This window comes from Cornus florida, unplaced genomic scaffold (genome assembly GCF_030987335.1).
Source record: "Cornus florida cultivar Cherokee Brave unplaced genomic scaffold, ASM3098733v1 CherokeeBrave_3.0.0_Hap2_Chr02, whole genome shotgun sequence".
Taxonomy (NCBI): Eukaryota; Viridiplantae; Streptophyta; class Magnoliopsida; order Cornales; family Cornaceae; genus Cornus; species Cornus florida.
Window position 1 is genome coordinate 54,067,261 of NW_026775572.1, and position 72,089 is coordinate 54,139,349.

Consider the following 72,089-nt stretch of genomic DNA (forward strand, 5'->3'; position numbering starts at 1 on the left):
CCCCATGCACCTGTCTTCGTCGCTGCCCGTATCGTCCACCTTGCCCTTACCCTTATCTTTCACAAGGGAGCTCATGGTCTTCTTGTTGGGGTAGTGTCGCAATATGTGCGGCCCTTCGCACAAGTAGCACTTCGGCTCCCACTTGCCCTTATCGCGGCCCTCCCATTTTCCACTAGCCTTGGACCTCTTTCCATGATCCTTGCCCTTATCATAGCGTGGGCGTCTCTCCTCATCGCTGTGCTCATTATCACTAGACTTGGGCGAGCCCCGTTTCTTGAAGCGCCGGTCTCCCCCACCTTTGTCGTGGTCCCTCCTGGGAGACGTGGCCCTCTTGTCATCGCGCCTAAAGTCTTCGAGGCGCTCCGCTATAGCCATTGCGGATGCCAAGTCTCTAGGCTCCCTCCTCCTTAGCTCCGTGGCCACCCAAGATTGCAGCCCATCTATGAACAAGCACACGCGTTGCCGCTCCGGCATCTCTGGGATCTCCAGCATCAAATTGGAGTACTCCTTCACATACTCCCTTATGCTGCCCTTCTACTTCAGGCGCCTTAGGTTGATCATGGCGAGATCCTCAACACACTCGGGATAGAACTGCCCCTTGAGCTGCCTCTTGAACTCCTCCCATATGTCAACTACTCTTGCGCCTCTACTGGTGAAGCGCTGCATCCACCATAAAGCGGCAGTGTCCGTGAGGTACATGGTGCCTGTCTGCACCTTCTCCTCATCATCCTCGATCTCCATGCATTCGAAGTACCGCTCCATGTGCCAGAAGAAGTTATCAATTTGGCGCGCATTCCTTGCCCCATCATACTCCTTGGGCTCTGGTGCTTTCTTCTTCCTTAGCTTCACCACGACCTCGCGCGCCTGGGAGAACTCCTTCTTGCACTCGGCAATCTCCACGCGCAAGTCGTCTACCTGATCATACAAGTCCCTTTCTTTCTCTCGCGCCTTGTTGGCAATGCCGTCAATCAGCTCGTAGAGTTCCGCCATCTTTCTCTCGAGCCTATTAAACTTGGTCTCCGTGTAGACCAAGTGTGTGGCAAGCTTCTCCTCCAAGCTCTGCTCTAAGATGTGGACTTGGTGGTCTCCTCCGCTAGCCATGTCTACTCCTACAAAGCTCCCTTAACGAACCTGGCTCTGATACCAACTGTCACGGGCTTAGAGTTTCAGCACCACTCTAGCTGCTCCCGTGCGGCACCAAGACGTTGCTTTCACTCTCGCAAGTACTTGGTCAGCCTAACTCCCGTGCACACCTTAGCCAACACATTCCCCTCGTGCGCTTACTAGTGTTGTAGTTGCTCTTGCCCTCTCCTCGCTTAGCTTGCACACTCACACACACTAAGGCACTTAAGTTGGCAAGGAAAGAACACTTCTATTACTTCAAAGAATGCTTTGTACAAGGCTAACACTCAAGCTCTCTGCAAGGCTCTCAAGACTCACTCTAGGACTTGTTGGTTGCAAAATGAAGTCCTACTCCTATTTATAGGCATCCCCATCCCTAGTGGATGGCTAGGATGCATTCTAACCAACGGTGGAGATTGATTCTCTAGAATCTTCTTCCACCTTCTACACATCTCCATACATATCTACAACATTCTAGAACCATCCATACTACTCCACACAATTCTGGAGAATTCTAGAACCTTCCACACACTTCTAGAATATACTACACATATCTAGAATCTTCCACACAACTCTAGACTACTCCGGAAGACTCTAGAAACTCCACTTGCCATGCAGTTGCCATGCAGCGTCCTCCTCAGCGTCTGTGTGTCACCTGCGTGGTACAACCTCCATAGGCGGGGCGTGACACTTAGGTTTAAATGGTTTTCTTTAATCTAAACCTAAGGGGTGTCTGTGCAATTTTACCCTTATATTATAAAAAACAATCTCATTATTAACTTTCATTCGATTAGTCCATTAAATATCAAACAAACCAATACTATCTAATAATTTCTCCCCAAAATTAAGGAGTTGGGACCTAAGAGTTGCCATACTTAGTCATCGCCCGCACTCCCCTTTCAGAAAAGCTTTCTTGCATCTTTAATATTTAATTTTCTGTGTCATCAATCAATTGTATTATGTCATATAAGTAAAAATGCTTTATTTTTGTGGATCTATCACAATATTTAATAAACTGGTGATATCATGTTATCACTACAATCGACTCATTTAAGTTTTTCTCTCCACTCTCAGAGACCATCTCCACACGGCCACCTCTTCTCTCTCTCATTCCACCCATCATCCCTATGATCTCTCTTCCAGTCACCATAAACTTGATGTAATATATTTTATATATATAATAATTTGTAACATATTAAAATGCATGTTCAAATTTAAAATTAAATTATATATGTTTTAAATGTATATTAATCAATTTTTTTTTGGGTAAAAAATTGCTAATGTATATTAATCGGTTATATAATATGTAATTATAGATTTAATGGAAAAACTATTATATTATTTTTATTTTAAAACTATAGATTAAATAATTTTTATTTGGCATATATTACAATTTATTTAATAAAATTTACAACATATGTTTATACATTTTTAAACACTAATTTGTAAAATAAATTATATATGTTTTTACATTTTTAAACATTAATTTATAAATTTATGTAAAATATAAAATGATTTTATTTGTCTATATTTGAATATTTTTATGGGATTAAATAATCATTTCAAGTGATGAATTTACAAAGGTTTTTTTCTAATCTTAAAAGTCCTTATAATTAACTTTCATTTCAAATTGGTAATAACAAGATTTTATTGAAATAATAAAACATGAAAAAGAGTTATAGAAAATAAATGGGATTTGATTTGACACATGCCTGGTCGAAGAAAAGTTTGGCAAGTATGAGTCAAAAGCTCGTGTTTTCTTATCTTTCATCTTTCATCTTTCATCTGCTTTCCACGAAAATGATCCATGGCTTAACTGGAACCAACGGACAAGTCAGACTCCGTAATTGACCTATAGGGTGTTGGTTGTGGAGTCAGCTTTCTTTATTTTGTCTTCCATTAAGTCCTCCAACAAATCACTCTAGAAATCAAGAACTTTTGGGTTCTGGCCCTCTTGGGTAGACTTTGAGGATTAAATAGGATTGCGATTACTTGGGGAGAGAATAAATAGGATTGTGATTACTTCGGGAGAGAACAACAGTAAAGTAAATTACACTAACCTTCTTTGAGTTTGAGCAAATTATAAATGATAAATTGTTCAAGTTTTATTATTTTGACTTTTTCTAAACTCATTCCTAGTAACTGGATAATAACTTTGATCGTGAAAAGTCAATAATGCCCTAATTTATAATAATATATTATACTCCTTTTATCCCAAAATTCTTGACCCATTTGGGGAATATAACTTTTTATGATAGTAGGGTTTTAGTAATTTTTTTATTAGATCAACAAGAGTGAATTTCCAAATATATTCTTATTAAAAAATAAAATAGTACTCCATAATTAGTGTACTTGTTTAGTCAAAAGGTGTTAGAATTTTTGAATGAAAATTATTTTATCAGTCATTAACAAATACCTTTGATTGAACATGTGTGATCACTGGTTGGTTGTAGGATAAAAAGATACAACTCAAAACCAACATACATAACTTATTCAATAGGAACCATTGCAACCTAAGTGTCCAGTGATGAAGAGACACATATAAATAGTTGTGTACAGTGATGAAGCGATATATATAAATTCTTGTATCCAGTGATGAAGAGACACATATAAATGGTTGTGTCTAACGATGAAGAGATACACCTAATTCGAAAAGGCACTTCTATTTTTATAAATACCCCATTGGGTTGCCATTTGCAATCATTCAATTCATTTTTTTCTCTCTCCCTCTCTAGACTTGAACCCAACCCAAGTGGATTCAAACCATAGGTCAAGTGGTCCAAGTCACTTAGACCGTAATCCAATTTCATTAAGCCATATTAAGATCGGTCCGAACTATTTAGTTCAGATTGCACCCAATTCAGCATTTATATATTATAGATGCATTTTTTTGAGTCAAAGAGAGTATTACACGAAGGAAATTCGCCGTATCTATGAGTATGTAGTGCTGCTACTGGTGGATGTATACCGTTGTATCCTAGGAAATAATCACCATAGAGTCTATCAGCACCATGGGGGGTGTAAATTGTCTTAAGAACATAGTATCTAATACTAGCCTCGATCCAGATTATTTATTTATTTATTATTTTATTGCTCTAATTAGCATGTTTAATTAAATATCGAATAGAATATTTAATTGATTATTTTTAACATATTATTAATTATCTCATGGCATATTAGTATAAGGTTAGTTATATCTTAAATGTCATATGAAGAATATATTTTTCAACAATCTTAAGACAATTTACTCCTTGTATAGATTTTATTATATGCTTCTATTTAAGATATAAACAAGTATAATAATTGAGATATAATAAAATAATGTTATATATTACATGATAATATGTTAAATATTGATGTGTTCAATATTATGTAAAATTGAAACATGTTATATAAGTAGATTATTGAATTATTTATACAATTCAATATTGATTAAATTATTTTGATAGGCTTATTCTTGTCTTTATCCTTGACTATAATAGAATATTTTAATACATTGCTAACTCCCTAGCGTATTAAAATATCTTTATTAATTATTTCTAACTCCATTATAAAAAAATAACTGCACTTAAGGACACTAATATATATTATTAATTATAATCTAGCCCTAGCAATTACTTAATACCATAAATTGGCCCCTCCATATTAATTAGTTATTTAAATAAATATTGTTATCAATCCAATATACTAATTAATTCACATTTGGTCCCCTAGGTTATCTATTTGATCACATATATTTAATATATATATAAATAAACATTTATTAAATATGACTTATCAGATTTCTAATTGTGATCAAATTAACTTAGCCAAACTATTCACACGTGAATCACATCCCGATAAACTAAATTATGTAGCATTTTATTAATATTTACTCAAAGTACCCAAGTCTTTCGACTCGTAGGTCACTCAAATATAACAGAATAAATATTAATGTAACCCCAGTCCAGGGGCGGAGCAAGGATTTTAGTTCAGAGGGGGCATAATGCACTTATTGAAAAAAAAAATTTAATAAATATGATAAATAATAAGTATAATTTTTTAAATCAAAAAGGTAAATAAGAAAAAAAAATAGTTGTAAAATAATATGCTAAATAAATAAAGTAAAAAAATATAGTTACAAATATAAGAATCAAAATATTAATTAATAATATTTTAATTAAATACAATCACAAATGTCATCGATAAAAAAAAATAAGTTAAAAAAATAGAAAAATACATAATTATACATAAGTGAAAAAAGAATTTTTTTTAAAAAAGGAAACAAAAATTAGAAAAGGAAAAATTTATTGTATACTTGAAGAAGGGATATATATAACTTCTTCTTTTTTTCAAAAGGAAATTAGAAGAATTTGAAATTTTGAGAGGGACACTATTTAAAATTACCATAAAAGTATATGTATGTACCAAAAATATGTATCTATGTATAGAAGGTTGGAGCAAAGTGAGGGGGGGCACGTGCCCCCATTAGGCCTTAATTGGTTCCGCCCTTACCCCAGTTAATATAGTTCTCAGGATTAAGAGTAAACTTACATTAATGTAAGAGATAAGAAAAATTACTCATAATGGTACAAGTATTTTTCTACTTATCGATGATCCATTCAGCGTGTCCCACATGCTAACACAATTGATTCTAAATCACCCTAATCAGATTACTAGATAAGTCATTCCGCCCAGTGTTTCCACCGAATTAGTTACCAATAGTTACACTCATGAAACAGAATTGCCAGTTCCATCCCTTTGAGTGTGAACATTAATAATTGCGAATACCGATGAACTTATATCTCCAATGCATGATCCTTTACTTTATGTGCATATAAATTCATCCTATCGTCATTAATAAAAAAAAATAGATCCAAAACTCTTTATGTTACTGATGCGTCACTTCAATTGGATTGATTAACAATGTGATAAATAGTGGAAGCAAACAATTTTAAATATATATATATATACACACACACACACACACACACACCACTATCATTAAGTATAACAAAATGAGAAGGGATCGAACACGAGGACTATAGGCTTGAATGAATGTTAATTTAAATGATTAATTGATAAGAATAAGTTTTTGGTTTGCTTAAAACTAAGAACTTGAAATTAAACTATCTAAAATGAAAGTAAAGAGAGCAATAAAGATCAAAGTAAAGTAAATAAGAGGAGAGAGAGAGAGACTTAGGGCATGAAATTCACCTATAAGACCTTGTAATTATGCCAATTGCATTCATAATTGGGGAAAACAAGTTTGTATACTAAGGATATGGCTACAAGGCAAAAAAAAAAAAAACTACAATTGCAACTAGCAAACATGAACTATCAAACTCAAGCATGAATTGTCTATCTAAGTACAAGTACACTAAAAGAGTAATACAATCCATCAAGACTAGGCATATTGCATGACCATCATCATGCACAATTACAAAGAATGATTAATGTAAAGATTAATCATCAACCATCTAATTATAAACATAAGACAACATATAGATTAGGTGAAGATTAATGGAAGAAATTAAGCATTCTCATGTTTGGCACAACCAAATTGAATATACAAGGCCAATCAATCATATACAAACATGAAATCCCCAAAAATTAAACACAAATGGTACAAATACTTGAGCTTAGGGCTTCATCTAATCCCTAAGAGAAGAGTTAGCCGACCATAGAGAGGATTGATATGGTCTTCAAGGCTTCAGACACCAACTACATGCTCAGCCACACCTTCTTCTCCAATCTCTATGTGTAAACCTGTTATGTGCAAACGCGATTGATCTGGTAATGGGGCGATGGGTTGAAGGTTGAACAACTTCTGAAGTAGATTTCTTCTTATTTTTCCCTATTTTGGACAAGAGAAAATAAGAAGTAGTCGTTTGCTTCGAGGGAAACCGATACCTCCAAGTTAGACAAAGCTAACAACATTGAGTAGGAAAAGGCAAGTGATTTTATACAGAGATTCGTAACAGAAGATAAATGCAACAAAATAAACAACTACTTCCTAAAATTTAACAACATAAAACATAGCAAGAGATAAACATTTCAACAACTTAAACTTGATTCAAAGCATAACACAATTATTGGACTCTAATCAGTTGTAGGATATTATTAGTGCTTGATGAAGTAACCATGTCATGCACATAACAAAACCCTAGAAAGAGAAAGTAGAGAGAGGTCCCAAACTTGATCCAAAACTTAATTTATGTAAAATGGCTTGAAAATCTCTTTTACACTTGACTCTTTGGCTACCAAAATGGTCAGGACTTGTACACAAGTTCAGCCCTTCATTGCACCCCGACCTCTCTTGAAAAGGCTGAGGATCTAAAGTTCGCAGTTAACTGGCCTGAACTCGATCGATCGGATCAAGTGTCTGATCAATCAGATTCCGAATAATGCCATAATGCATTGCGATCAATCGGATTGCCCTGAATCCTGCTCTAAACTTGTCTTTTTTGCTCCATTCTTCAAAAGAACCTTTAAGCATTAGATTTAGCTCAGATTAGCCTTAAGCACCTAAAAATGGGGAATAAAGCAAATTAAGATTAAAATGGGAAAATAAAGATAGATTAAGGTACTAGTGTATGTGCATATTTTTAGGTGCTGAAATGTGCATATTTCAGCACTTATCAGCTACTCAAATTAATGTCAAATTACAATAGGAAGAGACATACTTGGTCATGTAGTGACCTTTAAGAGTTAAAATTGTAAGCAACAACATGACTTTAAGTTCATATGTCAAATTTGAAATGTGCATATTTCAGCACTTATCAGCTACTCAAATTAATGTCAAATTACAATAGGAATAGACATACTTGGTCATGTAGTGACCTTTAAGAGTTAAAATTGTAAGCAACAACATGACTTTAAGTTCATATGTCAAATTTGTAATGGCATTATTTGTAAATATATATATATATATATATATATAAATATTAAAATTGAAAGTCTATTTAAAATTTGATAGTCAACCTTATAAATGCAAGTCCTCCTAGGGTAACCTATCAAAGACGCGACAGTTTATCCATAGTGGCACTAGCAAACCTCTAATATTTAATGCAATTTTTTTTTTTTTTTGGTAAAATTTTGTTTACTATCACGTTATTAACATTTTCAACAACTTGTGAAATTCATTCGGTATGACATCAATTGAGATCTAATAACAATTTCAAGGCAATTAACACAAGATGAGATGTTACTATCACGGGTCTGGCACGAGTTGGGCTCTTGCTATACTCAACCTGCTTAAGCCCCATCCCTACACACAAGTGAGGAGGCTAGCATTGTCGCGTGAACAAGACATGTCAAACCAACCACCAAAAGGACCAAAATTTAGCAAGCACAAATACAGACACGGGAAACAGGTATGATAGTATATCGACACGACGATATGACAAATCTACATATTAAAAAAATAGGACACGAATACCGCATGGATATGTAAAAAATTATAATATTATATTATATATATAATAACTTTTATTCATGAAAAAAATAATATATATATTTTTATTTTATCCCTGTAATCTTATTTGAAATCACTAATTTGTCTTAAAACTAAATATTTTTATCATTTTTTTTAAAAAAAATTATATTATTTTTTTCAGGCACAATTGTTGTAATATGCAACATGTGTTCGAGTCATGTCTGCATGTTCTACATGTGTCGTAAACACGTGGTCTACCTTATAAAGAAAAGTCCTCCTAGGACAACTAATCAGAGACGCGACTGTCAAGCCATAGTGGCGCTAGTAAACCTTCAATATTTAATGCACATTTTTAGCTAGTATTTTCTTTTTTGTGTAGCATCTTGTTTACTAGTATGTTATTAAACAACTTGTAAAATTTGAGGAGTACAACATCAATTAAGATCTAATAAAATTTTCAAGGCACTTAACACAAGATGAGGTGTTACTATATTGGGTCTGGAATGAGCTGGGCTCTTAATATATTCAACCTACTTAAGCCTCGTCCTTACACACAAGTGAGAAAGCTAGCATTGTTACGTGAACAATTCATGTCGAGCCAAACACCAAAAGGATCAAAACTAAGGAAGCACAAATACAAACACGAAACATAGGTTCGATACGATACCAACGCGACAAATCTATATATATATATATAAGAAATAGGACACGAATACTTATGTCAAAAATTGTAGTATTATATTATATATAAAATAATTTTTTATTCAACAAAAAAATAATAATTTTTTGTTATTTTATCCATACAATCTTGAATGAAATCACTAAGTTGCAAAATAATAAATAGTATTTAATTTTTAGGCACAATTCTAGTCATATGCAACACGCGTTCGAGCCACGTCTGCATGTTCAACACGTGTTCAATGCCACGTGTGGTCAACCTCATAAATAAATAAATAAATTCCTCCTAAGATAACCAATCAGAGACCGACTAGTTAGCCACAATAACATCAGTAAACCTCCAATATTTAATGCATATCTTTTAGTATTTTCTTTTTTGTAACATCTTGTTTACTAGCATGCCATTAACATTTTTAACCACTTGTAAAATTTGTACGGTATGATATCAATTGACATCTAATAAATTTTTCAAGGCACTTAACACAAGATGAGGTTTTACTATCTTAGGTTTGGCGTGAGTTGGGCTCTTGATATACTCGACTTGCTTAAGCCCCTTACCTACACACAAGTGAGGGGGTTAGCATTGTCGTGTGAACAAGTTGTGTCAAGCCAAACACCAAAAGGACCAAAACTTAGGAAGCACAAATATAGATATGGGACACAGGTACGATGCAATACCGACACGACGATATATACAACATTTCTATATATAAAAAAGTATAGGAAACGAATATCACATGGATATTTCAAAATTTATAATATTATATTATATATTAAATAACTTTTTATTCATGAAAAAATAAATAATTTTTTGTTATTTTATTCGTATAATCTTGAAAGAAATCACTAATTTGTCTTAGAACTAAATATTTGTTATCTTTGTTTTCAAAAATTTATATTATTTTTTAATTAACTCATAATATATTGTAAATTGAATTGAATCCCATTCTTCTAAAAATCAATAATTATAAAATCACTCCTCCATGCCCTGAAAGTGAACGAAATGTGTCATTACTATGTCTCAGTCGTGTTAAAGCAAAAATAAAACAATATTTCGAGCCATGTCTGCATGTTCGACACGTGTTGAATGCAACACGTGGTCAACCTTATAAAAAAAAGGTCCTTCTAAGGTAACCAATCAGAGACGCGACTATCTAATGACAATGGCACTAGCAAAACTCCAATATTTAATGCATATCTTTTAGCAATTTCTTTTTTTTGTAACATCTTGTTTACTAGCATGTCATTAACATTTTTAACAACTTGTAAAATTTGTGTGGTGTGACATCAACTGACATCTAATAAATATTTAAAAACCCTTAACACAAGATGAGGTGTTACTATCTTAGGTTTAGTGCGAGCCCCCACTATAATACCCTTAATTTTGAAAGGATAATCTCAGTATTTTTTCTTTTATGATTTTTGTGCATTTTTAAATTTATTACTTGATTATTTGACTATTTGTTTAAATTGTTAATTGTTTACTTGTTTAAATTGAGTTACTTGTTTATTTGAAATTATATGTTTATGTGGCTGTTAGTTGTTAATTAATTATTTAAATTAAATGTTTTGTTTTGTTTTATTTTAATGGAGTTGGGCTTGGACAGTAGTAATGGACCGACCGTTTGGGTCGCATGGACTACTTGGATATGAGGTTGAATTGGTACAACTAATTACCCATGGATAATGATACATATATATATGGGTATATATGTATATAGGGTTATTGTATTTATTAACTATCGTTAGCAATTAATATTAATAATAACTCTAAGTCAAATATATATATATATATATATATATATATATATATATATATTTTATATAGTTATAATATTATATAGAATATATATAGGTATATTTACGGTAGTTCTTTTTAGTCGTATTATTTGTAGCTTAATATGTTTTAGTTTCATTTTCTATTTTGTTTTCTTTTCCCTTAAGGTAGCAGACTTGGAATCCGTATAGGACTAGGTTAAATTGTGTAAAACCTATATATACATGTTATTAGGATCTGTAAAAGGGGGCTGGATTGTATACGTAATATATATTTCATATAGAGAGAGAAGAAAGAGAGAACCGTGAGGAGAGAAAGGAGAACTCGGCCGAAGCTCAAGGCTGAACCAAGGGAATAAGGAACGAGGTTTGTTTGTGGGTTGGAATTAGAGCAGTGGGAGGTTTGACGGCAATCAGAAGTCGCCGAAAAATCTAGGAAGACGGCAGCGAGATTTTAATCTGAAATCTCAAAGGCAAGTTCCATATCTTTCTCCTTCCCGTTGACCTGTGTTTTGTGCATGCCTAAATAGTCTCCAGGATTAAATTAGACTTTAAAACTGAACTTGTATGCATATTGATTCAGAATTTTAACTGTATTCTATGTAGTTGCTGGAAGTTGTTTTATCTTATCAATTGGGTCATCTTTTGTATTTTAAATTGTTGTTAATGATGCATACTGTATTGTTATAAGTTTCTGGGGTTATTTGGGACTTAGTTAGGACGGTTAGAGGTCTTAACAGAGAGGTTCGGAATGATTGGAAGTCACCGGAGCTTCGGACCACAGATGGCTTCGGACCACTGATGGCTTCGGACGTATGACTTCAGACACATGGATTCGGACGGATGGCTTCGTATCACGGATGTTTTGGTATCTAGAACTGTTTTGGGTTAATGGAAGGGGATTCTGAATAATATTTCCTGATATATTAAAACCCAATAATGCATAATTTAGTCTATATGCTAATGAATTGCACAACATGAAATTTTAAACAAATTTGCATGTTGTTAATGGATATAGAGGATGTAATTGCTTAATATTTTTAGCAATTTAAATGACTATGCCATGAATTTTAAATCGGGTATTGGATGCATAATATGGTCATATATATATCAGATTTTTATTATACTTATTTTGGATTATGATTGATGAACTATTTATATATGTTCTGTCGATTATATGGATTTTGTGGATTGTATGCACCGGTATGGAACGTGGCATATTAGGGACGGATTAGTTCAAAATACTAAGTCCTACCTACTTTGGAATAAGGGAATTGATTAACTATAACGTTACATCCTACTTATATTTCGTGTCAAGGCAATGAATAGTTAAGCGGCACTACCTTGGTTTTGGATGGGTTTATATACATATATATATATGTTTATGGTACCACGATATCAGTTTAAGTCTCAGGATCGATGGTTAAGGAACGTATATGCAGTAGGATGCATAACTGGCTATAATGGTAGAGGTGTACCCTGTTAGGTCTAGGTACTCATGCCCACTTTAGGTGCATTTTGTATGTTGGCTACTAGTCAGGTTGAAACCGCTTTGTAGTCCAGTGAAAGTCTCGTAGTGTGGATATATATATTTATGGACTAAATAAATATTATTGAGTTATCTAGGACATGTCTGCGTATTGGGTCTCTATTTGGATTGTAGTTGAAGTAGAACTTGTTCATGGACCTGACCCACTTTTATCTATTTCAGGTGTTCGACAGTTTCAAGCTTAGAGCTTATTCATGCTGAGTAGAGACAGTCACTCACTCCTCCGACGACGTAGGATTTCTCTTTATACTTTAGTTTTTGGATTTTCTTTCAGTTCAGTTTCTCTGTTCTCCAGTTGGGATTTTATTAGGGGCCCACTAGATGGATTCCCGAGTTGTAATAATATTGGAGGTTTGGATTAGAGTATTATTTTTTGAGGATTTATTATTTAGATTCTTTTCACCTTAATTACTTATTCTTTATTTTCTTATTGTATTCTATGCTTATTAAATATTAATTGTTTGGTATCCCTCGGGTCTATACTCGGACTTGATCACCCGTGACTCTAGAATCGAGGGGTATCACACCCACTCTTGATATACTCAACTTGCTTAAGCCCCGTTCCTACACATAAGCGAAGAGGCTAGCTGTAACGGGTGAGCGTTTGCCCATTTACCCAAAAGCTCGAACTATTGGGTAATGCTGCATACCCACCCATTTATACCCAATCACTTTCCCATCCGATTTCGATGTAGGACAAATGACCCTTGTTGCATTCTCCCCCACCTAAATTCGTAACGTCCTCGTTGCAGCTCGGGCTACCCTGCCTACCCGGGGTGCTCATCCGGACGCCTTCCGGGCCGAGCACTTGGTGTGACACCGAATTAAGGATTGGGTCTGGCTCTGATACCAACTGTAACGGGTGGGCGCTTGCCCATTTACCCAAAAACTCCAACTCCTGGGTAGTGCTGCATACCCACCCATTTATACACAATCACTTTCCCATCCAATTCCGATGTAGGACAAATGACCCTTCTTGCATTAGCATTGTAGCATGAACTGTAAACAAGTCATGTAAAGCCAAACACCAAAAGGACAAAAACTTAAAGAAACACAAATACAGACACAGGATACGGATACATACTATACGATATCGACACGACGATATGACAAATCTAATTTAAAAAAATGACACGAATACACCATTGATATGTCAAAAATAATAATATTATATTATATATATATATATATAATAATTTTTTATTCGTGAAAAATAATAATATTTTTTTGTTATTTTATCCATAAAATCTTAACTAAAATCATTAATTTGTCTTAGAGCTAAACATATGTTATTTAAAAAAATTATATTATTATTTTTAATTAACTCATAATATGTTTAAAATTGCATTGAGTCTCATTCTCCTAAAAAATCGAGAATTACAAAATCATCGTGCCATATCTTGAAAATAAACAAAATGTGTTCTTATTACTATATCTTAATCGTGTTCAACAAAAAAATAAAATAATATTAATGTTCAAACCATGTCGATACGTGTCCGTCCGATACGGACTGTCACGCAAGTCTCAGTGTGAAAAGTGTCCGTGCTTTGTAGATCAAAACCCATCTGAACACATGAAAAAAAATTATTAAAAAAAAATAGACAAAAAATTAAAATTAAAATAAAAATAAAAATAAAAAGAAGAGAAGACACCTGTTTTCACGCGCCCACTAAGAGATTGGGACTTGGGTCCCTCAATATCTTAAAGAAGGTCCTCCCCTAAAACAAATTAGGGTTTCACGTGTGTTTGTCAACCTTTTTGTCGGTCAAAATGGTTTCGCAAGGCAAAACATTTTCTAATATATAATATATATTACACACACGTATGTGTGTGTGTGTATATATATATATTACCATCCATGAAAAAGAAAAAAGAAAACATTAATAAAAGGACTGTTTGGTCTACTCCTACCACTGCTAGCCCTTTCTGCGTTTACATTTAAAAAATATAATAATTAACGGATTGGATAGAATCTCTATAAAGACTCTTTCTCGTGCTTTCAATCCAAATCCCCTCTTCCTTTCCCTCTCTCCCTTCTCTCTCCTCTTTCTCTCTCTAGCATTTCCTCCACCTCTCCTGCCTGCACATGAGATGGAGCTGGGTTTAAGCTTAGGAGATGCATCAAAACCATTTGGGTTTTTGTCAAAAGATCATACAGAGATCAAATCCAGCAACAACAATAACACTCTAGGGTTTTGCATGGCTCTGGGAATCACATCATCAAATGGAAGACAAGAACAGGAGAGAGAAAAAACCCACCACCACCACCATCATCATCAATCAGAAAGAAATGGTACTGATCAGACGGTCTCTGTTGATCCACCTGTTCAGCTGAATCTCCTCCCTCTCTCTCCTGTTCCTCGTCACTCACCTTCTTACCATCAGTCCTTCCCATGGCCTTCTGATAACGGTAATATATATATTATACTACGTATATATTCACACACACTATATATGTATATATAGGTGTATATATAGATATAGTTTTCTGGGTTTGAATTAATTTGTTTTTTTTGTGGGGTTTTGATAGGGAGTTCAGATGGGGGTTCATCGGGAAACATGGGGGCGAGGGGCTTCGACGTGAACGTGACGCCGCGGCCGGCTGCGGTGGCGGAGGTGGAGGAAGGGGCGGCGGCGTCGTCCCCGAACAGTGCGGCGTCGTCGTTTCAGATGGATTTCTGCATTTATAGAGGCGGCGGATCAGATGGTGGTGGAAACAAGAGGGACTCATCGGAGGCGGCGGCGGGAAACGACGTCGTCGACGAGGACGAGAACGGCCTGACTAGGAAGAAACTCAGACTCTCCAAGGAACAGTCGGCTTATCTCGAAGACAGCTTCAAAGAACACAACACTCTGAATCCCGTAAGTATTAATCAATTATAGAGACAGAAATATATATATATATATGGAGAGAGAAAAATCTCGTCAAAGTTTTTTTAAATTCTGTTTTTGATAGTTTGTTTATGTTGCAGAAACAAAAGCTTGCACTTGCAAAACAGCTCAATCTTCGTCCTCGCCAAGTTGAAGTTTGGTTTCAGAACAGAAGGGCAAGGTATATATATATATACACAAATTTTATTTGTTTGTCTATATATATCTGCATACATATATTTATATATCTATATGTGTCCGTGTGAGTATCTACATCTAATATTTATAAATATATTAACATAAACATGATGCATCGGTTTTTTTTTTTTCCTATGTGAATATCTACATGTAATATTTATATCTATTTCTATGTGTGTGTCATTAACATAGTTATGGAATATGTAGGATTTTTTTATTTTTAGGTACCCAACATATGTATTTATTTATGTGTGTGATTATGTGAATATATAAAGGTATATATTAGTATATGTGTGTTATTAATATAAATATGTTTTATATTACTATTTTGAAATGGTTTTTTTAATTAGATTTTGGTAAAGTTGATTATATTAATCTGTGTGTGCGTTTATATATATACAGGACAAAGTTGAAGCAAACGGAGGTGGATTGTGAGTACTTGAAGAGGTGTTGTGAGACACTAACGGAGGAGAACAGAAGGTTGCAAAAGGAACTCCAAGAGTTGAGAGCTTTGAAAACTACTTCCAACCCATTCTACATGCAACTCCCAGCCACCACACTCACCATGTGCCCCTCCTGTGAGCGTGTAGCCACCACCAGCACCGCCGCCGCCGCCGCGGCGAAAACCGCCAACGAACCCACCTCCACCAAACCCACTCATCCCTTTCCCCTCTCCAGACCTAGGTTCTACCCATTCTCTCACCCCCAACCCAATCCCCCCACTTCATCATGAATGATTAAAGGGTTCTGTAAATACTCAAGCTTTGGGTGTTTGTTGTTGGATGATCAAAAATGGTGGTTTGAAAATTTGTTTGGATAGCTAGAATTTAGATGGACAGTTACATAGATTACTAGGTCACAATTAATTGATGATTTCTCCCATATTTTTCATCATTTTCTTGGAATGTAAAGTTGGGAGAAAATACAGGAATTTTGGTTTAGTTTTATGTTTGATTAATTATTATAAATATATGTTTGTTGTTTGTAATTAAATTAAGGTTTGTTTGTCCTTGGTTCAAGCCATAAACATATGCTTTTAAGAAAAGGAGCAAAACTTGTGACTTGTGTGGGGTCCATGCTAATTTTCAATGATTTCATTCAAACCACATTGATGAGGAGGCGGGGGGGGGGGGGGGGGGGGGGGTAGGGGGGGTTTAATTTCATGGAAGGGAAAAGGTGGGGGCTAACAAATATTGAATTGGGACAAAGAAGTCATATTAATGAATCTGTCTGGTAAAGTTGGTACCCATCAACAACAATTACAACACCCTCCAATTATGAGTACACACCAATCAAGTACACAGATCATAATGAATGCTAACGTTGCAAGGCACGTGAGTTCTCACGAGATATCAGTGCTTTTTTTTAATAATAATAAATAAAGAGAGCTAATATTTTTTTGCTCACCTTTGACCAAATGCGATCCATGTGAACTGACACAAGTGCCCCCCTAATTCATGAATAGAAAAACCAAGTCTAAGGAAGAATGTTTGTCACATGAATTGAGTGCATTTATCATCTCTAAATAAAATGTCAACAATCATTTTGAGATTCTAACACTATTGTAATATCTTACATTAAAAAAATAATTTTTTAGCTGAGGAGATTAGCTCGCAGACCGTGATTGCATCTTTGATTCCCACGATCAAATAAGAGTCATATTTGTGTTGTATTCTCATTTTAATGATGCTAAAGTGTTGTATTTTAATGTGTGTAGTGCTTTAAAGGCTAAGGGACTATTAAGTTTCTGACCCTTTGATCACGTCAAGTGTGAATTTTACTTAACGCGGTCAAAGGGGATTAAAAATTCAACAATTACATTACTGTAATATTATTAAATCGAAAATGCAATGGTGAATGATGGATTTTGAGCCTATTGACTTCTAATTGCATTAGGAGGAAACAAAAATAAATAAATAAATAAAGTATTGAGGGTGATAGTGAAAAATCCATCAATCTTAAGGGGCTGTTTGGGTTCTGGGAATTCCATAACCAGTTGACCATTAGACTACGGTGAACCTAAAAAGAAAGGTTTTAGACAATTGTCCAAGACTCTCAAGTCATCGCGCACATCATCGAAGTAGTGGTTTGACCAATTGAGCATTGAGAAGATGCAATGGTGGTTCAAACTTCAAGGTTTATCAACTAAAAAAACAAAAAGAAAGGCGTTGGATTCTCCTTATTCTTGCTTTACACTCAAGTTGACATGTTCTTGCTTCAGCTTGGTCCACCACCAAATTTCATAAGTAGTTGCCGTATAAAGTTTTTCATTTGCAATTTATGCGTTCATGATTATATATAATCATGATTATATATAAATCTTGGTAAAAAGTATATATATATATATATATATATATCTCAAAAACATTAATTTTCAACCAGTCAATTTCATCATTTAGTCACTCGTTTATATAAAAATAAAAGAAATAAAAAGGATAAATTGTCAAACTATACATTTAGGATGTCAACAGGTTTTTATGTTCCTTATTCTCATTAAGAATAATGGGCAGTCTTATAAAACTTTTATTAAAATTTTTGTACTAATTTTAATTTTTTAAAAATAACTAATTTTAATTTAAACTAAAATAAAATATCAATTGGATTTTCAATTAAAAATTCTTATACTAATTCAATTGGGTTTCCAATTTAAAATTCTTCTACTAATTTTAATTTTTCTTCTACGTATTATAACTAAAATAACTAATTTTAATTTTAACTAAAATAAAATACCAGTTGGGTTTCCAATTTAAAATTCTATTATCCACTAATTCAATTGAATTTCATATTTAAATTTTTCTACTAATTTTAATATTTTGTTCTACGTATTAAAACTAAAATCTATATACTATTATTAATTAAAACTACAAAGAGTTCCAGTATTTTAGTACACTAGTTTATGTAATAATATTAATAATAATATAGTAGTAGGAAATACGAAAATTCAATAAAAAGAAATTTAATTAGAGAAGGAAATACATAATATTAAAAAATTAAACTATGAAATATAATGAAACGAGATTTAATTAGAGAAGGAAATATATAATACTAAAAATTTTATTTATTTAATTTAATAAAAACAAATCTAATTAGAGAAGGAAATACTATGAATAATATAGTAGTAGAAAATACTAATACTAATAATAATAATAATAATAATAATAATAATATAGTAGTAGAAAATCTATTCAGAGAAGGAAATATATAATATTTAAAATTTAAATTACTGAAATTCAATAAAAGAACATCTAATTGGAGAAAGAAATATATAATATTAAAAAACTTATCTATTTAATTCAATAAAATGAAATCTAATCAGAGGAGAAATACTAGAAAATACTAAAATTTAATAAAATGAAATCTAATTAGAGAAGAATATAAATAAATTATTTCAATAATTACATAACAACAATTCGATATCAAAATATACCAATAAAATCCTAAAGTAAGAATTCTATATTAAAAATTATTTTTATATTTAAATTTTTATAGTTTATTTTAAATTTTTATAATGTTATTTATTTCAATATATAATATGTTTTTATAATATTATATATGCAAAATTATTCTTATATATATATATATATATATATATATATATATTGAGTAGTGATCTCTTACTCCCCATGGAGTAAGAAAATTCTTCCGCACTTTTTATAGTGACTATCAGATTAAATCTAATGGTCACATTCCAAACCTACCTATATCTTTCCTTTTAATACAAAACTACTATCATTATTTCTAGTTTTCAAATTTAATATTTGCCGATACAATTAATTATAACAATAAAAGGTAAGTACTAAAAAAAATAAAAATAATGATAGTATAATAATAACAGTATTAAAGAAAATATTAAGAAAAACAACTCATTTACAAAGGAAATCTGAAATTTAATAGAATAATAGCATGTTTTGTTGTGAATCTCCTCATTGCGTCAAATTTTTATTGTTATTATGGTAGATATATTGTGTGATTTACTATGACAGATGAGTAATTGGAATATGTTTACATCTAGTTAGAATTTGTGACAAAAAGTTAGAGAAAAATAGATTGAATTTATAATATTTAAATAACATGCATTAAGGGAGGTATACAATAATTTAAATTGTAATCTATTAATTTTTTTATGAGTGAAGTGTAGTGCAAATCATAGATTACATTAAATTGATCAAGTAGATTTTATTTTTAATTTTTTATTATTTTTTAGTCGATGTTTCATTGTTTTGTATGTCAATAGTGTAATTTTTAATTTCTTTTTTACACTCAACTTTAGTATCAGGTCATGGATACAATTTTCTAACACTTATAAATTTTTTTTTATAGAAAAAAAAAAATTTCAATTAATGGTGAGACGTGATTTCAAGAGGTAAAGAGATTTCTATTTTTATTTTTTTAATACTTACATTTTATTGTTATAATTAATTGTATTGGTAAATATTAAATTTGGAAACTAAAAATAGTAATAGTAGTTTTGTATTAAAAGGAAAGTTATAGGTGGGTTTAGAATGTGACCATTAGATTTAATCTAATGGTTATTATAAAAAGTGCAAAAGAATTTTCTTGCTCCATGGGGAGCAAGAGATCAGTACTCTATATATATTTATCTGGCCTTTACAATTTTTTTACTTTATAGTTATACACACACTTTCGCTCACATTCATCACGTACATTACACATTTGTTTTACTAGTTGTAATAAATGGAGATATCAAACACAATTGTGAGGGGCTAAGAGATGATATGGATGAAGCAGAAGTAATAGACTAGCCAATGAATTTGTGGTGAAGACATAGATGTTTGTCTCTATGATAAAATTGTGTTGTTATAAGGGTAAATGTGTGAATTCTCTCCCTTAATGTTTAGCTTAAGGGTTATATTTATAGTCCTAGGTTCCCAAGGTAATACCTAATGAACTCAACTCTACCTGATTTTTGCCTTACACCTAAAGTTATAGGTCATTATCCCTCTAGACGAATGAGAGGTCAAATTCATTACCTTGCCATACCTCAATGTGGCATGACATGTTAAACATTTAATACATGTATTAAATGCATTCGGTTATGCCTAATGATGGTGGTTGAAGTATTAATGATTCTACGGAAAACATTAATGGTGATTGTAAGGGTCTATGTAGCATGTGTTTTATCATCCATTTGGTTAGGCCTATTACTGTGTTAGGCAATTTTTGACTTCTCATTCACCAATTCTGAATCCTCTAAGTGTCCCGTATAATAGTTGTAGGCACACATACGAGACAAATCTACCTTTATCTCATATTACATCATACTCCATACAACTTTGGCTCAAGGTCATGTACAACTATATGTTGGTTCTCAAGGCTTGATAACCTAGTGTGACGCCAGGGTTTATTTTAGACTTGAGGATTTTGTTCTCCATGTTTGATGACCGAGCATGACGTCAGGTTTTTCTTTAGATTGTAAGATTGTATTCTCGAGATTTGATGATCTATCATTAAGTTAGAGTTTTCTTTAGACTCAATGATCATGTTCTCGAAATTTGTTGACCTGACATAACGCCAAAGTTTTTTTCGGATTCGAAAATCATATTCTCGAGGTTTGATAACTGATGTAGTCAAGTTTTATTTTAGACTCAAGAATCATGTTCTCGAGATTTAATGACCTAGTATGAAATTAAGATTTTCTTTTGACCTTTCAACGGGCCACTTAGTTGCTTAGTTTGTTAGCCATGTTGGCAAAGTTTGTTTGACCTTTAAAAGTGTTGAATGTCAAGCACCTTAATTAACCTTGACAAACACATTGAAATAAAGGGGAAAATAAAAGAAAATGTCATTGGAATGAAATAAAACAAAACAGATCCGATCATCTCATGTTCCTGTTCCTCTCTCATTCCGTATGTCCATCTTGTGGATTATTAAACGAACAATACAACACACTATATCACAATATAGTACGCTACATCACATATGCAACTATAATTTAAAATTCATATTACATGCAACATTTACATTTGAAAATGTAACATCAATGCAACATAATACATGTACATTAAATCTAAAACTCTACATTTTTATGTGGTAGTAATATGTTTTGTAACAATTTAAAGCTGTTACTGTAACAATTTAAAGCTATTACTCTATCTCAACAATTTCTTTTTATTCATTTTTAGCTCCCTAATCACTAAATTGAAAGCTCGAATAGTTTTGTTTTTATAATTGGAGAACATGGCATTTCAAGCCCCCACCTAGGGTTTCGAATGAGCCAAACACAATTTTGGTGCTTACTATGTCACCCTAGTAGACTAGTATAACCCCAGAAACAAACAAAGTCCATGTGACAAGCCCATCACTAAAAAAACCAAATTTCTATCACATCCATTGATTAGCTGGCTCTCCATTTAATGGGAGGTCACATACACAACACATGCCAGAAGTTCATGATTATATGTATGTGTGTGTGTGTGTGTGTGTGTGTGTGACTGTGTGTGTTAATGTGTTATAATATAATATCATATATAACCGACCATGGCCCCCCCATCTCATCAAAATCCGTATTGGGAATTATAAGATGGTAAAAAGGACATGACCTAATCCTCCAAGAAAGCTCAACTGCCATTATTATATGTCACCCAATTATTTGTGCTATGTTGGTGTGTTTGTCATCAGATATCTTTATCAAGTGAGGGAGTGTCTTAAGGGCACTCGTTAAGCCATGCTTAATGTTTAATTAATTTGCTTTGGTTCTTTTACTATTTTATATAAAATTTAAAATATATAAAGTACACCCTTCCTTATATGGATAAATAGTATATTAATTGTTAGAGAAAAAGTAGATAACTGCTCAATTTTGTATAATTTGCTATAAGGATTGATAGTACTAAAGTAAATGTTATATTTGGAGCACTAGCGGATTTGATTTGAAATTTTAAAAAATTTAGTTACAAGTTAAAAAAAGATTCGAGTGGGAGTTTCACTATGGCTTGTGCCCAAGTTGGCATTATGCTTTCCCGTCGCAAGGAACATTTTTCTTTATTTATTGTTTGGGATTATGATTTGCGTTAATTTTTGGAGTAAAAATGTATCTATGATTTTTAACTTTTATTTTTCGGTTTTGGGTTATAAGTTTATTTTATTTATATTATGATTTAAAGTTTGAGAAATGATATTCGCGTTTCAAAAAAGTACTCTAACTCTCCACTTTTAATTGAAATGACCAAATAACCATCCTATTCAAACCCTAAAACACTGTGTTGCTTTCTGCTTACCATTTTTATCTTCTTGTCTCTCTTTGGCTAACACGGTCCCATGTTATCTCAATCTCATTCTTCTCAGTTCCATAGTGCTTTTCAATACATAATTTTATGTTGCAAGGATTTTTGTTAGTTCCGTTATTTAAAGTGGAGCGCCTAAGTGTTTTAGTGGAGCGTCAATATATCTCCCTAAAGTTTTTATGATAAAAGAAGTTTTATGTATAGATTAGTGCATCTAATTTTCTCATGGGCACTTGCTAATTATAGAACTTACTTAGGAGTTTACATTCTTGAGCAAAATTGATTTTAGGATTTATGAACTTAAGGTGATATTCCCACTCTCTTTTTTGATAAATGCATTTCCTTTATTTTTTATTTTATTTTTTTGTCTTGATTCTCTTATTTAGCAATGTGCAAAAAAACCATCAACCTAAAAAATCAAACCAGACCGGACCGAATTAAGTGGTCTGGGCTGATTCCATAGCGGTTCGGTTCGGTCCGGTCACAATTTTAAAATAATGGAACCGTAAATTTTTAGTTTGATCCCAGATTAGGGTCCTACACGACTGAACCGGTCCAGACTGAACTATTATAATATATATATAAATATATGTTATGTTATATAACTATAGCTATATTTTACTCTTAACTTTGGAAGGGATTTCGGCACATTGATCAAATGGGAGCCAACATTCATCATTTTTTTTTTTTTTTGCTTCTCCCAATGTTTTGATTTTTGGGTGCGTGCCAACATTCCTCCACCATCTCATTGTTTTTCTTTGCTCACATCGCCTCATTCATTTCTCAGTTCTTATCGCCATAGGATCCAATTGTTGATCAATCTCTCTCAAGCAACTTTCGAAGTTCGGTCATCGTCGTCGATCTTTTATCGCTGCCGTCGGTGACATCCCCTTTCTCACACTCTCTCTCACTTTCAGTTCACAGACTTCTAAGTCACACAGCGTATTTGCGCCTCAAGTACAATCAACAATCACAACGAATCAAGTTTCTTACTTTTCAACCACGAATTTGTCAGTCTTTTCAGTTTCGATAAGATTCAACCTTATTTTAATTTATAGGGTCTATTTCACCCACTTTCCTCTCTCATTTTCTCTCTCTATTTTAGTATTGGATTCGGGAATGTGAATGCTTTTATTGATATTTTTGTTGTATACTATTCAAGGGAAAAAAAAAAAAAACAAAAAAACAAAAACGAAAACAAAAAACAAAAAAAAAAAGAGGGAAATGAAATTCAACTAGAACCATGCAACCGAACCGAACCGAACCAAACTGTTTTTTAACGGTTTGAGCTGGTTTGGTTCCATGTCTCAAATGGTCTGATTCGGTTTCAGATTTTTTGGATCCGTAGGGAGCGGTTTGGTTTCAAAAAATTTCAAAACTGGACCGTGTGCACCCCTACTCTTATTTAAGATTTAAGAATTATAATTTTATTTTATTTTTTAAAAATGGAATGTATTTATAATATATATATATATATATATATATGAGTAATTATCTCTTGCTTACTTATAAGTAATAAATTCATACATACTGGTGGTGGTTGATGTAAAAAAAAATATACTCCCTTTATTTCATATTAATTGTCCACTTTGAAAATTTTGACTTACTGTCACCTTTTATCTTTAAGTCATTTGAAATTGTTTTTAGTCATATTTATTTTATCTACTTATATATTACATTTATCGCATATTAGATATCCATTCAAAATAAACATTTAATATGGAACAGATGTAATAATTATAAAAAATATGTATATAACAATCACAACACCATCATTCACGCAAGCTGTGGATGAATTTCTTGTCGAATGTTGAACAAGAAAGAAATCTTTTTCGTGTGTGTATATATAATTTACTTGTATGTATATGTTATATAAACACCCCAAAATGACTTTTGTGTGATTGATTTTCTATATCATGTTCAAAGATCGTTATAGACCATACATATGTGGTGTAGACGGTTATAGATATGCCCCCTATCTTTATTTGGTCTAGGAGATTTCCTAGGTGTGATAAATTGGACCTTTCCCAACTAAATCAAAATATTATGATTTGAGATACATGCATATATGTGTGTGTGTGTATATATATATATATATCGAAATTGCCAGTCTCACATGCAATTGTTGCACGTGGAAAGCACGCATTGCCCTCGACCTTGTCAAGTGGTAGTTGTTTAAGATATGGTGCCCACCATTAGTGGTGTGATTAATGTGAATGGGCTTTTTAATCATACTATGATTAGTGCACTAATCAAAAGCAGACCAATTTTCTCACCAACCAACCAAATGAAAAGGTCACAACATTTATGTTAGGATAGAGTTAAGGTTACATCACTAAGATTTATTGATTTGAATTATGATAAAAAGGTTGAAAACATCAACCCTCTTAGACGATTTTCAACCTCATATTTTCTTAATTAGATGAAATCTAATATTGATTAGTGTTTGACATAATTGAGCTAATCAATGATATTTTGACTAATATTGGGAATTTTTTTTTTTTGGAAAAATAAAATATTTGGGTAGTTTCATCACATTTTTTTCCTTTTGATATGGAATGACAAGACATCATTTAACATGTGTTATTATTGTAATTCAACATCGGGTCTTTTACATTTTAGGGTAAAGTACAACCCTATTACCTGAGGTTTGGCAAAAGGACATTCAGAAGAAACTTACCTATTTTTTGGATAGAGACACTTCTTTACATGAAAAATTTACCAAATTACCCTTTAACCGTTTAGGAGACTTTTTAACTTTACAATTTAATATGAATAATTTATGTATAAAAAAAAAGAAAAAAAAAAAAAAAAACTTTATATTGTTCACTTTTTTTTTTTTTTATTTACTTTATAAATATCCCAACTTCTTTAAAATGTAGACGTCTAAAGTGATTTTTTAATTTAATACATATATTTCAAATAAATTATATTTTGTTATTACTTATTTTCTTTTTCTTTTTCTTTTTAAATTAAGATACTTAATTCTTTCATCTAAAAAAATTAAACCAATCTCTTTTCCTTAAAAATAAAAAATATAGTACCAGTATAACTTTATGCATCTTAAATTATATATCAAATATTATGCATTTCTCAATATAAAAGAAAATAGGTACCAGTATAACTTTATGCATGTCTTTGTTTTTTTTTTTTTTTTTTCCCTTTGTTTTATTATTTTTTTTTTCCCTTTTATGTTTGGAAATGCATAATATTTGATATATAATTTAAGATGCATAAAGTTATACTGGTACCAAATTTTTTATTTTTAAGAAAAAGAGAATATTTGTTTATTTTTTTTAGATGAAAGAATTAAGCATCTTAATTTAAAAATAAAAAAGAAAAAGAAAAAGAAAAGAATTAATAACAAAATATAATTTATTTAAAATATATGTATTGGATCAAAAAATTATTTTAGACGTCTACGTTTTTTAGAAGTTGGGACATTTATAAAGTAAATAACAAAAAAAAAAAAAGAAAAAAAAGTGAACAATATAATTTTTTTTTTTTTTTTTTGTTACTTTTTTTTATACATAAATTGTTCATGAGGGTATATTGGTCTAATTTATTAAATTGTAAGGTTAAAAAAGTCTTCTAAATGGTCAAAGGGTAATTTGGTCAATTTATTATGTAAAGAGGTATCTTTGTCCTTTTTGAACCTTTAGGGTGTGTCTTTATCCAAAAAACAAGTAAGTTTTATCTGAATGTCTTTTTACCAAACCTTAGGGGTGTGGCTGTACTTTACCCTACATTTTAAAGTGAAAAATGGAACTTTGAATTATTAGTTTTTTAAAAAATAAAAAATTCACTATTTCATGAATCTATGATGCCCTTTATAATATCTAAATAAATGCCAAAATATTTCATGTGTTTTTTTAGTTTTAACAAGTAAACACAATTTCATAAATAACTGCATATGATTGGTCAAGACTACGTCATCTCAGATAATGTAAAAATATCTCGAGAGAAAGTAGGCCCTATCAATATATTTCTCTTTATAATATATAATTAAATGTCAAAATATTTCATGTTGTTTTAGTTTTACCAAGTAGATACAATTACATAAATAATTATATGTGATTGGCCAGGACCATCTAATTCCGGATAATGTAGAGTAGTGCACTATTGTTATTGGTGAATAGAAAAATAATTATTAAATAGTATGGTACTACACGTCGCGATCAATCACAACTTGATTGATATGCAAATGAAAAATTGAATAAAATTGAGACTTTTGTTTATGTCAAAATAAAATATTACAAAATTAATTATGTATCAAGTTGTGATTAGTTGAGACTGTGTAATTTTCGGACCATGTTATAATGTCTTGAAATAGAGACAAGGTCCGCAAGAAAATCAATATATTAGGTAAGTAAAAATTCATTTTGGAGTGTTAAGTTTGACTCTCTGTATTTACTAATCTAACTTCTAACCCTTCTTGTCTTGTAAAAAAAAAAACTAATCAATGATATTTCTGACTACTGTTGGGATTTTTTTTTTCTTTGGAAAAATAAAATAATTTTTTTTTTTTTTGGAAAAATACAATAAAACATTTGTTTTTTTTCTTTTGATCTATGATAGACATCATTTAACATGTATTATTATTGTAATTCATTAGGCCATCTCCAATGCTAAAAGTTATTTTGGCATGTCAAATTTATATTTTGACAGGTGGTGCAGTGTCAAAATGCTACATTTTAGCAATTATGTTCCAATTGTGCATTTCATGCAAAATGCTATTTTTTGACACAACCATCATTCTTTTTCAACTATTATTCCCACCATTCATATTTGCATCAGTAATATTAATATTAGGCACATTTCAAGTCAAGTTGTAGAGATTAGAAGGAAACTAAAATTAAACCTAATTAAAAAGAAGCAAAAATTTAAAATATCTGATCAAAAAAGGACCAATATATATATATATAAGTATAAATTTATATATTTGAAAGATAAATTGAGCTTATTAATTTATTATTACTTTTTTTTGACTTTTTTAATTGATTGGACTATTTGGAGCACGAAAGTTGTCTTATATTTTATTATCTATAATAAATTGAGCTTATTAATTCAACAACAAATATATTATCAATAGTTTACAATTAACAACAAAATAAAAGTTATCAGTAGTAATTACCAGTTTCATTCCATATTCAAAAAAAAATTTTAAAAAAAAAAAAAAATTTTTTTTTATTTCAACAAAATAAAGTATGCAAGAATTCATTTTTGACATTTATTTTATATTCTACAGGGAAACATATACTTCAGGATTAGCACTCGAGTAAAGCATCTTCGCTCTGTCACCTTCTGGAGCCGGTCCCTTCTTTTCTGTAGGCCCAGCCCATATAGCAATTGTTATTTCTTTTGCTACAATTGGCCTAAGAAATAGCAAAGTTAAAAAGTAGCAGTCCATATAACATTGCATTGAAGAACCCATTTTTAAACCCACCTGCAATATTTTGAATTGACAACCCATATGGCAGCCCCATTGGAGATGCTCTTTGTGGACTCTTTTACATTCTAGAGTAAAAGGTTAAGCTTTTAAGTTTAGACAAATTAGTGTGAGAATTATTTGTTTTTTAAAAAATAAAAAACTCACCATTTCATCAATCTATGATCCCCTTTTATAATATCTAAATAAGTGCAAAAATATTTTATGTTCTTCTAGTTTTGACAACTTAATAAATTATATATATATATATATATATATATGAGAGATTATTACATAATCTCCACTAATCGAATGCGACTATGTAAGCAAAAGTTGCAAAAAGCTTATACAATTGTATAAATTACTGCATGTGATTGGTCAGGACCATGAATTTAGAAAAAGAGACAATAGTACCTATTTATTGTCACTACTGAATAGAAAAACAATTATTACATGGTATGGGATCATAGTCCTGACCAATCATAACCTAAGTGAATAAAAAAACTGAATAAAATTGAAACGGATATTTTAAAATTTCTTTTGTGTCAAGTTGTGGTTGGGTCGTACGCATAATTTAAGACCTAGGGATGACAATTGGGCGGTTTGGGGCGAAGAACGTCATTCACATCTCTGTTTAGAATAGCTACCCTCATTTCCATCCCAAAATCGTTTATTAAACGGGGTAGGGACAGGACGGAGGCAAGTTTTGTAAAATATTTTTATAATTGTAATGCGAATTTAACTAAAGTAAATAATAAAATAAATTTTTAACTATGATTATAAATTTTTCTCTCTTATGCAGAGAAGAGGACAATGTTCAACTTCTCAATTGTAACTTAATACTAAAATTATGTATTAAATAAAAATAATACAAAAGAACATATAATGATTGGAATATAATAAATTAAACTCTGTTTAATATATACTTAATATTATTGAATTTAAAAATTAAATTATAATTAATTATTATAAACGGGTAAAATTTTGTCATTCCAACTTTATAACCGTGCGAATTTTCAATCCTAATACCTCTTCTCTGGCTCCAAGACCATTTAACCATGGGATGGAACGAGTACCTAACGGGCGGGTATTAATAATGTCCGGAAATGGGGACAAGGTTGCAAGAAAATCAATATAACACGTAAGTAAAAAATCATGGTTAGGGGTCCACAAGATCTGGTAATGATTTGGGAATTGAATGAAAAACATTTGGAGAGTTGAAATTTGAAAAGAGAAAAAGCTATTGACCATGACAACATTTCCAAGCCTCATTCTTATCGTTGAATCCCTGAAATAAATAATGATTTCAGTTGAGAATTTGGGATTGTAACAATCAAGACTAAGAAATTGAAGATTTTCTAGGAAGTAGGTGGTAGTGCAATAATATACATATATATATGTGTGTGTGTGTGTGTGTGTGTGTGTGTGTGTGTGTGCCGGAAAGATGGACATGTTCATAGGAAGTTGGAGGTGATATATTTTGGTTTGGAAGGCCTGTGACATTACTGGATTTTCACCGTACTTTTATCTTTCAATTTCTAATGATTAACGCTATAATGTTTGCATCAATATTTTTGGCGATTTCAATAAATAGCGTTTAACAACTGCTTTTACGTAATAATTAATAAAATAAACTATTATATTTTAAAATATTTAGTTCAACTATTACCATAATTATGCTGTGCCATGTTGAGTCCAAATTGTCAACAATTGACTACATTAGTTTATGATAGAAATTTTGAGAAATGTATATATTTTCTATGCCTTGTAATGAAATTTTCTTTCCATGGTGACTCATATAATAATTGGAAGAAAATGGAAGTAGCTAGAGAAAAACATAAAGCTTAATAGTCAAAACATGCCTACTGGAGGAAATGGAATTGTATAAAAACGTTTATTTTGTTGTAGTCACTAAAATGGTGCTCCAATTTAGTACATATGTTTCACTTTTTTCTTTTATTTGGTTAACCAAGAAAAAAAAAACATACTAACTTGATTCATTCAACTCTAAAGCTTATGATATCATAACCTACAATTTGGTTCACAAACAAAGGAAAAGGGTTTTATCCAGTAGTAAGAAAACGATAAGTAGTCACTAATCCAACTGCATTTATGTGAGTCCCATAACATCATTATGACATCATTAATAACATCATCTCTCACATAAATGCAATCGGAATAGTCTGAGAGTCATTTATGTGAGTCCAATAACGTCATTTAATAACATCATCACCCTCACATATATACATCGGATTAGTCCGAGAGTCGGACTCTGTATCACAACTCAACTCAATACAAACTCACAAGTGTGCTTAATGTCACGCCCCCCAACCACGTGAGCTTGGAAAGGTCCAAATCCATGACGGCACGCAGACATCTATAACAATCCAAAACTGCAACTGCACATCATTTTTAACACATCAATTTACTTCTATTTGGTGTTTAAAATTGATATCTCCAGGTTAAGGTAAATATTGGTGTGCTTAAATTCTATGTAAAAGCATCAGTGATAAGTTAAATTTCCAAACCCACTACAGGTACTCAATTAAATATTAGTAAGCCCATATACTGCACAATGACGTAAAAATAACAGTTTACAAGTAAAAATGATTCAAGAACAAACAGATTGCTCTGCTACTGCTTTTGTTTCACTCCCATTCAGATTCAGCAACTTTCCAATAAACATCATGCCACCAAATGAGTGCTTCATCTTCCTCGCTAATGTTGAGAGAACTTTGCTCGTTAATTTAATAGCTTTAAGCGTGATGCAAGTTAAAGAGCCCAACATTCAGCTAGGATTTCAGATCATACAGCGGTTCATCAGTTCCCAGCAGACATGTCATTTCTGAAATGTTGCTCTACAACTGGGGGAAGGAGAAGAGCAAGCCTAGTTTTGTACCTCGCAATTCGTTGAAGACGCTCTTCCCTTAATCTGAAGCCAAAGCATCAATGTAGCAAGATTGGTTTTTTTATGCATATTTTATGAATTTAAAAACTGATAGTTGAGAACTTCTCGATACAATATCAAAAATCATAAGCTCCTTTTTCACACTGTTATTTCTCCTTTTCTTTTATATTTTTTGGTGTGATGGAGATTCAGCAACAATAATAGAGATACGTGTATTATATATATATATATATATATATATATATATATATATATATATTAATATTCCATAGATTTTCCAAGATGAATATGGTTCAATTTCAAAAGAGGGAAGCATATAGAAGTACTTTGTGGAGTTACTCTCAATTGAACAAAGCATGCAAAAACTTTGGGTGTTGATTAGTGAAAAAAGCAGCCAAGTATCATTAAGTAGATATCAAGATAATCCTATTTAGACATTTTGGCTTCACATGCTAAAACATCTATAAAATTAAAATGAAGTGCATATGCGCCAGATGCAATCTCCAATTTAACATAATCCACTGTGGCAAGACTCCTTCACCCAACTCCAACTGTCCCTGGAAGAAAACATGCGTCCCGAAAGAATATTGTCACCAAAGTATTGACCCAAGAATGTGTGTTGTTACGGTAGCGGGGGGAATTGAGTCTATGGCAAACAATGTATTATACCTTTTTTATTATTAATATGTGCTAACCAAAATCAAATAGAGAGATATAACCAAATGAGCACACAATCATATTTTATTTATGTAATGTCAATTTAATGATCAATTTATTAATTCATAGTATAAGCTATGATCAATAAAAGACATATTCCATATACCAAAAAAATCCCAACACATGATCCATACACATTCCAAAAAGAAAACACAGAGAGAATCAAATAAACACAAATGAAAGTAAAGAGATAGGGGAGAAAAAAAGATAAACAAAAAGTCGCAACATGATTCGGCACTCCCACCTACGTCCACGCCTCAAGATGCTTCTCGAGGATTCTCAAATTCACTACGGGACTCTTCTTGCAGGTGAAGAGTAGAACCTTTATACACTCTTCTTCCAGGTGAAGAGCAAACCTTTACAACCACTCTCTCTTGCAGATCGAGAGCAAACTGGTACAGCCACTCTTCTTGCGGGCGAAGAGCAAACCTTTACAAGATTTTCCAAGCTCCCTCTGCTAAGTGAAATCCCTTTCACTTAGTCTTCACAAGGGTTACACCAACCCTCCTTGAACTCTCAATAAATAAAGGTTTATAGTTTGGAGTACAAAAGTGGATCTCTCTCAAAGGTAGATATATAAATAATACCTCACAATCCTAGAGTTATAAATGAAGCATTCAAGTGAAAGCTCGGCTCTATGGTTTAACCACAGTGAATGATATTCAAGTTTCGGCTCAATAGTGATTCCTACCAATGAATGATATTCAACTTTAAGATCAATGGTAGCTTCTGCTAACAAGAGATGCTCAAGTGTATGCATAGTGGTAGTTCTCAAAATTCATACAACAATGAGTATTTGTAGACCCTACAAGAAATATAGTTGCATGGAGCACTAAATGCTCAAAGGACTGTTAAACTAGCCGTTGGATTTTGAAATATGACGAAAGTAGTCAACTGATTGAAAGAAGTAGTCGACTGATTTAATTGTCCATAATGTGCCTCAACACACGGGACAAAATCGGTCGACTGAATTTGTGACTTCAAGGAAGTCAGTGGGTCCAACATACTGGAATGTTTATGTTGACTGATACTACAAGAGTAGTGAACAACTTGCATTAAGTCAAAAAGTATGAGAGCTCTGGACCAAAGTAGTCGACTGCCATGCTCATTTTGTCAAATTTAAGTCCCTTTAATCTTTAAATAAGCCTACGTTATTCCACTAACAACTAAGACCTTTTAATATGATTCAATCAATTCCAAGGCTTATTGCTAAGCATCTAAGGACCTTTAAATGTATCATTCATTTCAAGTGTGGGTCCTAGAGTTTCCTAAGACATGAGTTGAGTTCTTAGTCGAGTTCTTTGAAAGCTTTGACAAGCATGAACCAACTCAAAGTCAACTTATGGCTTATAAGATGAATCAATTAAGTTTATGGCCTACGTCAAGTATCTAAGGACCATTGAAATGATATCCATGAAGTGTATTGGGTCCTAGAGTCCACTAAATCAAGAGTTGAGCTTTCAAATCAAGTTACTTTAAAAATAACTTCACAATAAGTTTAACACTAACCCTAGACTAATCATCCCAAGTCTTGATCTTCAATCTTTGAGCTTTTGGATCCACCATCATAAGGCTTGGATCCACTTCAACTTTGCCATTGAGCTTTGAGTTCCGTTATCATGTGGCTTTTATCAGATTTCAAATTCATCATAGAATTTGAATCTTCTTGCGAGTTCCTTTGAAGTCCAAAGCCTTTGATCTTGAATTACTTGAGTCAATCAAATCATCCAGCTGATAAACACACTCAAGTTGTAGGACACCCTATCTTTAGCGATAAAGAAGGACATGAACTTTTTGTACGTCATATGCCTACCTTTTTTGAAACATTTCCAATCGTTTGGTAGACGAAGACGGAATTGTTAGAGCCAATGTTCCTTTTAGAAGGGTAGAATCTAAGTATAGTGTTGAACAAGTAGGTGTGACTGTTGAGTTCTGCGGTGGCGAACTCAATGGAGTTGGTTATAGCGATCCTGCTACCGTGAAAAAATATGTTAGTCGCAATACTCTAACCACCGAGTTAAGTAGGTCAATGGAAGAAATATATATTGTATACCAGAGCACAATGGAAGAAATCTAGCAACATAGCTTCCAACAAGTACTTTTCAATTTTTGTTTATATTTAATTTAATCTATTGATTTGAACGCCTGGACATGTTTATTTTATACAGTTAGGTCAATAGGACTTCGGTTGGCAAATTTTGTAGATCAGAACTTGGGTCTATAACTTGTTTTTTAATTTTTACCTTAGATTTGAAAATTAAAACAAAAGTTAGTGTTGGTTACCTCCCCTAGTCAAACAATGGAAATAATGCTACAGCAATCTGGTGATCTTCGTCTATAAGGGTATAAAAGTAAATCGACAGTTCAACACATTGATATACTCACCAAATTAGGGTTAATGCATGCATATCTAGGGTTTCTAAAGTTTCATGTTTTCAACTTGATTGAAGCCTTAAATTATTTTAAACTTGCACGAAAAGAGTTTTGGAAACTTCCTTTCAAAACTTTTTGTTAAGTATAAACCTACAAAAGAATTTGATCCATCAAGGTATCGATCGAAGCGATATGGACTGATGTTGATCGATTGATGAGAATTTCTGATCAATAAAACCTTTCTAGAAAGCAATTTCCAACTTGGTTTTAAACACTACCTACCCTATTCACTCTATACTACTTGGTTGCCTATATAAGCACTATGCTAAGGCAGAACTGAATAGCTCATATATACGCACACAGAGAATATCATACATAGCAGATAATAGCATTCATCATACTTAGTTTTGGCGAGTGTATTCATGTGTTGACATTCATTGTTGTGTAATACAAAGAAGAGTTCAACACAGTGTTCAATTAACTGTTTAACAATTGACTAGTGCCTGAAACCGAATTGCTAGAGAAGCAAGTTCGTGAGGAATGGATGCTATTGATAAGCGGAAGAGCTGCCAGGAGACTTTCGGGGAAATATTTAAAGTCTTCTGTGTCAAGAGTTAACTAGGGGATTCTTCAGGTAGAATCTGCTAACCTAGGTTGTAAATAGAGTTAACTAGGGGATTCTCTTATAGTGGATTTGGTTGTCCTAATCCCTTACTTTTTCCCAGCTTAGGGTTTTTCACGTAAATATCTGGTGTCTCTATTGCTTTATGTTTTTATTGTTGCAGATTGTTTAGATTTTTTCTACTTGCTAACTCTCTATAATTCTGAGTTTGAAGTTCTGTTAAAGTAATTTTAATTTGAAAATTAGTTAAAACCGATAATTAGTTCTACGAGACCTATTCACCCCCCTTCCCATTTAAGTCTAAATCAGTGGACCTTAGGCAACTTTCTATCAGAACCTCGAGTTCCAGTCCTACAAATTATCAGATGTTATTACCCATTACTCATCCCACCAATGCGGGTCCAGTCCACAAAATACAAACCTGAGCTAGTGGCATCTCCTCATCCTATCACAAGGGAAGTCAAAAATTCAAGTCCTTGTTGTTGTTGCTGTTGTTGTGTGTGTGTGTGTTGTGGGGTGTGGGGGGGGAGACATATGTTATACAAACTGATATTTTAATTAAAGTTTTTATTATAATGAAACTTGTTAATATATAATATTTATATACCATATGCTTTAGTGCATGCATATGAGAAACACAGTGTGTTTACTATAATGTAAGTTTTCATAATAAAAAAGTTACACCAACTAACTTCTCATGGAAGTTTCCTTCTGAAATTCAAAGGTAGTTAAACTTACATGAACAAACCTAACAAGAAATATCCTTGGTTTTTGTTCCATGTAGACGGGAACACTCATTGTAAGCCCGGCCCCTGTAAGTAAGGGTGCAACTTGGTCTTCTTAGGAATTACTCCAATATCTCACTCTATAATGGCCACACAAAAACAATACAAGATTTACGTGGTTCAGTAAATTGTTTACATCCATGGGCGAAGAACAACCATCTTTCTTTTCAATATAAGGATTACACACTCTTTCTCTCCCTCACAACTCTCTCTTACAATTATAAATCTCTCCTTCTCTTCACACTTTTCTTCTCCACCCAACTTCACCTCTATTTATAGTGTCTTCAATTACCAATTCCTTGTTCAACAAGAATTCCCACAACTTGTCTACCAAGGAGTTACCAAAACAATCACCAACTCTAAAATAGTAGAATCCCAATGAGAATCAATTTCCTCCACAAGCCTAAGCCATTTGGAAAGTCCCAAACGGAAAAAGAAACTGATTCTCGCACATATCAGGCACAATGGACCGGTCCGTAGAAGTTGGACCAGTTCAATTCCTCCAGTATACAAACTTCAATTCTCCAAGCATGTTGGACTGGTCCGCAGAAGTTGAAGAGGATCAATTCTTCCATAACCGAATCTTCAGCAGAATTTGAGGCACACGCTAACAATCTCCACCTTAAACAAAGATTCCTCCATCTCAAACCAAACATCTTCTTTCTTCTTGTCCTTCTTCGCCATTCCATCAAACTGTCCTATTGCAAGCAAACTCCAAGTTGAAATAGTCAAACGTGGAATCTACTCTCACATTACCGAAACAGACTTTCCTTGCTTCTGGGATGAAAGTTGGTGCTAGTGCAATTGCCAAGATTTCTTCCTTCCCTTGCCCTTTTTGATCATCCCTTACTTTAGTAGATCTAGAAACAGGCTTCCATTATGTCTTTGCAACTACATAACTACTCCACCTAACAAAGTATTGCTCAATAAAACATAGAGATTATTAACCTTCCTTCCCAAAAGCATGATACATGGCCCTCTTCTAATCTTCATCAAGCCATGCTTTACTTCACACCAACCTTTCGATTCCAAAACCCTTACAAAATCACATTCCTTTCAACACTTGGAACTTGACGTACATTCATCAAGGTCCTTACGAATCCATTCGTTGTTCTGATCTTGATTGTTCCAATTCCCATAACATCAGAAGAAGAATTATTCCCCATAAACACCTTATCAACTACAAGTTTATAAGAGGTAAACAACTCTTTATGAAGATAGGTATGAAAGGAACAAGCATAGCCTCAGACAATTGAAAGGGCTTCATCAACATTACTTCCCCCATTCATAGCGTCAGACATAACATCAGCAACAAATGCATTCTCCGTTCCTTTTGGACACCACCATTTAATATGGCCCTTTTTCCCACAATTGTGACACCTTTTCTCTAACATTGGAACAAAATTCCTTGGAGCTCCAAACCTCTTCCTCTCTTGTGCAATAAGAGCTTGAGACTGATGAAGTTGATCCTCACCGTTCAACACTTCATTGGAGAATAAAGCACTCATAACTAGTTCCATCGTGATTGTATCTCTCCCATGGCAAAGTATTGAATAAATGCTTATGCGTAGAGCGTACCGATGTCAACAAGATAATAGTTTTATCTTCATCACTCAACTTAACATCAACATTCGATAAGTCACATCTCATTAAACTCACCAAGATGTTCTTGCAAGCTTACACCTTCTATTCTACAAAAGGAGTACAACTCTTGTTTCAGGATTAGTCGGTTGGTGAGATTCTTTCCCATGTAAAGACCCTCCAACTTCTTTCATATATCCACTGTTGAAGCTTCTTCTACCACATTGTACATCACGTCATCTGTTAACACCAATCGAATAACACTCATCGCCCTTGAATTGATCTTCGCCCACTTTGCGTCATCCATCTCTTTTGGTTTGTCACGCAATCTCTTCTAAACCATGTTGAATCAATACATCCCGCATCCGAACTTGCCATATGCTGAAGTTACTTCTTCGATCAAACTTTCCAACCACATACTTTTATATCTGTAATAGTTGCCGCCATGGCTCTAATACCACTTGTTAGGAATTACCCCATAGATCTCACTCTATAATGGCAAATAAAAAAAATGAAAGCACACACGAACAATATAAAATTTACGTGATTCAGCAAATTGGTTACGTCCACGGGTGAAGAACGACTATTTTTCCTTTCAATATAAAAATTACACTCTTTTCTCCTCTACCTTCTCCACCCAACTTCAGCTCTATTTATACCAAGGAGTAACCAAAACAATCGCCAACTCAATCCTAATGAGAGACAATTTCCTCCACAAGTCTAGGCCCATTGGAAAGTTCCAAACAGAAAAGGAAATTGATCCCACACAAATCAGATGCGTTGGACCGGTCCAATTCCACCAATATACAAACTTCAATTCTGCAGGCATGTTAGAACAGTCCGTAGAAGTTGGACCAGTCCAATTCTTCCATAACCAGATCTTCAACAGAATTTGAGGCACACTCTAACAGGTTTTGTTTCAACCCGACCCGACCCAGATTTGGGAAGGCTTGGGCTTGGGTCAAATTTCTCAACCCAATCATAATTCTGGTTATGGTTGTGCTTTGGTTGAGAGGTTGAACCCAACATAAACCCAAGATATTATTTTAATATTAATTTTATTATTATTAAAATATTACTGAGTAAATCTTGGCCATCTATTTAAATCTAACAACTTATATAATTGTTATAAACATTTCTCATCTCAAATAACCTAACAATAATTAGATAATAGAAATCAGATCTCGAGAATGAAAGAAACCCTAATCACCTGTGAGAAATGCCAACCGCTGCCACCATTTGCCTCGCTAGTCATCAATTAGCCGACATCATTCTACCTCATCATCGGACAACACATCATTACAGAAACTCAATCTCGCCACCTAGCCACAATCAACAACTCAGCAACTCGTCGACTCACCTCCTCCGGATCTATACATAGCAAGTAGTATACGAGAGTCTCTTCCCTCACATTGCTATCTAATACACTACCACCAGATAAGATGCTTAGAGTCTTGTTTTATTAAAAAAAAATTCTTTCTTTCAATTTTTTTTTTTTTTTTTTTACATGAAATTTAACAATTTATAATTGGGAGTTTGGGGCTATTTTATGTCAAAAAGTTCTGGAATTATTTGTTGATAAGAGGACTACTGTTTTATTTCCTTCATCTTCATATTGTTGTTCTTAAAGTTAACAGCTTGAGCTTGGGTGTACATCAACTAGCCAAGCCTTAACAAATGCACATTCCACTCTGTCAAAAGACTAATCTGAGGTCAACCCAACAATCCAACCTCAACATGACCAGAGCCTAACTTGAATTTTTAAAAATATGCGGAGGCTGAGCTCAGGTTGGGCTCAGACTCAGTCTCAGGCTTGGGCTGAAGTGTCTATACACCTCAGGTTGACTGATCAACCCACCAAACCCACCCGAGTTGCACCCCTACCTATAAGATTGCTTCAGCATACAAATATTTTTCCATTATGAATGACCATAACATTTCAGACATGGCAGACATGGTATGTGTGGATTATTGTTGTTATTTCAGTCAATATATTGTTGATGGGGAAGAATTTCAATATTGAAATATAGATAATAAATTTTTTTTTCTCCCCAGAAAGTACAATCAAAACAATAACCAGAAGAAAGCACGAAAATTTAGAAACAAAATTAAGCCTGAAGTAACAAAAGTCTATCAAAGATCTAACCTGTTTGACAATATTCTACCAAAAGAAATGCGAGGTGCAAATAGCAAACCAATATGAGACAAGAAAGAAGCAGAAGCACTAGTTTTGACATCAAGCATGAGAACCACACCTTTTCATACCGCCCAGGTGCTTACACATACCTGACCATTTGACTAAGTGAAAATTATTCATGTTAAAAGAAGTATCATCCAACGTTAAAGTTTCATTAGTCATAATGTTAGCACATGTCAACATGTGTTGGCCATGTTTCCAAATTTAAGCATTTAATTTTTGAATTATGAACACGTCCAAGATGTGTTGAACACGTGTCCAGAAGCGTCCAAGAAGTGTTGATGTTAGGGATGGCAATTTGGCTGGCCCATGCAAATTCCTACTAGGAAAAAAGTGTCATGTGTAGCCATATTCCTCGAGTAAAAGTTGTCTTGATTTACGGTGTTGTGTCACGCCGTCAGAAGGTTCGTTTCAACATTAAATCTATGATTGGAGAATGAGGACTAAGCCAAAAGATACACTGACAACATCTTGCTTCAAGCTCTATTAAACAGACAATTTAGAGAAGGGAAGTGACCCCAAAGACCTTAAGATTTTGAGTAACTAATAATTAGGCTGATTTAAAAAGTTCCTAATTGATCTTGAAAATTTTATTACAATTGGCTTAGAATTATTTAGGAAACTTGAGAGAGAATTATAAAACTGAGTCTTAAGAGTAAATCCTATGGAAGAACCTCACGATACATAGGCCTCAGGTCATAAACTGGAGGCATCTTAACTATGTTGCACAAATTTAAAAAAATAAAATAAAAAAACAAAAACCAACTTTAGCTATACTTATGCTGAAATATCTATCATCTTTTGAAAGGAAAAAGAGAAAAAAATTGGAAACTTCTTCATATCCTCCATCTATATTATCTAAACAAAAAAAATAAAAAAATTTGAGAACCTCTTCATATCCATCATCTATATTATATAAACACAAATTGTTGAAGTTACCTTGCCCGAACCCTTTTAGCACGCTTAACGTGTCTTTGTAGCAGGTTTTGTGGAGATAAATGCTCGACGGATCCCTCCTGAAAGCAAATGCAGATAGAACAGATCATTTCCGCAATTGAATGACACAGATAAACAAATTTGCAGAGGGGGAGCGAGAAATGTGAGAGGAAGGATAAAGACGAACTAAAAGCAATGGACAGAGAGAGACTGCTATTGTAAATACGCAAAGGTGAGCTTAGAAGGTTGCTCAACCTCAAACAAAAGATTAACAAGCGAGCATCTTACCGAGCTAAGCTCAGAACCAAGCTCAAATAGCCTGCACCATCTTACAGCCCCAGAGAAAGATAATTGTCATTCAACCGTATACTAATCAACATTTTAGGATATATAGAGAGATCGACATTCATTACAACAACGGTACTTGCAATTTGGAAAAATAATAAGAACTAATAGATACAATATGTCAATATTGTTAACAACCATCTACTTTAAAACTAAAAGCTTGAGCTTTTAGAGAGGATGTAACTTTAATATTTAAATCCTTCAACACATCCCCTCACGTGTGGCCTTATTTTGGTCCAACGCATGTTTCAATTTTTAATTATGAGGATGACGGTGAGGCTTGAACACGGGACGTTGCCTGCTCTAATACCATGTTAACAACCATTTACTCTAAAAATATGATACATATAGAATTGTAATATTTATCTACAATATAAAGCTAGAAAAACTCAATTTGTCATTTCATAATCTGTCGATGTTCATTAAGTATCAAGTTTCTTCTGATACTTAAAAAAGGTGACCAAAACTACACAAAATCAATTTCAAGTGAAACATTTTTCCATACTTCTTTCCAGTCAAATCATAAACTATAATAGAATAATATGCAATTAATGAAGATAAAAGAACAAAGAACCCTTCAAAATAAATGTAGGAGAGCACTAACATCCTTGCTTGCCTTATTGAATAAAAAATGAGCTCATTAGTGGTAACAATTAACAAACACTGCAAAACATCAGATGTTAAGTCTAAAACCCCCAGCCCCAACCCACACCCAATAAAACAAAGAAAATAGAAGAAGGGGAAAGAAAAAAAAAATCAGAAAAGCCATTTTAAATAAAGCATTACTCGCCAAAGCAACAGTCTAATATGCATGGAAGAATGGAAAAAGTTTGAAGGTGCAGTGAGTGAGTCACATATTGTCAACTTTAAATGTAATTCCATGACTTCCATCTCTATAAACATGAACCAAGAGTTGGAACCAGAAGAGCAAAAACAGACTCACGCATGGGGGAATTTGTTAGGTTCACAGAAAAATACTCCACAAAAACACAGGATTGTTTGGACGAAAATAATAAATTACCAACAAAATAGTAATTATCTATCCCTGTAGATTTTACTCCTTTTCTTTGGACAATATACAGATGCATAAGTAACAAAACAAAATATTTAATAAACATGGCAGGCACAATACTATCTGCAACTATGCAGTGAATCCAGTTGCAAGCACTAGTAAAAAATCCCCAACATTAAAAGATTGATGACTAACACTAGTAGAGAAGAAGGTATTTCAAAATATAACCCATATACATTTAAAAATCATCTGATTCATCTGTGTTCTACTTTTAGATGCAAGCTAATTTACCAACTCTCAAACATCTTCCAGGATTGTTCGTAAGGGTTAGCTACAAGTTGGTTCATGGAACAAGTGCCTAAAGCAATGGCCACAACCTTGACTGAGACCTAACCTATCTTATTTAATGGGCTGGAAGAGCAACAGACGGCCCAACCATGTGAAAAAATGAATTCACTCCTATTTCTTTAAATTTCTTTTGGCACATAGATTGCCATACCTGTGCAGTATTCAAAATCATGTGTGGAAGCTGATTAGCGGTTTTTGTTATAAGCATAATGCTGAATCTAAATAAGATGATCTTATCAGGGAAACTTTAAAACAAATACTAAAAAACAATTCAAGCTCTAAAATTTAAGGTGGTAAATTGGTTTTTAGAAAAGGTTAAGATAGAAATGCAGCAGCTGAACATTCTCAAAGTTGTTTTTGAAATGTGCCAAATTGATCTCTAATTCTACATGCTATTCCCTGGTATTTTTTCTTTTTCCTTATTACTTTATAATAAGTGTTCTTTTTTCTTATATAAGTTTATTACAAACATCCTCACCATTATAATAGGTAATAAAATAGCCACCATCTAATATTAATGTCTAATAACTTAATAATTTTTACAGGAACCAATTTGGTCATCTGACAGGTAATTAATAATTTGATTACTTAATAATTAATATTTTCTGAAGAAACCTATCATACTATTAATTATGAGAATATAATTACACAGAAACAAAAACAATCTTAGATTTAAATTCTTTCATATTACGGCTAGTGAAATTCTCAACCAATCACAAACATAAGGCGATCCTAACAACATTTAAGTTGATAATTAATTAACTGAAAGAACAATAAGAATTCATTTTTTCACTTTGTCTTAAAGTAGATTAGTATACATAATATAATTATATATATATGATAGATATATTAGTAAAAAATGAATTGTCTTTTACTTTTGGTACAGAAAGTAAAAAGGGGTTTTAACTAATATTAATTGAAATAAATTCAATACTTAATATTTCTATTAATTAACAAATTATGGTCTCCAACGATCACTATCATTGTAGTTCACTAGTCCTAATAATAAAATCAATAAGAACAATAATAATTTGTAGTACAAACCTCCTCCTCTTCCTCATGATCTTTATCACTTTCCTTTGTGGTAGGCGAGTTAGCATCTGCCACAGGTATAGGCAAAGGTCTCGGAAGAGACTTCACGCCATCCACATATTGTGGCTGTAAATGCAAAGCAACCTAAATATTAGGGAGCAACAATGGAATAAGAAAAAAATTCCTAGAAGAAAATCTAAGTTAAAAATAAAAGATGCGCACAAACTTCAACAGTATTGGAACCATAAATATAGAAATTACAAAATACTGAACGCTGAAGTAAGCAGCAGAGTCACTCAATTCTTTCAAACTAATTTTGAGAAATGTCATATAAGTACAGTAACCATCTAATATTGAAAGGATTCATTGTCTAAAGGCCTGCTTCTAAGATTGGAATATCACAAAAATCTATAAAGGCATTCGGCATTCCCTCTATATAGTTCTATAATCTATTAATAAAAAACTATGAAAGATCTTATTCAAAACAAAAAACAAAACAAAATTTCTGGAGCCATATTATAAATCTGCTTTAATACAAAATTATATTCTTCATTGTATCGTGGTAATGTAGGGAAGGGGGTTTGACAGAAAAATAAAAATTAATAAAAAAAGTTCTGCATTATCCCTTAAAATTCTAGGGATCAGAAATATTTTGTGCGTGAGAGAGAGAGAGAAAGAGATGCAATCCTGATATAAAGAGCTATGAGATGCGAGAGAGAGAGAGAGAGAGAGAGAGAGTCTATTACGCAAACCTGACTTTCATCGGTATAACCATTCCTCAACCATGACCGACAGAGAGCATAAAGAGAAGAACCATCAGAGATCCTGACCTACAAACAGAAATCAAAGGTAAATAACCCCCAACAAGAAGATTATACTCAAAACCAAAATAATAAGTCATAGTTCATATCCATTAAAGATTTATATACAATATCACCCTGAAAATTTAGAAATGTTTAAAGGTTTATTCATCAAATCATGGAAGCTTAATCTTGCTAAGTTTAACATCCCATTCTGATGGAAGATGCTGTTGGGGTATCAGCTCAGGAAGGTGGCATCTTCCTCGCTTTTTTCCTAACCTCTGGATAGGGAATTACTGAATACAGCTGAAATTGATGTCTATACAATTATTGAAAGAAGCTATATCAAGAAACACAGCAGACTTTTTTTGGCAGGAGGAGTTGCACAAATACTGTTAATAAAACAAATAATGGAAACAGTGGCCCGGAAAATGATTCAAAAATGTCGAAAGTGGTTGAGTTTCTAGTTTTATATAACTTCCTCATGTAATTTTCCATTCCTATAGTTTTTTGTTCACTGTCAAAAAAAAACATTATATACAATCAACATATCAGTCTTTCCTTTGGGCAATAAAAAGGCAAAGGAGAACGGGGATGAAGGGGGAAGGCGTATCCGTGTAATTACAAATGGAGCAAAATGACAATAACAGCAAGAAGGAAAAAGACAATAACAGGTTACTACGTCCCCAAGAATCATATGTATCAAATGTAACATATCAATCCATCATAAATTATCGTGCAACAAAACCAGCTTCAAAGTTTTAGTGTCAATAAACCACTATAAGATCTCTCTTTATATATTAACATGAGTGAGAGGTCATAAGACATCCTTTTTAACATATCATACCTAGGGCATACCTAGTGTCTTATCTTTATACTACTGGTCCCAAGCCCATGAAAAGAATAAGGGTTGTGTTACCTAATTGACAATAATAATAATAATAAAATCAAGTGTTTGGATAAGTAGGAGGGAGAAAAAAAAAATCAACATTTTAGCCCAAACACACCGATTATAGGGGTGATAACAATTTAAAAGAAAACATTGTAACCAATATTAGAAAGTGGGATATAACAATATTAGTAAACCTTGAATTAGGAGGAGATATTGTTAATATAATTAGTGATTTAGTGTTTCTGAACCCAAGTAGCATTAGACGAACATACTAGAGCACAATTTTGGAACATAAAAACTAAATCAATTCAAGAATTACCCGAACGAGAGAAATAATTTATAGGAAAAAACTTTAACGGTCATGTAGGAAAAGATTGTGCTAGGGTATGAGATGTGACCAAGATGACTACCATTTGCCTGCTGATTATTGTGGCTCTTGTTCATCAATTCCATTTTATTAGCTTGACGTGAAGAATGAAGTTATAATGACCTTCATGAAGAGGTTTGCGTGCATACACCATCCAGTCATTATCACCCTCGGCACATTGCTGTCTTCATTGAGCTATTAATGTTCTTAATCAGGCCATTTGAGCTTCAATTAATAAATATAGCCAAACCATTTAGTTAGTCAATTTCCAGTTCGGTAAGCATTATCATGCTACCTAAACTCACGGACATTACTAATTTGCTACTATGATGATATGGTTATTACTAGGACAATCCTTTTCATATTGAGTCTGTCAAAAAGCATTTACAGTCACAGGTTGAGATGAAAGATCTTAGATTTTTTTCACTAGACTTGAGGTTGCTTACAATCCACATGGCTATCTTCTTTCTTAACATGAATATGCAGCCAATTGTACTCATGTGCTCATTTGACACATCTCTCCTATACCCACTCCTTTAGAGCTTTATGTGATGCTTTGTCCTAATGATGGAAAACACTTTCAAATGCTACTCTGTATCGAAAGCTGGTTGGTGGTCTTATTTATGCTCTTTCTACGTCTGATATTTGTTAGTTCATAAATGCTCCACTCCATTCATTACATCGATGTCTTATGAATTATCCGTCCATTTCTTTAATCTTATCTACTCTCAGATTTTTTGTGTATTCAAATGTTGACTACACCGATAATGTCACTGTTAAAGAAATAATTTCTTTAACAGTCAACTAATCAGTGTTCCACCACTGATTTCTGTATCTTTCTTCGAGCCTCACTGATCTTGTGGATGTTAAAGTACCGTGCTATGTCAACAACTGCAGCTGTCAAGATTGTTTGGCTACAATCCCCCAACCCCCCCCCCCCCCCCCCCCCCCCCCCCCCCCACCAAAAAAAAAAAAAAAAACCCTTCTTTTCTGGGATAATGTGACTACTATTCCAACTGCTAGTAATCGTATGACATGTAGACCAAGCATATGGACTGTCATTTGCCGTCACCAATGTCTTGCTGGGATTCTTTCAGTCCTATCTTCAATCCTTTGGATGTTGATTTTTCACTAAATCGAGCCCTTCAAAATTAAATTTTGTTGCCCGACAAACTCTAAGTTTATGATTCAGCATGACTTTGAGGAGAATGTTAAACATAGTAGATGGATATATTTCTATATCATACTTAATATGTGTGTTTGTATGTAAATATATAGTTTATGACAGGTGCAACCATTGTAAATAGACTTTGGCTTCGCCTTTACTAATGTTTCAAGCATTTCAACCCTGCCTGAGTATAAAACACAAATGATAAAATAACGCAAAGTGTTATAACTATGTGACCGGCATTAAATGAAAGCTCTATAGACCATGCTTATAACAAACACACACAGCATATACAAATTGAAACTTCTGTTAAGGACATTTTCATATTGTTGTGCATCACCAATCACACAAATAAGAATGCTTGCTTACTTTTCGATCTCTAACGGTGGCAAAGGTGTCATCCCTGCTTCTATCCCTACATATAGCATAAAAGGAGAAAAACTTAAGTGACTGCACAACAAAATGGATATTTAAAAAAATTAAATATGATGAAAAGAGATATATTAACATATAGAACGAACAATACCTTACGTCTTTATAGCCATTACAATCAGAAACTGAAGGCAGAGACGGAGAGACCTAAAAATCACATAAAACATAAAAGCTTGTGAATGCAATATTAAAGACAAGCGAGAAAAATTAATAGGCTACATAATCAGGTTTAAAAAAGCCAATTAATATTGACACCAAAGAACTCTATATACAGAAAAACTCTGTTATGCCACTATAACGTGAACCAAAAAGATGAGTCCAACTCCTCAATCCAACCACTCATGGATATGCTTTATGTACTATCATGATAAAGTACAGGAGAAACTGAAAAGTTTTTAGTTTCACCCATGATATGCTTTTCACGAACTGGAAATGTGGTCCGCCCAAAATCCAAAGCAAGCTAGAGAACAATTATTAGATACGCAAATGTTAGTTTATATATTCTGCTAAGTGCACTAATAATAGATTTTTTCAGCATTTTTAAAAATAGCGTTATACATCAAGAGATGATACTAAACCTTCAGTCCTTTATACTAATATTGGCACATATTGCAATTGTAAATAGATCGGTACTCCTACACTTTTAAGATTATTATAATAAAAACGACAAGTGAAGAATTGATGAATTCTTGACATATAACTGATTTTGAGACAAATGTTGCGCCTTAAACCCTGACAAACCCCCTCAAGGATGGACTAAAGGATGTGAAACGATAATGCAACATACAATTAACCCTCTTCCAATTAACATTTGATAAATTAAAAGTCTTTCATAATTGATCAACCAAAACGGTTCCATAGCGAATAATATTTGACAAACCAATATAGTTTCATAGACACATATTGGCACATACTAATGCTAATAACCTAAACAATAATGGACGTATGCATATGAAACACTAATGCAAAATACAAACTGCAGGAAAGAGTAAGGAATTGCTGTAATAATTACCAACAATAAAGGATGACCATAGGACAGTGAGTACATTAACCAAATAACTTTCATAACTTTTTTTTTTTAGAACTTATCAAAAAAAATATATTGATTATAATAATAATATCCCAGGGCCCTGAATCATGAGGCAATGTTTTGGGTCTGCTACAACCTCAAGTTTTGACATAGCTTGGTGAACCGAGCAATGAGAATGTGACATGGCCGCCATGACAGAGAACAATGGACTCAATGATGACCCATTCCCCAAGATCATGCCGGAAGTTAACTCATAATTCCATGGCAGTATCCCAAAGACGATCATTACTTATATGAGAATAAAATAATTGCAGCAAAGCAATTTATGTGACAGTTTAGACCTGGTTACTAATATGAACACCAGTGTATGGTGATGGGGATTTTACAGTCATAATCTTGGTTCCTCAAAGGTTAGGACGCTGAGATATGGGTGCACACATAATCTGAGTGCATACGGGACGCAATCAACTGCATAGTAGATATGGCCGGGTGATAGCCACTAATATATAGGCCATGACCAATGCGAAGACTGACATAGTGCCCACAATGGGAAATCGAGGAGATAGTGGCTTGGAGGATTGAATGGTGTTCGTCAGATGAGAATCAGATAATTCCTTGAAGAAGGAATTTTCTTGGCACTCAAGTGACCTGGTGCCAACAAGAGGGACACGTGGAGTTCCCATCCTAATGAGGAAAAATAGTGAGGCATTCTGGACCATCAAAGACCTCTATAAATAGGCATGCTTGTCTCATTTTAGAGGCAAGCAGAGTGACTGTAAGAAGAGGAGAGAAAGAAAGAGCTCACTGCCTCTTCCTATTAGTTGGCATTTCAGCTGTGTGTTGTGATTCCCACTCACAACATGACTGAGCTTTGTATTTCTTGATTTGTTGTGAAAGCTTCTCATTGTATTTTTTTTTTCCCACACCACGCCTCTTGCAACTCATATTTAATGAATTAGCAATTTCTCATAATTGTAAAACAGCATGGTTCTGCAGTGGATAAATTAAACTTGATAAACGAACATGGTTCCATAGTGGATAACTAACAATCCCACCCTGATAGTAAGTAACTGCTTAGAAAATTATTTATTGTAATGGAATATACATAAAATAAAATAAAATAAAAATAAAAATAAATAAAAAAATAAATAAACAAACAAACAAACAGACAGACAAACAAAAAGAATATTAAAGTAATTGTATGTTTCATTCTTAGACAATAAAATTCTCAAACAATCAAATCTATAAAATTCCCTTCCTATTACACATACATTAAAGGCAGTAACAAATAAATAATGATAATGTAAAGTTTCCATGCTTAGAATAGACATAAAATAGAATTGTGAAAAAATTGAGATGTTCTCTAAAAGATGTGCACAAAGTCTTTTCTTGCTTGCCTTCTTGTGCGAGAGGTTACATACTTTAAACAAGTTCTAGGTGCCAAATCAAAGAAAATTTAATACAAATGGATTTTGATAAGTAGTTAATATATCTTGCTTCTCCAATAATTATCAATTAATAGAGAATTGAATATAATTGCAAAACTTAACATCAATATATATATACACAGACACACACGGGAAAAAACTCGAATACCTTGATCGGGTCGCTAACTCTGCACCCATCTATGATCTATTAGCGCCCAGTATGGAACACCCCCTAAGTTTAAAGGCAGGATATATAGGTCCAAAGGAGGGAAACCAAATGGTTGAACACCTGAACTAGATGGAGAAACAAACCAATTGATAGATAAGGAAGCCCACTAGGCCACTACTTTTAGGGATGTAACTGAACAAACCAGGCCAAGAATTAGATAGCCCAGGCTCTACTCAGTTGAATTTTAATCATGTTTGAGCTCCAAGCTTAGCTCAAAATGTTTATGAACCGCTTGAACTCTATTTGCTACTTAGTGAAAAACCCACCTACAGCAACATTGACTAACAAAAGTACGCATCAATTGGTGGTTTACTTTTTCTGAGAGCAGTAAATTTTTGGTTGGTAACTACAAATAGGTTCAGCCCTTGACTCATGCCAGCACTCACCTGACTTGACCAAATTTAAGTTATGACATCTTTCCACCATTCACTTAGATTTGGCCACTAAAAGAATAAGACAATTTCAGAAAGGGAATTTTCCTTCACAAGCACTCTCACACTCCACTTATTCCAAATGGTACTCTTATACTTAACATTTAAGGGGTAATTTTGTGATTTCATTTATTAAAGAGCATATGATAATGATAACAGATCACTCTCTCCCACACCAAATCCTACCACATAGAGTAGGATGTTGCTCAGGATCAGCTCAACTTTGGACAACCTTCAAATCTTGTTTGAAATTAAACCACAAAACGAGCTTGACAAACCCAAACTAAGTCGAAACTCTATGTGTGCTTAAGTAACTCAGAATCTCAGATCGTTTGCACACCTAACTGTATTTCACCAACACAACATTGGGATTTGACAATTATGTTTGAAACAATTTAAGAGTGAAACCCTAAACCACACAGAATGACAGAAAGTTGGTAAAAATTTACCGATGGAGGATTACAAGAAAAATCATTAGCTTCTGTCAGTTGAGCAAAAAGGTGCACAATTCAGACCATGTGTGTGCATATATATACATATATATATATATAGTTGATACCATACAATTTTGAACATAATACAGAACTTTTGTTCCGTAAGGTTTTTCTTTTTTTCATTGGCAAAAAACACTCACACTCACTTTTGCCCCTATGGGGACTCGAAACCTCAACCTTCAACTTTGGAAGGTGAGGAAGTACCATCAGGTAACAAGGCCTTTGGAAGTACCATCAGTGGTATATAAAAATACAATTGATCACCCTATAATTTATGTATAGGATGCTAGAATTCATGATATTCAAAAAACATGTTTTTATCACCTCCTTAAATTTATACCAAAAGTATACCATATACATTTCAAAAGGGTATTTTCATCAATATAACGTGTAGGTTTGGGATACCCTGCAACTTTTTAATTATTACAGTACCAAATTTGTCATTGGGTATACTTGTTATACCAAAAGTGGACTGTACACCTAAAAAGGGGAATTGTCATTAAAATAATATGTATTTGTATTTTTACAGTGGTGAATCCAGACCTCACTATAGAACTATACCAAATTATAGGGTGACACCATACAATTTCAAACATAATACAGAACTTTTGTTCCATAAGATTTTCATACAAGAATAATTTCAGAAATAATCAAAAATAAGAATATAATAATAATTGGAAAGGGACACACACATAAAAAACTAGGAGCCCATGCACAAGTGCTTACTTATCACTAGAAGGAATGTCATATATGGAGAAAAATCAATGTAGGCCATTGTGCCCATGCACGAGTGCTCACTTATCAAGTTAAATTGTTCAAAACTTTTGCTTGGAAGATGTAGTACAAGGAGAATGGTAAGAAACACCAAAGGTTCTTTTCTTAACAAATGGTACTTACTTACCATAAATGATAGGGAAATATATACATACATACATATATATGTGTGTGTGTGTAACCATCTTGATACTTGATAAAATTTCCAAAAGAGGGAATATCCAGTTGCAAATTTGAAACCAATAAACATTCTAACCTTCACTCAATTTTCCTACCTAACTAGTACGAAGAATGACGTGATCCACATTGAGACAAACAATAAGGCAACAAAAAGACAATAATAAGTATGGATTGAATTACCAGTGAAAGAAATCACCATGTGCGGTTTAACAGAAGGTATAGCCCTAAATAGGGTGAAATGGCAAAATATATCCTGAATTTCAATATACCATATCCAATCATCTATTGAAGTCCTGACCTGTTTTGATCTACTTTGCTCAATCCTTTATCTCTTTCCTAATGCATCCCCCACTATTGGAACCAAGTAATTACTTGAAACCATTCACAACAATCTGTTACGAAAAACACAGTGAACCATGAACAAAACAAGAATCACGGCAAAATAAACACACCACGCACAAACCCTAGCTCTCGCTCTCACTCTTTTCTGCGATTTTCAGTTCTCTCGTTGTCCCACTCCAAACCCTAAGCGCCCTTAAATACCGGGCAAAGAGAGTACTAAACAAGGTCCACGACCCGGAAGTAAAAGCAGGTCAAACAAATATTCTCAAGGGCTTCAGGTCAAATGGATCACAACTCGACCCGTCCGAAACAAAATTTGGACCACAACATCACACTGTCTTTAACTAAGAACAGCGTGCCAGCAAAGAAGGATAAAAAGATAACTTTCTCTTTTTTTATTTTCTTGGGGGGAGAGGAATAGATGAAGGTGGTCCAAAAGAAAGTGAGAAACAGGGAGCAACCTGTGTACATACGGTGTATAAAAATTACAAAATCTTCTCTACCAAAAAACCTATAATATAGCCGACCAAACCTGAGGATGTTAGCCATAAATACAGGGAGAGATGCATTGAGGTAACAGAGCTGTCAGATCAGAGCATGAGCATCACACTTGAACATTTAGTGCAACTCCTACTCATAAAATGTGCTAATAAAGTCAGATACTATACAATTAATTCTTAAAAATCAGATTACTTTTAACTATTTTAACAGTCCCGAAAGCAATTCATAAATTTTTTCGTGACATTTAGCTAGTAAGCTACATGTGCAAAACAGTATGCCAGGTCAAAAACTTCGCATGGCCTATGTTACATGAACTCTTCAAAAGTAAGTGAAGTACCCATGTCGGACACGCAATAATGGGTCATGGGTATGGGATATGTGTCCAACAATTTTTGTTGGATTTGCGCTTATAAAGTATATCAAATAATTCAATTTATTATATTATAGTTTCAAAAGAAGCGAAATGCCTTATTTTTTTTATAAAATTTAAATAGTATGAATATTTACCAGGGTCCCTCTATCTTTTGTTTTGGATATTTGACACGTCTTACGCTTAGATACGTACCTGCACCTGACAAACATACCCGAGTCCATGTAACATAGCTCATGGCCAAGCTTCACTTATTCAATATGTCAAAATTAAACAATATGAGAGTAAAATTTAAAAGCTAGTGGCCAGTAACAAAGTAGTTAAGTCATTACTTGGTCAATTATTGGCACATGGCTATGTGTTAAACATCCTTGGTCAACAATTGATCGATCAACCAAAAACTAACAGTAAAAACAAATTCAGGAGCAATTTGCCAGGCCTAAAAGCTCATATAGTATCTGCACCAACCAAAGTTTACCATTTATCTATTATAGTTTTCCTTTTCATAAACTAAAAGGTCTCCTGCATTCTCCAAAGAGTCTCAGCATCCTTCTAAACTGGATCAAAAGGTCATTTTTGGGTTCATAAATAATTGCTTCGGTTCAGACTTTGAAATTGAATAACGGGGGCTCCAATTCTAAAACTTTGACAGGTCTATGCATCAATGAATTTCAACTTAAAATAGATCATCAATGCCAGATCTCCAAATAAAGGGGGTGGTATGAGAAGGTCTGTAACTCCGTAGACCTGGAATTTCAGATCAAAATTCTAATTCTATTAAGAGAAGAAAGCATGACCGAAGTGCAGTCGGGCCAGAGAACATAGACATTATCAAAGATAAATTCCGACAAAGATTAAGTACAAAAATCACATATCCAACAAGATCTTAAAATGGAGGTTATCTTCTCTTTCTTTGAATTTCAAGATTCTCTACTGTAATTGAAATGAGGGTGTCACCGTGTTCAAATTGGTCAAATCATCCTAATTTGCATAATCTCCAACATAGAAACTATCAAATTTTAGAGAAACCATCATCTCATTTCAGTTACTTTTAAAGCACAGTCACTCAGAATCCAACAAGCCCAAAAAAACAAAAATTAAACTTGATAATGCAAAGAAAGTGTGACTAACTAAGCATCAGGATATTCAAACCTTGGGGTGCGCCGAAACCGGAACGCCGTTGACCATGCCCCTTATTGCGCCACCAGAAGAACCAATAATAGTGTGCTGCAAGTGAGCTGGCCTAATTAAGTGAACATTCTGGCCCTGAGGGTCAGAATGAGGGAACCCATAAGGCCGAACCGGTTGAGGGTATGCGGCTGCAACAGCAGAGCGAGGCGGGAAGCCACCGGGGTTTGCGACGGTGACGGTCTGATCGGCCAATTTGGGCCGAATAGCCTTGGGAAGAAAGCCCCGACCGGAGGAGGCGACCGGATAGAGGATTCCATGAGGTGGGTGGTCACGGGACTTGCCTAATTGGTGGTGAATGGTGTTGGAGGGGACTCTGGGTGCGAGAGCCGGCAGGGATTGAGCTGTGTAAAGGGGTGGTTGTTGTTGTTGTTGAGATGGAGGTGGGTATGGAGTGGAGTGCTGGTAATTGGGTTGAGTTTGTTGAGGGAGTGGTGGCGTTGGAGGTCTTGGGTCTCGCGGTGGGTTTGTGAAGAGACGGGCGGTGGCGGTGGCGGTGGGTGGTGGAGGATCTGGTGGGGAAGAGGATGTCACCATGGTGGCGGGGAATTTTGGGGTTTGGAGGGTTTCTTTTTGAAAATCAAATGACTTGCCTATTTTAATTTGAAGTCTCCGCAACGAATTACAAGCCTCGTAGAGATACAAACTTACCCGTATTTGCCTTACGTTATGTTTGGTGCGTGCGGTGGGTTTGAAGGAAAAGAAAAATGGAAAGAAATAAAAGGGATGGATAATTTTAATCGGTCGTTGTATTTGATTTAATCAAAGAAAAGAAAGAGAAGAATAATAATTATATTAAGAAAAAAAAAAACAAAGAAAAAATAAAAAAAGAATTATTTTAATAAATTAACTATTATATTCTTTTATATTTTGAAAGATAAATATATATATATAACATCCTATACCTTTAGCAGGCCCGTAGATGATGAGCCGGAAGAAAAAATTTAGGGCAAATCATTTCAGCCTCCCCAATCTCGCCTTCGTCTCTATTCTCGCTCTCAACTCTAAACTTGCCCTCTCTCTCTCTACACTACAAGAATCAAAAGTTCAAAACCCATATCAGTATATTGTTTAGAAAATCAAAACCCATATCTTTCAATTTCCATCGTTCTAGTTCGGGTTCGTCGTTTGCAAGCTTCAGCCGCCAGGCCGCCGTCTCTCACTCTCTATGCAACTGTTAACTTCTATGTATATGTAATCTTGAGAGCAAATTTGGCATCACAAATAATATATCAACCCTCTCCTTCACTTTCTTTCCTTTTCCTCTCATTTTCTGTAGGATAAGCAAAATACTGTTCAAACTTTAACATAACCCTCCAAAACCTTCCATTTCCTTCCCTTTTCCTTCCAACAATTTTTGCCAAACACAAATTTTTAATCACCCTCCATCACCTTCCCTTCCCTTTCCTCCCTTTTACATTGCACCAAACTGACACTTAAAATTTTAGTACTACCAAATTTGAATGACATATTTATAATTTCACTTATTTTTAGTGACTAATAAAAATAGTAAAATTCACTGAAATTCACCGTCAAAAAAAAAAAAAAATCAAAATGAATATTTGAAGTTACGCAGCAAGGAATGCAAAAAAAAATTAAAGAAGAGGATTTAATTCATGCATGTGTGTATTAGCTGTGACCACTAAACGAATTGGGGGATTAGGTTTTTGTACGATGAAAATTGAATTCAATCTGATTCGTTGCTTTGCGAATTTGATCGGATCATATTAAGCATTTTCGTCGAATCAGATTGATTTCACATATTAAGATTTTTTCAAATAGTCTAATATTATTATTTTTAATTATAGCGTAATAGATGAATTTTTAACCGTTAATAAAACTTAAAAGTTAGTAAATCTTAAAATTTAATAGGTGTTTATGTTTAAAAGCTAGAAAAATTTAAAATAATAAAAGAATAATAGAAATAGTGTATATATATTTTTTAGGGTAAATTGCATTGACAGTCTTGAGGTTTCGGTTAATGTCACTTAGATGCAGGTCAACAATTTTTTTAACAATGACACCCCTTGTGGTTTCAAATGTCATATTTGCCCTTAATTATTTAATTCAACTAATTTACAAAATATCAACCATGTTAATTGACAAAACTACCTTTATCATTAAGCATCTTTCTCTACCTTAATTTTTAACTCTTTTTTTTTTTTTTTTCATTTTAGTACATAACTGCCGACACTCCCACTTTCTCTTCCCGGTCTAGGACATGGCTATTTTTTTCCCCCCATTGTGGTGGGTCTGGACTGGCCATGACTATATATATATATATATTTTTTTTTTTTTTTCTACTCTGGTGGTGGTTGTTATGGTGTGAATTGGGTGTGGCTGTGATGGTTATGGTGGTGTATAGGTTTATTAGGGTGTTTCAAAAATTTTATTTTATTTTTTTCTATTGTGGTGGTGTTGGTGGTTCTGGTAACGTCTAGGTATGTTAGTGGTGTTGTCTTGGTGTGGTGATGGTTTCGACGGCGTTTGGGACTGTACACACAAATTTCGTAGTCTGCAAATAAATAACAAAATAGGGAGCAAATAGTAATTTATTTACTTATGAAAATTAAGTACAATCCTCTGAGATATTCTTTACAAAAGAAAGAAAATATCATCTGATTCGATCTCCTTTGTTGGTTGGATCCAAGGGCTATTGGAGTTTGATTTTGAATCGGATTGTTGACAATCTTCTTCAAATATTTTTAGTTGAAAAAGATCGCCAATGATTTCTGATCGAGGACTGACGAAGCTTGATCTCGAACAGTGTTGTTTGATGATTCTTTAAACTTGTTGAATTGCAGGGAAAGAATGGCACGATTTTGATGTGCTTGTTGTCCTCTGTTGAATTTGAGGAAGAACGACACGTCTTTGGATGTGCTTGTTGTTATTCGCCTTAAGAAAGAATTTGTTGAATTTGGTGAAGAATGGCACAACTTTGGATTTGCTTGTTGTTGATCACTGTGAAGTTTTGATGAAGAACGACACGATTTGATGTGCTTGTTGCTCTTCGCCTTCAAGTTTAGGTGTTGGGATGAATGCTGGTAAAGCTTCTGTATTTCTCTCTGGGATTTCTGGCCCTTTGGATTTCCTGAGTCTCTGAATTTCTGGACCCTTTTCCTCCTTTCTCCAGACCTCTATTTATAGACTTCTTGGATTAATAGGATAATGACACGTGTCCTCTCTTGATAAGAACAAAATTATAACTGGGCCGGGTACAAAGGGACAAGTAAAAAATTTCAAGACCCATCATATTTTTTACTTGTCCCTTTGTACCCATGAGTTCCGCTGCTTTTTTTTTTTTTTTGGGCAGAGAAATCCACTTTGATAAAAGTCAAGAGTGAAATGAATGGTGAAGGCAATCAAATTCTGACCAAAATCCCAAATAAAGCAAACTTGACAAACTTTTCAGCAAAACTCCATCAGAATCTTGACATGTTCTTGACATGTTGCACAAGTATGCTTGTGCATCCGCCTTTGAATAAAAAACTCCACCAGAATTTGTCATTATGTTTTTGTGTATCTAGACATCACTCTCGAATGTGAAATTTGACTTGAACTTAACAACTTACGCAAGTGGGCTTGAACATAATCTCCATAAGAACTTGACTGTGTACAACTGCACTTATGTATTAGTTTCGAAGACAAAGCTTGATTTGGAGTTGACGGCTTGCACTAGTGTAATCCTCTTTGAAGATGGAGCTTCGCCTTATCTTAGCAAAGCCTTATGTAGTCTAAGCTTGAGTTCGGTGTGGACTGGCCAGAAATTTGAAGATAATTTAAGCTCATATCAAGGAGCGTTGTTGACTTTACCTTCTCTAATTTTTTTGAAGGCTTGGAAGTATTCCAATTTTGACTTTAACATGGACCAATTTGAAATTTGAAGATAGTTTATGCTCGTATCAAGGAATGTTATTGAGATTTTTGTTTTTTTTTGTTTTTTTTTTTTTTTTTTTTTTTTTTTTTTGTTGGGTTGATTGAACTTGGAACAGACCTCCAAGATGCCTACTGCAATACCCCTAATTTTAAAAGGATAGACTCAGCATTTTAATTAATTGTTTTATTACATTTTTCTTTGCATATTTATTTGCCTATTTGTTAATTGTTTTTATTTAATTAAATTCTTTGATTAACTGTTTTATTTAATTGAGTTATGTGTTTTAATTATTTGTTGTTTTATTTAATTGAGTTATGTGTTTTAATTATTTGTTATTTTATTTTAATTATTTGTTGTTTTATTTAATTGAGTTATGCGTTGTAATTATTTATTTTTCATTAACGTATGCTTATGTGGAAATTTAATTGTTTTTTTCATTAAGTGTTTAATTAGGGTTTTGTATTCGTTTAGGTAGTCACGTTTGGTATAGACAACTTGGTTATAGGCTTAGTTGTTGTCTTTCTCCTTCTCTCAATATAATTTGTATTAGGGTTTGTGTTTTCCTAAGCCTATAAATATAACCATATAATTTTGTTTAGGGTTGGAAAACCCTATTCACGTACGTTGAAACTTGAGAGGAAAATAGAGAGAGACTTGAGAGAAAACCATGGAGGCTCAAGGAGGAAGGAAGGGATTGTTTCTGGATTGAACCAAGAGCAACGGAGGTGTTGAACGACAGTCTAGGAATTTGTTGGAAAACTCAGAGACGGTAGTTTAAGGTTTCAAAACTAAAACCGAATGCAAGTTTCTATTCTAACTCCTTCCCTTAGACCCGTGTTCTGTGCATGCCTAGGTAGTCTCTAGGGTTTAAATTGATGTTAAAATATATCTTTTAAGCATGTTTGAACTGAGTTTATCTGCGTTGAATTAAACTGCTTTATGGTTGATTGATGTTTTTAATTAAATCTTGTTGTTGTTGTTTATAAACTTGTGTTTAATTCATGTCGTTGATGCATAGTAACTGCTTATAATTAATCTGGGACAGAGATTGAATCCTAAGAATATTAATATAAACAGTACAGAGGGTTTGCATATCACCGAAGGCAAAGAAGATGAACATAATGGAGTAGACGACTCTCAGAGAGAGAGAGAACTAGCTTAGTAAAGGAAGGAGCCAACTCCCACATGGATAGAGCTGGCTCCCACATGGAGGGAGCCGGCTCCCAGCCTTTCAGAGCCGGTTCCCACATGAAGAAAGAGCTGGCTCTCTAAAATTGAGAGCTTGCTCTTGCGTTGGAACTTGCAAAAGTTGGTTTTTAAGGTTCTGTTTGGCCGTTTGGGGTATTTTAAAGTAGTTTAAATTGTGTTTAATGGTTTAAACAATTGTTTCAAACATATAAAAATACTTGGAAGCATTATTACATTAATGTGTTAAGGAATGGAACAACATGAAGTGAAAGAGAAAGCCTACATGTTAAATATCGATTAGTTGATTTAATTGCTTGCTGAAATTTAGTAATTCTTCTATACATGATTTAATAGCGTTTAATCATGTTTCAGCAGTGTTATAAGTGTAGTTGATTGTTTGAAAATAATTATGCTTAGATTGGATTAATTGATGTTTTAATTTATTGTAAATTGCATCAATTATTGGACTGTTTAGAAGATTTAAATGCTTAGTCTTATTCTAGCAATTTAAAGGACTGAAACATGATTTTTAAATCTTTTATTGGATGCATATTATGGTCATATACATATTAGACTTTATTTATGCTTATTTTGGAGTATGGTTATTGATTAAATTTATCATTTACTGCATCAATCATTTGATTTGTGAATTGTATACACCGGTATGAGACGGTAGCATACTAGGGACAGATTAATTCAAAACACTAAGTCTTACCTATTTTGGGGATGGATTAATTCAAAACACTAAGTTTTATCTATTCTGAAATAAGTTGGATTAACTATAAAAATTAAGTCCTACTTATATTTATGTCAGGTCAGCAAACAGTTGAATGACATACCTTACTTTTGATAAATTATTTATATATATACTTGTGGTACCGTGATATGAGCTTGAATTTCAGGATCATGGTTAGGGTGCATATATCGCCTAGGATGGATAACTGGACCTAGTTGTTGTTCCCTGGTAGGTCTAGGTATACATGCCCACGTTATGTGCGATTTGCATGTTACATTCTATTCAGGCTGAGACAGACCTGTGGGCTAGTGAGCGTCCTACAGTGTGTATTTATATCTATATGGATTACATTAGTTATTGCTGAGTTATTTAGGATGTATCTGCGTATCGGGTCTCTGTATGAATTGTAGTAGAGTAGAACTTGCTAATGGGCCTGACCCACAATTTTTTTTTAGGTATTCGTCAGTTCCAGGTTTAGAGTTTGATCGTGCTGAGCAGATATAGTCACTCACTCCTCCGACTACGTGAGATTTCCTTTCATGTTTTAGTTTTGGATTTTGTTTCTATATTTTATTTTCATTTAGGATTATTAGGGGTCCACTAGATGGATTCCCGACTTATACGGATATTGAAAAGTTTGGATTTTATTAGTTTTAACTTTTGAGGATTTTAATATTTAGAATTCTTTTCAGCCTTTATTATTTTATTCTTAATTCTTTTTATATTCCTGCTTGTTTACATATTAATTTTCTGGTATTTTTCGGATCTGTACTCGGACTTGATCATCCGTGGCTCTAAAATCGAGGGGTATCACACCTACGTACCCTGAACAGGGATCCAGTCATCACGTAGTTCAAATTTTTTTTTCTTCTAGACAGTTTATACTCGTATCAAAGAGTTCTTGATTTTTTTTTTTTAAGTAGACAGTTTAAACTTGTGTCAAGGAATGTCATTTTTTTTTTCAAGTCGGCAGTTTAAAACTCGTGTTAGGGAGTATCATCGACAGTTTAGGCTCGTATCTGGGAGCACTTCAATTTTTATTATTCTTTAACTTTGTAAGAATCAGACGGCAATCCAAACCTATGCTGAAGGGTATGGACTATCTCATCACCACTTTGAGGATTTTTTTCTTGGTTTACTTGACTTAATGCCCTCTGTGATTTAGTACTTTCGGTTGAAGTCATTGTTGTAGCATTGTGCGTTTCTTAATGCAAGTCTCTCGAGTTGATGCTTATAATGAAAGGTGATGCTACTTTGTCATCCGAGTTAGGAAGTATATTGTTTTCTTCTTCGAACTCACTTCTCTCATCTTCTTGAAGGTTGTCGGGTATATGTGGAACATCTTTCCCAGCACCATGATTTTCCATGCTAAGCTTCATGTCGTGGGCTCGAGTAACAAGCTCTTTAAATATGTGAGGCTTAATCCCTTGTAGGATGTAAAGAAGCTCCAAGCGCATGCCTTGCATACATGCTTCAACTGCAGAAATTTCAGGCAAAAGATCCTTGTAGTCAAGACTTAGAGCTCGCCAACGGTTGATGTAGTTAACCACGGGTTCACCCTTTATCTATTTTGTGTTTGTAAGCTCCAACATACTTGCAGTACAACGAGTGCTATAGAAATGGTTGAGAAATTCTCATTCCATCTACTCCTAACTGTCAACACCTCCAACTTTGAGGTTTGTGTACCAATCAAATGCATTCCCTTTGAGGGAGCGAACAAATTGCTTGACAAGGAGATCTCTGTCTATACCAGCATTGCCGCAAGTTTCTACAAAGTGTGTGACATGTTGCTTGGGATTACCTTTTCCGTCAAACTATTGAAGCTTTGGAGGTTGATACCCAACCAATATTTTTAAGATGTCAATTCTTTCTATGTAAGGCTTTGAGTACATGCGAGCACTTTGAGGGACACCACTGTATTGTTCTTTTATGCAATTCACTATCATATCTTGAAGTTATTGGACATAAAATGAGGTGACGGAGGCAGCTTTAATTGTTGGATTAGCGGACATGTCATTTTGATCGTCAATTGAAGTGATCTCTGACATGGAATTAGAATGTGGAATTCGGCCTTTGCTTGACTCAGCATTATCGTCACGCAATTTTAACTTTTCTATCAACGAGGCAATTTTCAGATCTTGCTCATTGAGAGAGTGTTGTAATCTTTCAATTGCACGGGCCATAGTCGTCAATTGCTCTTCGTACGAGGTAGTACTCGTCATTATGACTGGCATAGTGACTGTGATACCCATCGATTCTAAAGCCACTAGTGATCAAGTCCGAGCATAGATCCGAGGGATACCAACCAATTAATATGTAAATAAGCACAGAATACAAAAATGAAATAAGAATAAAATAATAGGCTGAAAGAATTCTAAATTAAAAATCCTCAAAATACTATTATTAAAATCCAATAATCCAAAACCTCCATTAATTTAACAACTCGGAAATCTATCTAGTGGACCCCTAATAAAAACCCAAACTGAAAAGGAAACAACTGAAACAAAATATAAAGCTAAACATGGAAACCAGTCTTACGTAGTCGGATGAGTGAATAACTGTATCTGCTCTGCACGATCAAGCGCAAATCCTAGAACTGATGAGCACCTGAAAAATAGAGTGGGTCATGCCCACATGCAAGTTCTATCCTACTATAATCCATACAAAAACCTGATACGCAGATACATCCTAGATAGCTCAACAATAACTAGAATAATCCATATATGTATAAATACACACTATAGGACGCTCACTAGCCCAATAGGTCTGTCTCAGCCTGAGTAGAGATACCATGTAATCACACATAACGTGGTCATGAGTACCTAGACCTACCAAAGAACAACAACTATGTCCAGTTATCCATCCTAGGCGATATACGCACCCTAACCATGATCCTGAGACTCAAACTCATATCATCACACCATAATCATAAATATATAAAGTCCGTATAAGCCTAATACAAAATATCATTTATCTGGTATAGTGGCCTGACATATGTACAACAATCCATCCAGAAACCAAAGTATGTCATTCAATTGTTTATTGACATGACACAAATATGAGTAGGACTTAACCTTTATGGTTAATCCATACCTCAATCCAGAATAGGTAGGACTTAGTGTTTGAACTAATCAATCCCTAGTATGCCACCGTCCCATACCGGTGCATACAATCCTCCAAATAACATAACTGATAAAACAGTAACAGGAATTCATCAACCATTCTCCAAGATATGCGTAAATAAAGTTTAATACATATATGACGATATTTGTGATATCCCTCGATTCTAGAGCCACGGGTGATCAAGTCCGAGCACAGATCCGAGGGATACCAGCCAATCAATATGTAAACAAGCAGGAATAAAACCGAATTAAGATTAAAATAATAATGTGCTGAAAAAAAACTAAAATAAAAATCCTCAAATTTTTTATAATAAATTAATCCCATTTAAATCCTTTCCAATCCGTACAACTCGGGAATCCATCTAGTGAATCCCTAATAATCCCAAACGAAAACTAAATTTACAGAATTTAAATCCAAAACTAAAATAAACAAGAAAATCATATGTAGTCGGAAGAGTGAGTATCCGTATCTGCATCTACACGATTAAGCTCTACGCCTGGTACTGACGAGCACCTGAAAAATAGGAGTAGGTCAGGCCCACATGCAAGTTCTATTCTACCACAATCTGTACATAAACCCGATACGCAGATACATCCTAGATAGCTCGGCAATTTCTAAAATAGTCCATATAGATATAGATACACACTATAGGATATTCACTAACCTATAGTCATCACACCTGAGTAGAAGGTAACACGCAAAACGCCGTAGCGTAATCATGCACACCTAGACCTACCAGGGAACGTCATTAGGTTCAGTTATCTATCCAAGTGATATACGTACACTAACCGTGATCAGGAGACTCAAGCTCGTACCACGGTACCATAAGTATCTATATATAAATTTCTTCCTAATGCAGAAAAATAAAATAATTATCCATTATGTCGTTCAACTGTTTTAGTTGACAAGACATGCATCCATGAAGGATTTAACTGTTTTAGTTAATCCATTCCGTATGTATTAATGGGTAGGGATTAGCCATTTGATCTAATCCGTCCCTCCGTATGCCACCGTCCCATACCAGTGCATATCATGCAAATGATCTGTAAATGATGCAACATTTTAAGCAGTTCATGAAATAATGTCCACATAATCCAAATAGTTGATAAATGCAAAATTTAAACAGCTCATCAACTACAAATCCATAATCCGTTCACATAACTTAACGAAACAAAGTTTAATAGTTCATCAAGTTAAAGTCCAGCATCCATCCAGATAATTAACAGAAAATATATAACTAATTCTGTAATTAATTTCAGGCCAACATCTAATTAGATTGACAAAACTTAAGTATTAGTTCAGCATTTTAAGTCCAAACCAAAATCCAATAATTACAGGGTAGTGCTTAATATTATAGCAATTAAAACCCAAGCTCAAATCCATGTATTGTAGAAAAGAATTTAGTCTTTCAACAATTAACATCCAAGGTATGTATAGATCAAACATAATATATAAATGACTCTAGCATGCAACCATAATAAGATTTACAAATATATATATGCTCCGTTAAATTGCTGAAATTAAACTAGGCAATTAAACTCATTCCTTCCGTTAACAGCCTGCACCGCTGTTCTTTCCTACGGTTAAATCCACGAGTACAGAAGCATTAATTTGTCAAATGTGGCTCTGATATAGCATGGTACAATGTTTGGAATCCATGTTCCAACCCTTTTTAAGTGCTAGACACAGTTTGCACAATTAAATCTTTCCGGTCCGTTAAGTCCGTAAACCGCCTGCAACTTGCGTTAGATTTTCCTACGATTTAAAACCTTAGCATATAAATAAATTAATGCATCCTAGGGCTTTAATACTCCATGAATTAATGTTTAAAATCATCTCCCTAACCCAAACACAGTCCAAAATAACACAATTTGAACCAAACAATGCGTTGTGTGCTCCAGAACATCACAAAATCACAGAGCCTGCTCCCAAAACAATTGGAGCAGGCTCTAACCTGCTTAGAGCCGGCTCTCCTTGCCTTGAGCCGGCTCTCTCCTTGGAAGAGCCGGCTCTCCCCCTTTTGAGAGCCTTCTCTGCTCCAGACTTCTTCTCTGCTTCGTCCGGTTGTTTCTGTGTTTCCGGCAAAGTCGAGTATCTTATTCCAGACCTTTTTAAGATTATTAGGGTTCAATTAAAGTTCTTAAATCCCTAGAGACTCCTCCTATTCTAGTGTGAATCGATTGACAAAAAGCTAAAACAACACACAATAGTTTATGCAAGAAAAACCAACTTCATTTTAACTAAGCATACGAACAGTTTAAAGACTGAAACATGTATCAACATTCTGGTTTAAAGTTTTCAGTGTTAAATTATAGTCCAAACCATCCTAGAAACTCCTTGGATTCCCTTACGAATTAATTTACAGAAGTTTAAAACCATAATCAACACAGTTTTATGCAAGAACCAATTTCAGTGATTTAAACCATAAATAGATTTCAGTCTGATACATTACAAGTCAACCATTAATTTTAAAAGTTGAATTAGTCCCTGGAGACTATAAAGAATGCACAGAACACAAGTTACAGGAAGGAGAGAATGAAACTTGCCTTAAGATTCTGGTTTGAAACCTTTATCGTCGTTGCAAAATTCTCCGACGAACTGTAGACTGCCTGTAACTCTCCTACTGTTCCAGTTCTACTCTACCATCAACCTCTTCCTTCCTCTATAGTACACCTTCAGTCCATAGCTGGAAGCTTAATCGATCCTCCCAATTTACTCCCAAAACCATTCCAGACCCTCTGTTTCCCCTCTCTAGATAATACGTGAATAGGGTTTTCTTCAAAAACCCTTGCAACATATGTCATTATATATATATAGACTCCTCAGAAACCCTAATCCTAAGTCCAGCCCAACTACAAGTCGGCTACCTTAATCATACAGAACAAACAAACCCTACGACACAAATAACTCTATAAGCTACCAAATCCAAGCTACCAAAAACGTCAATTAAATAATTAATATAAAAACAAATAAAATTTAAATTAAAACGATATCAATTAACAATTAAACTAAAACAATTTCAAATTACAATTAAGTTAAATACACCCAAATAGTCAATTAAGCAAATACACATACAATGTCACCATTCATCAATTAAGAGACCAAAACACAAAATTCACATTATTTAAATAATAATGCCATAAAATCAAAATTAAATTTCCATTGTATCCTTTTGAAAATTAGGGGTATTACAATATTAGGCATTCGTTACAAGACCTAAAAATCATGTTCCAATCCTTTAAATTACTAAAATAAATCTAAGCATTTAAATCCTCCAAACCGTCTATAAATTGATACAGTTTACGGCAAATTAAATACCAATTTAATCCAAACCAAACATAGTTAATTTTAGATAATCCACTATACTTGTAACTCTGTGGAAATATGATTAAACCGTATCAAATCATATACAAAAGAATCTCTAAATTCCAGTAAATAAATTAATTAACAAAACAGTGTGCAATATGTAGGTTTTTTCTTAAATTCATATTGCTTCATTCTTTAATCCATTTATGAATTAATGTTTCCCCATAATTTTTACAGGTCCATAGTAATTACTTACATCATTTAATGCAATTTAAATGGATTAAAAATTCCCTGTACAGGCCAAACAAAACTTTAAAATAGTTAATACGCGTTTCTGGGCAAGAGCAGGCTCTCAAAAGTTGAAAGCCTGCTCCTAACACTTGGGAGCTGGCTCCCTACCCTTGGGAGCCGGCTCTAAGGAGCTGGGAGCCGGTTCCCTCCATGTGGGAGCCAGCTCTTGCTTTGAGGGAGCTGGCTCCCTCCTTTTGGAAGCGTACTCTCTCTCTCTCCCTTAAGCTGTTGTCCGATTCTACTTCGTCTTCTTCGCCTCTGGTGATACCCAGAGCCTCTATAATGTTTTTATTACTTGTTTTAGAGTTCAATCAATGTTCTAAATTATTTATAAGACATCGATATGCATCAACAACAACAATTAAACAAAGTTTACAATCAATGATAGCAGGATCCAGTTAGAAACTTTAAGAAATCTCAAACCAGATTAATTCAACGAAATTAAATACAGTTTAAACATGCATAAAAGATATGCTTTAGCATTAATTTAATCCTTGGAGTCTACCTAGGCATGCACAGAATACAGGTTTAAGGGAAGGAGTTAGAATAAAGACTTACCTTTAGGTTTTCGTTCAAAACTTTAAACCTCTGTCTCTGAGTTTTCCGACCACTTCCATGACTGCCGTTCTACACCTCCGTTGTTCTTGGTTCAACCCAGAAGTAATCCGCCCCGTCCTACTTGAACCCCTCTGTTAATCTCTCAAGTTTCACTCTCTGTTTCTCTCTGCCTCTCAATACATGAATAAGGTTTGTTTGTAACCCTATACAGACTTATCACCGTATATTTATAGGCTAATATAAACCCTAGTCCACTTATAATTAGAGACGAAAAAACCCTAATTAATCTCAGTCGGCTACAACGCGAATCATAAAAGAAAAACAAAACCTAAATTAAACATTAATAAAACCCTAATGTAATCCAATTAACGCATTTAAATAATTAAACAATTACTTCAATGAAAGAAAAATAATAATGCAATTAATTCAATTAAAGAAAAATAAAAATACAATTAAATAAAACCATCAATTAATTCAAATAAACAGGCACATAAACAATTAAACAAGTAAAAATGCAACTAAATAATAAAACAATTAAGCAAATAACAAATAATCAAATAAAACTGCAAGAAAATCATTAATTAAATATCGAGGCTATCTTTTTAAAATTAGGGGTATTACAGTGACGGAGTCAGAAAAATTTTTTGGCCTTGGGTGGACCTGCCTTGAACTTGACCTTGTGACTGAAGCAACCTTTGAAGTTGTAAGAACCATCTTCCTTGCCCCCAGCGAGGTGAAGGCGGTACGAGCTTGAGTTGTTACTTTGACAAATTTGGCGGAATCGACTTTCATCGCATTGTGCTGTTTTTTGGCAGGAACGGATGATTTGACTATGCTCCACATCTTTGAACTTGCAGAGGTGTTTGTACCACTTGACGAAGTTGCAACCTTCTTGCCACCTTTTGTGGTGGTATTGATGTTGTCCATCACGACTGCGATGTCCTTGGTGGTATTCTTACTCTTCGTCTGAATTTTGTCGGAAGTCATAGAATCTAACAATGAATTTGTTGAGGGTTTGATGTAGAAGAAAGAGATGAGAGCCAGAGGATGTCCTACCAGGCATGCCAAAATTTTGTACACATAAATTTCGTAGTCTGCAAATAAAGAACAAAATAGGAAGCAAATAGTAATTTATTTATTTATGAAAATTGAGTACAATCCTCTGAGATATTCTTTACAAAAGAAAGAAAATATTCTCTGATTTGATCTCCTTTGTTGGTTGTATCCAAGGGCTATTGGAGCTTGATTTTGAATCGGATTGTTGACAATCTTCTTCAAATATTTGTAGTTGAAGAAGATCGCCGATGATTTCTGATCGAGGACTGGCGAAGCTTGATCTTGAATAGTGTTGTTTGATGATTCTTTGAACTTGTTGAATCGCAGGGAAAGAATGGCACGATTTTGATGTGCTTGTTGTCCTTTATTGAATTTGAGGAAAAACGACACGTCTTTGGATGTACTTGTTGTTCTTCGCCTTCAGAGATAATTTGTTGAATTTGGTAAAGAACGGCATGACTTTAGATGTGCTTGTTATTGATCACCGTGGAATTTTAATGAAGAACGGCATGATTGATGTGCTTGTTGATCTTCGCCTTCAAGTTTGGGTGTTGGGGATGAATGTTGGTAGCGATTTTGTATTTCTCTCTTGGATTTCTGGCCCTTTGGATTTCTGAGTCTCTGAATTTCTAGACCCCTTTCCTCCTTCCTCCAGGTCTCTATTTATAGGTTTCTTGGATTAATAGGATGATGACACGTGTCCTATCCTGATAAGGACAAAATCATAACTGGGTCGGGCCGGCTATGTTGTGATGATTATCTATATAATAATTAATCCAAATATATTTTATTAGGAATAATTATCTTTTTATTGAATTATTTGGGCTGGGCTAATTAAATAATTTAAGTGGACCACGTTTGAGCCAATTAAATAATTTAATTAAACATGAGACCTATATTTGATGGGTCAATTTGTCAAAACAAAAGTCTATAAAATTTTAGTGTCTACAGGGACATATAATTATAGGTTGGCCATGGTTATTTTAAAATTTTTTTTTTCTACTGTGGTGCTTGAGTGTGGCGGTGGTAGTTCTGGTGCTGTACAGTTACCTAACTATTTTTTAAATAATTAATTTTTATTTTTATTTTTTTATATTTATGTTGTGGTGGTGGTTATGGTGGTATAAGTATTATTATATATAAACTATATCTATATGTATAAAAGAGGTGAATGGGTTAGTTTGGTCCATTAAATTTAGTTATGAGATTAAATTTGTAATTTTATAATTTAAATGGAGTTGTTGACAAGTCAAATGAGTAAAAGGTAATTTTATATGGTTTCAAAGGTTTGGAGGGGATATCAATGCACATTTTTTAAACCTCAAGGGGTGTCAATGTAAAAAAGCCATTGACCATCCATTAAGTGGCGTTGACCAAAATCTCAGGGGGTGTTAGTTCAATTACCCTATTTTTTATATATAAACAGATCGGATCGGATCGGTTAATGAAACGAATCGATTTTTTAAAACCTCAATCCTTTAACCGATCTGTGGACTATGGATTCCTTATTTATCAATTCATAACTGAACCATACGGCTAAAAAACCAATCCAATATATAGGAATTGGATTAATTTCACGAATTGACAGAGCAAATAAACACCCTAGTGTCAATAGTGTAATTATATTACGAGTATACAATGAGGTGGCCGAGTTTGCGACGGAGCCCTTCCCCATCTTTATTTGACAAAGTAAACTTCATCCTTTAAATCCCTTTTAACAAAAGATTTCTCATACCCCTAAGTCACATAAAGCGAGAGCGGGAGCGTGAGAGCGGCAAAATTAGGTCATAAATAATGAGAATTTGAGTCAAGACGTGTCGGAGTGTGAAAGCGACACCCGTTGAGAATGATTGTATGACTTAGTCATACCTTGTCAGTATCCTCTCGTTTAGATTTGTTCGCCTTACCCTACTCTTTATATATATATATATATATATATATATATATATATATATATATATATATAATAATGAAAAGGCTATTAATTTATTAATTTGTAAAAGGATAAGATACAAAGGTTTTGGTGTTCTAATTTATGAAGGTAAATTACACGGACCTCTCCTACTTCGTTTGGATCGAGTAATTTGGAAGGATTTGGAAAGAAAATAAAAGAAATTATAGTGGATATCGTGTTTGGACAGCTTTAAGGGGAGAGAAAGTAGCATTTGGAGGAAAATGATACTGAGTAAGTAGCATTTTCATAATTCCGAAACTACCCTCTTATAACATTTTATAAAAAAAATTATTATGGTAATTTAGTTCTTATCATTTTTTTCTTTTCCCTTATGTATCTTTTCTAAACAAGAATACTATCATTTCATTTATTTTTTCTCATAATTTATCCAAACAATACTAAAGGTTATTGCTATCCTTTCATTTTGTTATCATTTCTTTTTCTTTCTCTCTTGTTTATCCAAACGAAACCTTATGGTTTGCTATTAATTACACAGCTCTTATCATTTTCAAAGTGACATGAACCTCCCTTAAGATTCTTAGTAATGTGATTGCCAATTTTCATAAGGCAAAACTTACTCAATGTAATTTAAATAGAAGGTGACCAGTGACAAAATCCTAATGGATACAAACCAAAAAATTTTAGAATTTGAAAATAGAATTGGAATAAAATACGATTCTACTTGCAGTTTGGAATAAATTGGAATTTGAGAAGAATAGAAAAAATTTACCATTTTGAATAAGAGACATAGAAAGGTGCAAGAGGTAGTTTGTAAAACATGGTGGCTTGTAGCAGTTGTAGAAGGGTTATTTTGGTAAGTTCAATAGTTAAATTCCTTCAAATTCCTTCATTTTTTTTTTCCCGGATTTCCTTACATTACAATATTTCCTATGAAATCCCTTTAATTCCAATTCATTTTTTAAATCTTATTGTTCCAAACAACACAAATTCATTTTCAAATCCAATTCCCATCAAAATCATGGGATTCCTAAGAAATTGCAAATGTTGGAACAAAAAATTTACTAACAAACAAAAAGAAATTACAAAAAAATAAAAAAGGGTGAGTTGTCACGTTCTGATTGGCTGTCGAGATTTCCTACTCCACATCATCCATTTAAGTAAAGAACTGCCGAAATTACGTGATTTTGATTAACGATGAAAGTGTCAAAAAAAAACAAAATAAATAACGATGAAAGTGTCATTTTAGCATTTTCTTTAGTGAGAATTTACCGATATGTCCTTGACTGGAAGGAATTAATAATTCAGCAATCAATAATTCAGGAAGAAGCCAATAGAAGTTTTTTTTTTAATTTTTTGGCATTTTACCGCCTCACCAATAATCAAAGATGAGCAACTAACTACAAAACTTTCCGCTTAATTCTAAAATTCTTATAGCTAACTTGATCACGCACCGCACCGCACCACACCCCACCGGTGTTCGTCAGAGGTCACATTCCGCCCGCGTCGTTTATATTTATCCATCATCAGAAAGCCCACACTGATAGCATCTCTTCTTACTAGTTTAATAGTCCATCTTTCTGTTTTTAAGCTCCCAAAATAATTGTCCTATACTTTTTTTCATAAAACTATACTTAAATAAAATTAGGAGTCTTAAATAACAAATAGTATATTTTTCAATTTAATTAAAAATAATTATATATGCATTAAGAAATGTTGAATGCCCTTCAAATTCTTATTTCAAAATACTAAATTACCTTTCTTAAATCAAATAATTCATTTCACTAAACAAATTTAGTAGAAAAAAAAATTACAACATATATATATATATTGAAATTTTACACATATAACTTTAACCACCAGTACAAATAATTTCAGGTGCACATAAAATTTGTAACTTTAACCACATCTCCAAACGTGAATCTTTTTAATTGCCCAAATTTTAACAACATTGAATCTTTTTAATTGCTGGAATAATAAGTTTGAGTTTTCATATATATATGAATGTAATGACAATATAGTTTTAATTAAGCTGGAAGATCTTCTTGTTTTAATTTTTGATTGAAAAAGTTATTTAATTTAAGAAAAATAATTTTTATTTTGAAATGAGAGATTGGAAGAAATTTTAAACCAAAGTGAAAATTATTTAAAATATTTTAATATATTTGACATTTCAAGAGGAGACAATTGAAGTTTCTCACCTTAGAAAGTTATAAATCCCAAATGAGACTATTGAAATCGGTATGAGCAGAACACTTTCAAATAAAACTTTAATTCT

At 33.6% G+C, this 72,089-nt stretch overlaps 2 protein-coding genes across 3 annotated transcripts; one reads left to right on the plus strand and one right to left on the minus strand.

Annotated features, from left to right (window-relative positions):
• The first annotated feature begins 14,391 nt into the window (after positions 1-14,391).
• On the plus strand, positions 14,392-16,616 carry LOC132287076 (homeobox-leucine zipper protein HOX11-like). Its single transcript, XM_059789559.1, has 4 exons — positions 14,392-14,952; positions 15,073-15,404; positions 15,515-15,594; positions 16,014-16,616. The coding sequence occupies exons 1-4, from the start codon at positions 14,634-14,636 to the stop codon at positions 16,342-16,344; spliced, it is 1,062 nt and encodes a 353-aa protein (XP_059645542.1). The 5' UTR covers positions 14,392-14,633; the 3' UTR covers positions 16,345-16,616.
• A 14,091-nt stretch (positions 16,617-30,707) lies between these two features.
• On the minus strand, positions 30,708-54,406 carry LOC132295003 (uncharacterized). 2 transcript variants are annotated; one of them, XM_059793068.1, is made up of 7 exons: positions 53,729-54,396; positions 46,893-46,945; positions 46,736-46,781; positions 43,892-43,969; positions 43,152-43,265; positions 40,406-40,482; positions 30,708-31,215 (listed from the first exon to the last, which is right to left on the minus strand). In XM_059793068.1, exons 1-7 carry the CDS (start codon positions 54,299-54,301, stop codon positions 31,104-31,106), a joined length of 1,053 nt encoding a protein of 350 aa, XP_059649051.1. In that variant the 5' UTR covers positions 54,302-54,396; the 3' UTR covers positions 30,708-31,103. The 2 variants fall into 2 exon arrangements, with proteins under 2 accessions (XP_059649051.1, XP_059649052.1); XM_059793069.1 differs by lacking the exon at positions 30,708-31,215 and adding an exon at positions 31,517-31,748 and having other exon boundaries at positions 53,729-54,406.
• Between the last annotated feature and the right edge of the window lie 17,683 nt (positions 54,407-72,089).

Coding starts and splice junctions, on each gene's coding strand:
- LOC132295003 (XM_059793068.1), bottom strand. CDS start 54,301: ATGGTGACATCCTCTTCCCCACCAGATCCTCCACCACCCACCGCCACC. Junction 43,970..46,735: donor CCACCGTTAGAGATCGAAAA/GTAAGCAAGCAT, acceptor TTCTGTTTGTAG/GTCAGGATCTCTGATGGTTC. Junction 43,266..43,891: donor GTTATACCGATGAAAGTCAG/GTTTGCGTAATA, acceptor TTGCATTTACAG/CCACAATATGTGGATGGCGT.
- LOC132287076 (XM_059789559.1), top strand. CDS start 14,634: ATGGAGCTGGGTTTAAGCTTAGGAGATGCATCAAAACCATTTGGGTTT. Junction 15,405..15,514: donor AACACAACACTCTGAATCCC/GTAAGTATTAAT, acceptor TTTATGTTGCAG/AAACAAAAGCTTGCACTTGC. Junction 15,595..16,013: donor TTTCAGAACAGAAGGGCAAG/GTATATATATAT, acceptor ATATATATACAG/GACAAAGTTGAAGCAAACGG.